At 37.1% G+C, this 72,089-nt stretch overlaps 1 protein-coding gene and 1 non-coding gene across 3 annotated transcripts; both read right to left on the reverse strand.

The window, feature by feature from the left end:
- Positions 1–9,385: 9,385 nt before the first annotated feature.
- On the reverse strand, positions 9,386–33,157 carry LOC145636060 (uncharacterized). Of its 2 annotated transcripts, XM_081687500.1 has the most exons (8): positions 32,960–33,157; positions 32,724–32,862; positions 25,456–25,987; positions 22,732–22,770; positions 22,236–22,360; positions 20,649–20,994; positions 18,846–18,970; positions 9,386–9,870 (listed from the first exon to the last, which is right to left on the reverse strand). In XM_081687500.1, exons 1-8 carry the CDS (start codon positions 33,015–33,017, stop codon positions 9,759–9,761), a joined length of 1,476 nt encoding a protein of 491 aa, XP_081543626.1. In that variant the 5' UTR covers positions 33,018–33,157; the 3' UTR covers positions 9,386–9,758. The 2 variants fall into 2 exon arrangements, with proteins under 2 accessions (XP_081543626.1, XP_081543627.1); XM_081687501.1 differs by lacking the exon at positions 22,732–22,770 and having other exon boundaries at positions 32,960–33,156.
- Positions 33,158–51,132: 17,975 nt separating this feature from the next.
- LOC145637396 (small nucleolar RNA R71) lies at positions 51,133–51,238 on the reverse strand. Its single transcript, XR_014114186.1, has one exon. It is a non-coding gene; the product is annotated as a small nucleolar RNA R71 (small nucleolar RNA).
- Positions 51,239–72,089: the final 20,851 nt, after the last annotated feature.

Genomic DNA, 72,089 nt, shown 5'->3' on the forward strand with positions numbered 1-72,089 from the left:
AATGCGAAATAGTAGGGCTCCTTCTAGACAACTTAATTCCTTGAAAAAGCTTCAAAATCATGTCCCAAATGCAGCATACGAGAGAATATATCCATGCAGAATAGGAAAAGGAACGGGGAGATGGGGTCACCCTGTCGAAGACCGCAATGCGGTTTAAAGGTTTCCGAAGTAGTGCCATTAATCAAGGATTTGTAAGAAACCGTTGCAAGACATTGTTGGATCATCTGTAACCAACGATCCGGAAACCCATAGGCTTTAAGAACCTGCAAAAGAAAACTCCAGTGGATTCTATCATAAGCCTTGCTCATATCCATTTTGATCGAAGCGAGCCAATTAGTGCCAGTTTTTTAACAATTAATTTTCTCCATTAACTCATGACTCATCAAAATATTATCCGTCATAACGCGGCCTTGAACAAAGGCATGCTGAGAATCTGAGATGAGAAGAGGAAGATATTGGCGGACCCTTGCCACCAAACACTTGGAAGCACATTTGTACACTGTATTGCAAAGGCTGATAGGAAGTAAGTGTCCCACCTCCGTTGGTGTACCAATCTTAGGAATCATAACAAGAAGGGATTGATTCCATTCTTTTAGTAGAAAACCCGTGTGGAAGAAGCTTTGAATGCCAGCAACAACCGATTCACCCACAACATCCCAGTGGGATTTGAAGAATTCGACTGTAATCCCATCCGGACCCGGAGACTTACTAGTCCCTAAAGAAAACATTGTCGTGCGAATCTCTGAACTAGAGAACGGACGATCCAGGTTTGCAAGCTGAGAAGAATTCAATCGTGGAAGATCTAATTCTCGTAGAACTATATCAGTCTCCGGATCATAAGGAGGCATAGTATCACATTGGAAAGTATCTTTTAAGGATTTCACCACCACTCGTTGGACATCCGTCTGACCATGCTGAAGAGTTCCTTGGTCGTCAAATAAGGAACTAATCTCATTCTTCTTTTGTCGACTTTTGACCTTTGAAAACAAAAGTTTAGATGGACAGTCGCCTTTAAGTATCCAATTTTTCTTACAGCGTTGTCTCCAGAATTGCAGCTGCAATAAAATACTATCCTTTGAAGTAACAATGTTGGCCATGTAGAGCGAGGCATCAGGAAGTGATTGGACTAGCTCTCCCTCAGTAGCAAGATCCTTCGAAAAAAATTTCCAATCTATGCCCCAAAATTTCTTGTTGTTGAGACACCAATTCCTAATGAGAGACTTGACATGTTGTAGGTTTTTAGAGAGAATGAACATTGGCGAGCCATTGACATTGCGTTGCCAAGTAGAAAGAACAAAGTCATGAATATCTTGATATTCCAGGCACCAGTTGTCCAATTGATAAGGACGATTTGACCGTTGTGTAAACCGGGAATCATCGAAGAAAATAGCAGCATGATCAGAGATGAGAATCGGTTGATTGAGTAATCGGCTATTTGGATAGTTTTGAAACCAATCAGAGGTCATGTAAGCCCTATCCAATCGCTGCAAAATAAGTTGCTCACCCTCCCTATTATTCGTCCAAGTATAAGCCGGCCCTTTAAATGGGGTGGCAAGTAAACTAGATTTAAGTCTAAAATCAATAAAGGAATCCCAACCCTTAATGACATTTGACCCGCCCAGTCTATCGTAATGGTGCTCTATTTGATTAATATCTCTAATAATCAAACAGTTAGGAGCAATCATGAGTAAATCAAGAATTAAACTCCAAACTTGAGGTCTATCTTCTACTACAGGAGCACCATAAACAAACATTACGCATTTACTATTTCCATCAGAAAGCTTTATATTACAGAGAACTACATTGGAACTACAAAAAACACAAGAAACTACATCCGAGTCATAACCAAAAACCACCAAACCACCACAAGTACCTACAGAATCAACCCCAAAAACCGAAGAAGGACTAGAAATACTAAGTAAGCTAGTCACTACTGAAGCGGAAACTTTAGTTTCACAAAGAAAAAGAAAGTTAGGAGCAAAAGAGTGTAGTAGCCACAAAACATAGGGAAGCTTAGGTGAGGTTAGGTCATTTAGCCCCCGACAGTTCCAAGTCGTAATCTTCATAAAACCTTGGGGGGCTGTGAAGGGCCAGCCGCCGAACCAAGGTAGGTCGAGAAACCATAAGCTGAGGTAGCAGAACTTCCAGCGCCATTAAAGCTAGAAGCCAACCCAAGGGTTGCATCCAAAGTACCAATTTTTTGGTATTTAAGGGTCGAAGAAACCCAGCAATCTGTGCGTTTTCTCTTACAAAAATTATGAGGCATATTTGCTTTGTTGAATTCTGCATTCAAACACCCATTTAAAGAACCACCATGAAAGCCCAAATCTTCTGCCACTGAAATATCAGAGAAGCATTTGTCTTGCGAGACACCAAGAGGGGGTGGAGAAGGGAAAAAGGAGTAGCCACCTTTGTCATATAAATTCAAGTTCTTAATCTTGCGACGTTTTTGAGACCAAGAAGAACCTTCATACTCAAAGAAGGGCAGTTGGTCATAAGACCTACACCGAATAAAAGGGGCCTGCTGACTTCTTTTCCTATCCCTGCCCAAGTCATCCTTTGGAGAAGAGGCACGCTTAAAGCGAGCAGCAGGGGAAGGCAGTGAATGCAGCCCAGCAGCTGCGTGCCTCGAATGCAGGGGAGCAGTAGCAGCACGATGCGGCACTGCAGGAACAGCAGAAGCTGCTGCACAGGCTGTAGCACTAGGCAGATATGCGGCTTGCTGGGAAGTAGCTGCTGCCTTTGAGAGCAGGTCAGCAGTAGCAGAAGGCTAAAGCACAGCCTCCCCGAGAGAAATCTTGTGAGCAACTGGAAGAAAAGAAGCAACAACATCCTCATTAATGGATAGGGTCGCAAGCATAGCAGGAACATCAATGTCCATTGACATAGAGTAATCAGAAGCATCAGAACAGTCAGCACTGAAATCCGAAGGAACATCAGAGGTGGAGTGCGTGCTGTCAGTCAAGAAGCTATCCTCCAAAGGTGCTGTCATGCGAAACCTCCCACCTGATTGAGAAACTGAACTGCGATGGGTGAAAGGCGCATAGGGATCACCAAGAGGAATAGCATATCTTCGCTGTTCTGCAGCAACATTAGCAACCCTCTGCTCTTCGATTAATGTTGCTTGATTTTCTTCAATGAACCGAGTAGAAAGGGGGTTATGGTATGACTCCGGAGTGGTAGGATCCGTCTCACAAGAATTGAACGTAGCGGAGCTCAGTTTTGAAGCTGAATCACCTGACAACGAGTGCGTGGCAGCAGCACCAAGAGAGTGAGTCATATAGCCATTTTCATAGATACCATTAATGGGAATGAAATCCGGATCAAAATTATCATTGTTATCTTCACTATGCTCAGCCTCGTGAACATGTCCATTAGGTAAATTATTGTCCCCTGGTCCTGAAGAATCAGAGTCTGCATCCGAGTCTGAATTATCATCTCCATTATGATCAGAATCAGGAGGTTCCTGCTCATCCGAGTTAGCATCCGGATTATCATCATCATTAGCTTCAGAATTATCATTATTGTCTGGAGGTTCGTGATCATCATCAACATTATTATCTGAATTATCCTGAGCATTATCCAAATCATCATCATCCCCGTTATCATCATCATTACCCGAGTAATTATCATCATACTCAAAATCTTGCGTTAAGACAAGAAGATTAACCCATGTATTTCGGTTTGTGAAAACATCCTGAGTCCCCTCCACCATGTTCGTATAAAAGGGTCTGTTGGTAGCATTATAAAGCACCGTCAACCCCTGATCCTCGAAGGCTTCCAAACGTGCATTAATTCTCCTAGCAGCCACATAGTCCGAGCTATGACAAAATTCAGAAAAATGACCCACCAGACCACATTTCTTACTGAACATAAAGACTCCTTCATAGCGGAAATAAATCCAGAGAGGTTCATCTTGACCCTGAACAAAGCACCCTGGGATTAACGGTTTAGAAAGATCAACTAAAACCTGACCCCTATACTCAGGCTCCGCAGGAAGGTCATCACCATCCACCTGCAGTGTTTCAACAAACCCTACCAATTTAAGTTTTTCAACAGCCCACACAGGGTCCAGGAGCCCTAGTGGAAGGCCATATACTCTAATCCATAGCCTCGTCATATCAAAATTAACGTTGGCAGGGACGGTGTACCTATTACATCTACGAATATTGCACACGCGACCATCCAAAACGAAAGAGTGTTGCTCAAGTAAAGCTTCTACGTCGGCTAAATTTGAGCATGCAAAAACATAATAACAACCAGTACGATGCACAACAATATTACCTCGAGAGAGCCATTGAAAATCGACCATCTGTTGAACGATCGCACGACATGGGGGAGCGGGACCAAAGAATCTTCCAAGAACCGCTTTGTTCCAATTGATATTCGTAAAATAATTCTCCAACGGTTGATTTAAATAGACCCCGGATTGATACACGGTCCATTGATTTACATGCGCCATAACTAACCCGACAACTAAAGAAAGAGTAATAAAGATGTGGAAAGTTAAAGAAAGGGGAAAGAACAGAGGAAAAGGAGCAATAAATTAGAGATACTGGAATCGAATAGAAGGCAGAGGAGTTAAATTTGGTAAAAACAAAATTAAACCCCTTGAAGTTACTGGAATTGACACTAAGCAATCACTTAGGCTTGCATGAGACCCACGTGTTGGATCAAGGAGAATAAAAGGAAGAACACGTATGAGAAGTGGGCCGCAAGAACACAGCCTTGAGCTGAAAGAAACCTTCCACAAAGAAATTTGGTATAAAAAAACTAGAAAAAAACCAATTGGCTGTAAGAAAAGGAGCCCTCACACCTAATGTAAACTTGACAGATGCAAAGGAGTCCTTATAGAGAAGGAAAATTGATTAAAAAAAAAACTTGCAAAACACCCAAGAACAAGAGATAAACCCTAGAACCCTAGGAACCGACAAAGGTAATTGAAGAGAGAAAAAAAGACCTGCTTGCTTAGATGCTTAACATTATATTTCCTAATGTTCAGTTTTTATATAAATTTTTACGTAAGCATACTTTACAGACTAATTGATTTACATTTACTAATTTTCTATCTACATATGAAAATCTACAAATAATACAATATCCTAAAAGTAGATATTTTTTAAAAAAAATTTCAATGATGTTTGTTCAAGAAATTACATATTTCATATTTAGGATAATCCCTTAGTCACTAAGTTAGAATTCAATAAAAGTGAGAGAATTTAGTTGTCAATTGCTAATCTGCCAACTAAAATTTTAACTACTTACGGAACAGTCAAGTCTTCTACTTTTAAACATATCTAATTTACTTTTAAAAGAATTTAGTTAACTTATTTATGGCCATTTTAAATTCATTCATTAATGTATTCAAACATATATGCAATAAATATTACAAAAATTAAGCATAAATCAAAGTTAAAAAAAAAAATCAAAATTCTCTAAACAACACTTCACACTTTCCTCAATCTTGCTGCCAGCTTATCCGACACCCCACCCCTAACGTTAACCTGCACTACTCCACACCACAACACTAACAAACAACATCCCACAAGCTTGCAACCCCTAGCCACTCAATAGAAACATAGGATACCACGCATTATGTACTTTTGAATCAAGTTGGTTTACTTTTATTAATTTTGTATCTACTTTAAGAGTATAAGAAGATAAGATTATTAATAGGAAATTTTAACTTTTGCTACCTGTCAAACAAGTCGAATCCACTTTTGCTACCCATCAAAACTTTTATTTTATTTTACTACCTAACATATGCCCTTTTTTAAAATTTTGCTACCACTGAACGGAATCCGTTTATAATTCCGTTACCACCTTCATTACCACCATCCGGCCACCACTCCCTCCTTTACCACCGTACAAGCCTCCCTGTCAGCCACCAAAATTAAATCAACCACCCAAGAAACCAACCTTGCCCCCTCCCGTTAGCCACCCAGCTCCCTCCCCCGACCGGCGACCGGCGAACCCATCCCACCCCTTTTCCCCCAAAAACGCAACCCAGCCCCCTCCCTCCCTTTTCTCCTGCTGCCCCGACCCTAGCCACCACACCGAAACCACAATCAAAGATCCGAATCGCCACAACCACCACCGCTACCACCACTCTTCTGCAACACTTTGCTCCAAACCCTAACGAATCGACCTGCCTTAACCTTTTCGGCCACCCTAACCCCTAAACCACCACACCGCAACTTTTTTCGGCAAACTTAAATTGATTTCTAGACGAGGTTCGATGGATCTGCGATTTGCTCTGATTTCGGGAATTGATGTGCGTGGCAGCGATTGGTGGTTTGAGTATCGGTGGTTGGGAATTGATTTTGTGCGGGTTGAGTGAGGAGGTGGCTGCAGGGGTTGCAATTGTGGGCTGGTATTTGGAGAGGAGCTGCGCGTGGTGGCTAATTTGGTTGCGAGAACGGGGAAAGGGAAGGGGGGTGGGTTCAGTTGGCAGCGTAGGGGTGGGGGAAAGGGAGGGGGTGGGTTCGCGCGGGCGCCGGCCGAATCTTTGGGCACCGGCCACCGGCAGGGGGGAGGGAAGGGGTGGCAGGGGTGGGTGGTTTATTTTTTTTGTTTTTTTATTTTTAATAATTTATAATTATTTTTTTAAAAAAAAAAAATTGACGGAATTATTAACGGATCCGTTAAGTGGTAGCAAAATCTAAAAAAAGGGCATATGTTAAGTAGTAAAATAAAATAAAAGTTTTGATGGGTAGCAAAAGTGGATTCGACCTGTTTGACAGGTAGCAAAAGTCAAAATTTTCTTAATAATAGAATACAACTAGAATTTATACTGCATAAACTGATTGATTAGGATTGATACTATCAAGATATAAAGTATAGCTCTAAATTTCTACAAAAATATAAGCTAAAATTAAACATTAAAGATCTAATCGCTTAGAATTAATCGTAGGAATTCACTCATTTCACATAGATTCATACACAAACTCAACCAAATTTCACATAAAATTGAATGTTAATGTTTTTTGTTCTAAGTTTTAGGAACTTAAGAACCAAAAGCGCTCATTTTAATCATTCATAACCTCCGAAATTATAAATTACAATTCCAATTTCACTATTAAGAATAAAAAAATTAATCAGACTAACGATAAATTTAACAAAAAAAACCATAGATAATGATATCAAAACTCAATGATATAAAAAACTTACCGCACAAGCTGCTTCAGTGGAGTGTAGAGAACTCAAAAGATGCTTTAATAGCGAAGAGAAAGCTCGAAAACTTTTATAATGAAGAACTCAAAGCCGCATCAATGGAGGAGAAAGATTAATAGAAGGAGAGATGATTTTGAGCGTGAAGAAGAGATTATCACAAGATCCATAATTCAACTTATTAAATAATCTAATTAGTGGATATGTATTAATTAGGTTTAAGCTTTGACCCTTTATTCTCTCTTTACATTACACTACAGATGGAGTGTACGTGAGATTCGTTAACGGATTCTTGTATGGAATCAACATATGGGTTTGTGGCTTACGAGGAATACTAGGGTGTTTAGAATTTCTGTTATTTAAAACTCTACCACACCTACTATTATTTCAGAAAAGGTAATGCAAACACGACTCATTACTGAAAAGTTATCGATTACTTTGAGGTGTTTGCATCCACCCAAACAATGTCCGGATCATTTTCTAAGGTTTGCGCAAGTTGTTTGTGTTACTAGATTTCTCTTCCCTACGATTATCCTAATTGACGACTTGTGGAATAACCACACACGTAGATTTGGGATGGGATGTTGTGCTTTTGTTTTAGTCAATTGTACTTATGGAACTTGGGATGTGCATACCATGGCTTAGCTATCACAACTTTACATACAGAGATGAATACTTGTATTAAAAGACTGCAATGGGCAGCTCAACGATTAGTGTAGGCGATTAAAATTTGGAAAAATGGAAACTAATAATCCCACCTTTACCATTTCTGCTCAAAACAATCCCACATTTTCGAAATCTGGAAATAATCCCACCTTTAATTTCTATCTGCTCAAAACAAGCCTTTTACCGGTTTTTAAAATTGGTAACTTGTTTCAGAAGGTGACTTGCCACGTGTCACCTTCTGATTGGTTTTTTTTAATTAATTTAAAGAACAAAAAATAAATTAATCCCTCTTTCCCCTTCCCTCTCTTGCCGGAAACAGCCACTCGTCGGACCTAATCGCCTGCCGGACCCAGATGCTCTTCCCTTGCCGGAGCCAATCCACTTAAGATGTTAAGCATACTCTGTTTTATTCTCCATTAAAGTGTCATGTAAGCTTTCTCTTCTCCATTATTAGAGCGGCTTAACGGTAGTTCGTTTTGGGTTAGGGTTGGAGTGAGGGTGAGAGTTAAATTTGGGTGGCGTTTTCACGGGGTATTTTTGCGTGGGTTTTGTCGGCAATCGTCGACGTCTAACATCACGAAACCTCTGGCTGCTTCTTTGTATGCAATTTTTCCCATTTTTTTTATTTAAATCACGAAATCAGTAATTTTATGGTTTCATTTTCCACCATTGTTATTGATTTTAACAATTGAAATTGACTTCTTGTAAAAAAAAAAAAAAAAAATTAAAATTGACTAATAATGTTTTTTATTTTGATTTTTGATTTTATTTTTGTTAAATTGGATAGATTTTGATCTGAGTTCATCTTTGTGGTATTACCATTGTGAGAACTCAATAGCAACAATTCACTCAATTCCATCCACAAATTGACGTGAGAGGGGAAGCAGAGCAGGGGAGGTTTATGTGGGTGGCTGGGTATCGCGTTTAGGAGGTTTAAGGGTGGTTGGGTGGTCAGTTTAGGGGGTTTCGTGTTCAGGTGAGAGGGGTGTGGTTGAGAGTTCGGGTAGAGGTCAGGTGGTGGTTATGGAGGTTTGATGATTGAGAGTATGTGGAGTTACCATTAAGGGTTAGGGGGTAGGAGATAGTAAGAGAAAATTAAGAAATCAAAGTAAAAAAAAAAAAGTTATTAACCTGTTATACAGGTTTTAGGTAAAAAGGATTGTTTTTAGCAGATTAAGGTTAAAGGTGGGATTATTTCCAGATTATTCAAAGGTGGGATTGTTTTGAGCAGAAATGGTAAAAGTGGGATTATTAATTTCCATTTTTCCTTAAAATTTTTAGTCACTAGCGATGAAATGCCTAGGAAAGACAAGTTATAGATTTCCATTTACAATGGACATTGGATCACATTTGTGGTCCTGTAAAAGCTATAGTATCCATAAAGTTCAGATGATCAAGGTGGATAATGCACATATCCTAGCTACTATGCAAATTACAGCTTAATGTCTTGTGGGAATAATTTCTTTTAGATATCGTTTAAGCACATGTCAAAAAAAAAAAAAAAGGCGAGGGTGTTGGGCTGCGGGAAAAATTTATTGCGCCTCGCACGTTTGAAAATGATGACTTAAATCATTAATCTTGAATTCTAAGATCAATAAATGAACAAAAATTTAAAATAAGTCTTTACAACAATTACCCTCCTAACTTGTTTGACCTATTCCAAAATCACTAACAAGTTATCCATTTGTTCCTGCTAAAATGAATTGCTCTTTCAAAAAGATGATGAATATTTAACGGTTTGTCTGGTTCTCTTTCCAACTTGACTCGTGCAATAAAACCAGTAAGTGCACTTCCGCCTCTACAGATTTATCATCCGTGACAACCTTTAAACAAATCATAATAGACGCATCACAAGAACACTGTTACACATGTTAGCTCTCTCTATACAACAATCTTGTCATTCTCTCTATCAAGAACATAATTCATGTTTTCTGCCACCTGCTAATAACATTGCTTGCAAAGAACTTCAGGCTGCCCCATAATGATGACTGCTGCGATTCATCGACTTCATCATGCTTCTTTGTGGTAGTTACCCTAGAAAAACAAAAATTTTAGCCATTATTATGTCAAATCTCAACGAACATAACTCATTGTATAATAAGCCATCCAGAAAGATACAACACAGTAGAAAAACAATATTACAGAGATAATACCAAAAATCGAGCAGTGACTAATTATAAGGCTCCCAATGAGATACTAATATTTGGAGAACAATATATTAGCTTTTTTTAGCAGGATAGTAGACTATCACATCCGAAAGGACGAGTTCTATTACGTTGTTATCTCAAACTAAATTAGTCCCAATCAAATTCATAAATTTGCAGCATACGTCAGTCTTTTTAGCAGGTCTTGGTCAAGCAGCTGATGTTGTGTTAGTGTCACACATGCTTGATGTCGCGTTAATGTCACACATGCTTGATGACTATTGACCCTATAAATGTATATAGTACCCCCAATAACATTAGGGGAAAATCCAAGTTTATCTCCTAGATAAACTTCCCATGTTTATGAAGTGGCATTATTGTAAATAAAAGGCATTGGAATGTATGAAATTAGAGTAAAAAACTATTTTCTCTGCCAACTGTCCAACTGGCATCTAAAGGAACTTGACAGAGCAAACAAACGTTCATTAGTACCATCAGGACTTAAACCCAGTTACAAAATTTAATTTAATTCAAAACCAATTACAAAATTTAATCTTATATTCAACCCCATTGAGCAATGAGCATATACACAGTTCGACAATTCCCATATTCAAGGCTATATCCACCACAATGTCAAAGTTACAAAATTTAAATTCGTTATTCAAAACCAATTACAAAATCTAATCTTATAGTCGACCCAATTGCAAAATCTAATCTTATATTCAACCCAATTGAGCAAATACAGTAATACAAAGTTGGACAATGCCTAATTCAAGGCTATATCCACAGCAATGTCAAAAACTCATATTGTAATCAGTAAATATGAGTTGAAACACTTACCTTTGAAGGGTCCAACTTCATCTCATCCACCCACAATGTCCAAATTCAAGGGTATGCTAGCACCAAACAAGCAACGACGAACACAAAAAAGCAAAACCCAAGAGATTGGAAGTTCGGAGGTGATTAATTCAATGGGGTTGAAAAGAAAAACCCGAATGGGGTTGAAAAGCAAACCCTGATTCAATTAATTCAATGGGGTCGAAAAGCAAAACCCGATTTCAACACCAAACAAACGATGAATGATACAATTTAACCCAGGAGATTGAAGTCCAAAAGAGATTAATCAATGGTGTAACAATGGAAATACATTAGGCAGCTTTTACTGATTTCTCGGAGGCTGGTAACATTAATCAACTATTGTTAACACTTCCAACCTAACGACATCTATTGCGGGGTCTAATCCCAATTTTTTTTGTTACCGTTAAATTACCATGATACCCTTCACTAACAACTGGAAATGACATTAATAGCCGTAGATAAACATCCCAAGTTTATCTAGGAGATGAACCTGGGCTTCCTCAAACATTAGTCCAAAACCATAATATCAACTTTAATACCATAACTATTGACCCAAAAACAATAATCCAAGATCATAACTATTATTAGTCTGAAATGGTAATTAACAACCAAAAAAAAAAAAACAAAAAAAAAAACCCAAACTTATTAACCAAATAGATAAACCAAAAGAAGAAAATGAAATGCATGTACAAATATCATACTTATAATCCAAAACTATACTTATAATTATTAATTCAAAATCATAATTAAAAACCCAAAACTAGATTCATTAATCTAAAACATACTTCCTCCGTTCTAAATTGTATGACAAATTTTAACTTACACTATTACAAACTTTGCTTTGACTAGCATTTATGATTTATAGATTAAAAAAAAAAAAAAAAAAAAAGAAACTAAATCATGTGAGATCTTGTTAAATTTATTTTAATGTGACTTAATTAAAAGGAAAAATATAAATAAATAATCTCACCTTTGGTGGGTCTTCCCAAAGCAATCCCACTTCTCAAACAAAATACTTGTAGAAACTAGAAAGTATGGGTAAGATCTAAAATGTATTTGAGTCGGACCCTTGAAAACAACAATTTTTCCAAAACAATCCCACCCCTTGACATGGATCTTTTTTTAAAGTTCCATTTCACCTGCTACCTGCTCAACAAATTAAATGATTTTTTTTTATTTTTAGATTAACTCTCCTCCCACCTCCTCATCTCCCTTCCATGGCAACCACCATAACCACCACCCACAAAAACCCTTGCCACCTGAAGAAGCACCAGATCTAACCTGTTGCTGCTGCCACCCTCCACTCCACCTAGAGGTGCAACCCCAGCCCATCCTACTGCCACTGCGGAACCCCCCAGGCCCAGCCCTAGCCCTAGCCCTAGCCCCAGCTCATAACCAAGCGGAAAACCCCATCTCACCCCGAAAACCCCCACAAAACACCCCAAAAAATCCCTAGCCACCCTGAACCCCCCCCCCCCCAACCAAGCACACCGAAAATATAAATACTACGAAAAATTTAAAACAAAATAAGGAATTGCTAGAGAATAATACCTTTAAATATTGATTAAAATTTGGAATTGATCTTGAGGGGCTCCCTTTCTTAACGAGGAAGCTGGGGTAGGATGGGGAGGGAAAAAGGTGGTCATTTAGACCGGGGTGGCGAGGGGTGTGAGCATTGGTGCGAAGATGTTGCTGTTGTTGGTTGGGTGCGTGAGTTGATGTAGGTGTGTTGAGTGGGTGCCTGGGGCGTGAAGGGGGAAGCTAGGTTGCACAGAAACGGATACGGGGACAAAAAAGGGTACGGATACGGGGACGGGATAAGGCAAAATCAAAATTTCAAAAAACGGGTACGGCATAGATACGGAAAAAAATAAATCAGCAGAATATAAATCTATAAAAATATTTTTAAAATATTAAAGAAAAATAGAAAAAAGAAAAAAAACAAAGTACAAACGCATGTAGGGCTCTAGGCTACTTCGCTACATTCCGCTAAAATCAATTGGAAGGAAAAAAAAAATCAAATAATCACATAGCCATTAAAAAAAAAAAAAAAAAAAAAAAAAAAAAAAAAAAAAAAAAAAAAACCAAAACTAAAATAAAAAAACTGAGTACTGCTAAGGTCGAAGAGAGAATAAAAAATTAGAACTGTAGAAATTGAATTAGAATTTAAAGAAGATAGAAGTTTCGCCAGTCTTCGATGTCGGGGTGGGTTGCCGGAGGTTTCCGGCAAGGAATCGTGGCCTTATGAGGTCGCAGCAGGTGGTCGCCGACAAGGAATCAAGGAATCTCGGCCTCTTAATTTCTAGGGTTTTTGAGAAATCAACCTCAAGTAAATTTGGGTTTTTTTTTTTTAACGAAATTGGCTGGGCTTGTAGTGAGGACGTCGGAATAGAATAGGATCCGTCCCTGAGACGTTTCCGGAGCTCCTCCCAGCCGTCCCCAAAATAACTTCCCGTACCACATTTCGAGGGTATCACATTTCGAGGGTACTCCTTGGGGACGTATTTGGGCCGTACCTGTACCCGATACGTCCCCGGTACGGGAAACGACTACACTTTGGCGTACCCGTGCATCCTTAGGGGGAAGAAAGTGCGTTGTTGCCAGAAAAGGGGGTGGCTGTTTGGCCCTTGACAGCGCAGGGGTGGGGGTAGGGTTGACTGATTGATCGTTGGTTTTTTCTTTTTCTTAAAAAAAAGTTTTTTAATTTTTAAAAATGAAATAGACCGATGAAATAGCAACATGCGGCAAATAACTTACAAAAATCGGTCACCAGCAAGTAATGGGATTATTAGATGAAGATTGTGGGCAAAGGTGGGATTGTTTTGAAAAAGTCAATACGTGGATTGTTTTGGGAAGACCACTGAAATGTGGGGTTATTTATTTCCATTTTTCCTAATTAAAATTCAAGGTTTAGTTACAATAGTATAATTAAAGAAATTTCTAATTGAGTTTTGCATTGTCAAACGTAATAAAAGGAACATTTCATCTAATTTGAAATGGGGTAAGTATAACCATTTACCCAAAGCCCATAATTATAAATAAAAAACAGTAATTTTTAACCCGAAAACCATAACTATTAATCCAAAATCCTTGTACCATCTATAACTAGAAAATCGTAATAATTAACTGTCACTATAAAATCAAAAACTATGATTATATACCTACAAACAACAAGTATCAATAAGAAAATCATAACTATTTAAAATATCATAACTATTAACTATTAAGCTAAAAGTTATAAATACCAATAAAAATACCACAACAAAGCCAAAATTGTTTACCATTAAAAAATAAATAAAATAAAAAAAAAATAACAAAAATTTAACAAGTAAATTTAAAAATCAAATTTTTCCCACAAAATTTTAGTCCCAAAATGATTTGATGTCAACTAACATATATTATCATAAGGAAATTGTCTGAAAAGGAACATGGCATAACAAGATAAATCGATTTGAAAAAAAAAAGTGTAAAGTGAGAAACAAAAGAGGAAACAAATAAATTTAAGAGTTTTAAAAGAGTGGTAAGGTGATAAAAAGGAGAGGAGAAACGTGTGAGTAAAAAATATAACATAACTAAATTCCATTCCTTACTACTACTTAGATGTGATGCAGGTGCAGCACTATTCTTGACTTCTAGTTGTCTCCCACTGCAAATTTGACAAATCTCTAAAGGGCCCACTACCAATCTTTACTTGTCCTCCTCAACCATAGACCACCAAATCTTTTCTTTTGCCTTACATGCATCATCACTTTATCCACTACGATGCCTTTCCTTTTTCTTACCCTCCGATCCTCCCTCAACTTCAACTCTTCTACTAAGCAACTCAAAAAGTAAAATATGAGAGAAAGTACGCACACATTCAATTTCTTATTTGCTCGTCAATATTGCAATGTTCTAGCATCACTACTCTACTTTTAGCTAAATTTAACCCACCTCACGTTGGCAACAACCTAGCTGAAAATCAAACAAATGGATGTCTTTGAAACAAAATCCAGCTAAAAATCCTACATAAATTGATGATTTTGGTGTTTTAGTTCAAAAGTATTCGCTCAACTCCATGTATAAGCAGCTCCAATGCTAGTACGTAAAACAGTCGCTACATAACACTATTATACATGTCAATCTAGATCCATCCTTTGGGACCACACCTTCTTCAAATTTTACACATACTATTCCTTTTCATTCTTCCCCCTCCTCAACAACACTCAGCACAACACCATAATTCTCCCTCTCTTTCCTAGCAAATCAACCTTCCTACCCATACATGGAGAGAGAAAAGGGGGTGAAGGTGGAGGAGAGGGAAATAGAGGACTGAGCTTGGCACTGGCGTCACATGTTTGTTGTCTAGGTATACTTCCTCCGCTTCTTATTAGTTGACACGTTTGATTTTGGCACACAAATTAAGGAGAGATGAGAAGGAAAGAAAAAATACAAAACTACCCCTGCAAAGTTATAACCCACCCACCACTAACTATTCTAACATGCCAGAGCCTACCCATATCTTCCATCCAGATCTGGAAAACTAGAATACTTACCGACGAATCACAAAGCCCACCACCAGCACCATCACTCATCCCCACCACCAGCACCCTCACCACCAATCCACCGTCACCATTAATTTGCAGCAAACTTAACCCATCATCTTCAGTTTTTTTTTTTTTTTTTTTTTTTTTTTTTTTTTTTTCCCAAACAATAAACAACCCTCATAATGGTTAGATTTAAAAACAATAACTAAATAAATAAAATTAAAATTAAAAAAAAAATCTTAATTTTATCTCTTTAATGGAGGTTTCTCCAGCGATGTCGGCATCAACTTTCATCTCTTAGATTCAGTGAATTGGTGTCTAATTCCATCATATCCTCACTAAATGCACCGACTTATACAAGTAGTGGGTGAGAGGAGAGAAGTGAGGTGACGATGGAAGAGAAAGAACTCGGCGACAGGAATGGCAAGTGAACTCTGGCGGCAAAGACTTGTGGCGGTGGCTGAAAAATTGGAACTCATACAGCTCGTGCGGCGACGGTGCCGTTTACCCATGGAGGTGGCGGTGAGGGAGAGAGACTAAAATGTGTCCGCCCATGGTGTGGCTGTGAGGGAGGAGAGACTCTAAAATGGGTCACCCTTCGCAGTGGATTTGACTCATGTGAAGAGAGAAACTACTGAGATAGTGGGTTATGGAGAAGAGAGGAGAGAGATAGAGTGGGTCTATCATGGAAAGAGGGAAAAGAAAGTAAGGCAAAATTGACATTTAATTATAAAAAGTAACCAAAAATAGAAACGTGTCAACTACAAAGAAATTTCCCAAAAAGGAATAAGACACAACTAACGAAAAACAGAGGTAGTTTTTTTTTTTTTTTGGCAGCTTATAAGAATTTCAGATTTCCAATATAAAGAAAAGTTGCAGCATAAGTTTCCTATGCAAACAAAAAGCAGAAAGGGCTCAATTAACAATATATAGTTATGGCCTAAAGGAGTAATGATATGTCAATAAATCTAATAAGTTTCTTGAGAAAAACTCAGTTAAAATGTGGTGGAATTCAACCAGCAAGCTCGACTCAAGTCTTTACTAGCTTTATCGAGCAGGGCTATGATCCAAAAGGTCAAACTTTAAGTATGAAAATCAGAAAGTAGATTGGACCGTTTGAAATTGTTACGACTCTATCTTGGCTTCTCCTTCCTCTGTTAAAAGAAAATATAACCACCACTGCACAATATTTCTTAATTGATCCTCATCTCGACCTTACCGCACGCTACCATAATGACAGCCAGCTGATAACACAAGAAACAGCCAACTCTCTTATCCCCTCACTCCCTCTCTTTCGATCTATACCACTTTTTAGATGAAATCACTTAGCTCCCATCATCACTGCCACTGAGTTGCTAACCAATTCCCTTGACCCAACTCAATCATGAAAGGGGCAGAGGGTGTAAAAAGAGCTCATTAAATGGTATTAATTAATTTCCTATTTAATGCTTAAGAACCTTGTGGTATTATTTTTTTTTTTTAAATATACAAAAAGGTCCAACAAGCTAAATGGGTTTTACATTAACATTCTTCAAAAAAACAAAAATATAAAGAAAATAAATTTTAATGTTTTAAAAATAACCTGTTGCTCAAACTTACCTTAATATTTTGAGGAGAGCATAGTCTAAATGGTATTTCAGTGCCAAATCAAATCCTAATTGGGTGATTTGGGCAAATTGTTATTAAAGAGAAGAAAAGTATTTCCAAAAGATTAGAACATGCCCTAGCTCCTGAATCACTTCTGGACATTCCTCGACGAAATTGCAAACTTGCTTCTTACTCCCTCAGTATTAACCAATCTTACAATCTTAAAAAGAAAATCAAACAAATACCTTTGGGAGCAAGAAAAATTTTAGGCTTATAAACAGAGGCCATCAACAAAGTTCTCTTTTACACTAGCAGTCTAGCAAACCTATCATATTGGGCAAGAGCCGTAATGACTTAAAGTGTGATATTTAGTGCTAATCACCCACCCCCCCCCCCCCCCCTCCCCACCCTCCCTCCCTCCAAAAAAAAATGATAGATGGGGGGAGGGAAGGACTGCATTCTTCATTGTGTACAGAATGCCATAATGAGAAAAAACAAAAAATGAAAGGGTTAAAATTAAAGAAATGGATGGAAAGAGGCAGTATTTTCAGTTCCTTAGTCTGATGAGAAGGAAATGAGAAAATAAAAAATTATACAAGTATATGTTTAAATGATAATTATTTCGTTGTAGGAAAAAAATTTAAATTGCATCTTTGAATTAATGTACAAGACAGATAGATAAACTATCCCCTTCAATACACCTGAACAAATTTAGAATTACACACATGAAAAACTTAGGCCAATAAAATTGTCAAGTTCTAACCAATGGGCACAGATATTATACAAACAGCCCAAATGGCCAAAAACCACTATAAATCAAACTCCATAAACTTCTGGCATTTTCCCAACCCATCACTAAATTACAGCAATTTTCCCACAAACTTTTGAATCAGAAAGTTTTAAGACATTGCAGACTAATGGGGCGAATTCCACACCAAATATCCAAAACACCTCAGAGTCTCACCATCTACTGATCACATGGAAAGAATTAACATGCAAAATACTATACATTTATCCCACCACAGTTACAGCATAATAGACAAATATCTCCAAGTAAATATTTTGGCCTTTTTGTATATACTATTGCAAAAGTTTACCTTTGAAATTATGTTAAAATACAAGAGGCCATATGGATATCAACAATTTAGTAAAAGGACTTACAGATAACTGCACTACCTACACGCTTATAAAGGAAATTTTGAAAAAAAAATAATAACGGAAGAAAAGAAAAAAAAAAAAAAAGCACTGGAACAATTATGACAAGCATATTCAGTACCCTATCAGCAAGCTGTCTTACTAAATAAAATTTGGCAGCACTGAAAGCATCAAAGTAAGACATTGGACGACTGAATCAAGCTGAAGGGGTTCAGCCAGTTCACTATATAATCACAAAAGTAAACAGAATAAGAAATAACCAAACCAATGTATCCTCAAAAAACTGATACCCTCATCCAAAAGCCTCTTAGAGTGTGTTTGGATTGAAGGAAATGGAGGGGAGATAAATGGAGGAATTAAATTACAGAAATTGATCCATCCAACAATGGAGAGATTTAGAAGAAAAACTCATCATTCTTCCTTCCCCTTCCCTTCCCTCTCCTTCACCTCCCTCCCTTTCTTTTTCCTCCCTTAAAATTACCCAAACAAACTGTAAAGTCACCAAACAATAAGTTTAATTTTTATTGCATATAAATTTTAATGGTATAAATGCCCATAAATATTTTAGAAATAGATAGAAACAGCTAATGCGGCAACGATGTAACACATAACAGTCAGTAACAAATGTGAAAGATCATATTTTACTGAGCTTTCTACGGAATGACCTGTACATAATGCAATGACCTATATTCACTTCCAGGACTAACAACAAAAAATACTATAAATTGCATGAGCTTACCTTGGGAGTTTATCACATTTTGAAGCTGGCGCAGATGCCTCGTCTAGATTACCTATTGTCGCATTTTGTGATGTTTTAGGAACTTCAATACGATGACTTGGCATTAATAAAATTGCAGAATCCTCCTGAAAACAGAGCAAGATAGTATAAGTGAATAACTATCAAAATAGCATGGCAGAGATAAAAGTTATGGATTTTTCTACATGAAAGCCACATTTTAAATTAATTTGCAATCATCAAAACTACTATTTGAAGGGGAAACCCCACCAAAAAAAAAGGGGGACAGAACAAGTCATGAGCTATCAAGATTTACAAGTATAATGTTCCCACCACACCCAACCACAGTAATTACTAAATTAATAGGACATAAATAAATTTCAAACAATGTACATGAACTAAGCAAGGATTAGAGCTATCAATTCGGGTAAACGGGTCAGGTTTGGGTCGGGTTAGTGTGGGTCAAGTCAATTCGGGTTAATGTCATAAGACTTATAACCTATAAGGGTCGGGTTCAAATTGAGTCATTCTTGAGTTGGGCACGTCGGGTCATACATCTTATCGGATTTGGTCGGGTCAATAATAGGTCGGGTTACATTCGGGTCGAGCGAAGAATATGAACTTACGTGATTATTTAACTTATATCGGATTTGGTCGGGTCAAGAATAGGTCGGGTTACATTTTTTCACTTATTTTAGGATAAATAATTTCATATAAGTTCAAATATGAGTTTGGATAGTTAAAATATGACAACATTAACAAATCAAATATAAGGTGTTGACATTAATCTTGTTATGCCAATTAAATACTCCATTCTTTATTATTAGCTTTATGATTCGGATTTCAATACTTCTCAATCAACTAGCTTCATTAAGGGAAACATTTAAAGCATTAATGTACTAAACTAGACTACTAGCTATATTAGATAAGAGTTAAGATATGTGTATTGTGTGGGAAAGTAGATTTAAGGAATCAATGCGTAAGCAATGTTCGAGGTAGATTTGTCAATTTGAGTGTTTGAGTCGAGTAAACTCGGTTAGGGTCAATTTGAGTTAATTGCATTACTATTCGGGTAGGGTTAAATCTGGTTTAGGTTGGGTTGAATCAGAGTCGGATTAGTAACCGGTCGAATTGAATCCAGGCTGGTTAGTAACAGGTCGACTAGATTTCGGGTTTTAACAGGTCAAAACGGGTTTGAGTCAATCTCGATTTTGGGTCGGGTTTGGTTCAAGTTAATAATTGAAGAGTTATGTTTGGGTCAGGTCATCTCAAGTCGGGTCATGTTCGGGTTCGGGTCATGAATCCTAAGGTTAACTCAGGTCTCGGGTTGGTTCTAAGTGATCTTAGGTCAGGTCGTATCGAGCTCGGGTCCCCTATTTACCTGGTTCAAACAATCAGGTCATGATCGAGTTCGGGTAAAATTTTCGGCATCTCTAGCAAGGATAACAGAACTAGTAGTTCTCCAATAAATCCTACTTCGCATAGAGTTGCAGACTTAGGACATAATATTTCTTCCTTGCCCTAGATATGGGATATAAGTAAAACCAAATAAAAGCATAAGACTAAATTTGAGAAAGGAATGCACATAATACTGTAAATTTAGACCTTGATCAGAATAAGAATTTTGGAACATAGAATGAACTCAACTAAAACATAATAAATATATCCATCCAATTTGTGATTTTGTTTCTTATAAAAACGGCAATAAAAGATAAATCATGGCCAAGCTTCAATACATATCCGAAGTCTAGGAGCGTGTGGAACTCATAAGGCATGAGGATGTAAGAAACTATTAGTAAAACTTACTGTTGCTGTGGCTTTTGCACTACTAGCTGTCATTTCCTCACTTCCACAAATATCTTCAACTGCTACTTCTTTATCCTTGATTAGAATTGGGTTACTTATCATCCTTTGACAATTATAGTTATCCACCTCCTTCTGGTCGCTGGAGTCATCTTCAGCTGAAACATGGTAGTCATCTACACTCACAGTCCTACCAACTCTCACTTGACAATCCAGAGTCTTCTCGACTTCACCAGTTTTATTTTTTTCATTTCTCACCAATTTCTCAACATAAGCACTATCAGGGTTACTAACTTGTTTCTTACTGTCAATCGAAGTTGAGATTTCCCCAACACATGTCACCTTGCACCTGCAGGGGTTAGTATAGATGTATTATCGGCAGGTGAGTCAGCTCCCAAAATGGAAGAGGTTGCATAAGGAAATACTGAAGCAAAGGTATAATCTTTTAGTTTAGAGAAATGAAAAATGAATGGTAATATATTTTTAACTAACTGAATTATCATAGCTATCTTTCATAACACCTTATATCAATTTGAAGAGAAAAAAATACTTATCCTTGGTCCTTGTTAAAACGATCTTACTCACTATCAAATTCTGGTTAAAGCCAATGGAAGTTTCAATTCATATTGAGTCTCTTATGGTCAACTATGGTTGAAGTCATACTCAAATTAATAGGTTACTATCTTTCTATATTCAAATCAATACTAGCCAAATTAGTTTTTGCAATGGCTACCAATTTCAAATTGGATCAAAATAGGATTATCTTGTTTATGGTACTGCTTAGATTGGATCAGGCACTGAACATGAAAAAAGCAGCAGAAGGGTAAACAGACAGGCATATGTCATCTGATAAACATATGTATAGTTTAAGGACATGAGGCCCAGATTTCCAACTTGTATTTAACTTAACACTTAATGTCTCCACTTTTCCAGCATTCATAAAAATTAAAAAAATTAAGCTTTCCCGCTACCCTATCCTAAGAATTTTGCTTCTTTCTGTTTCTAATGATGATAGCAGTCTTAGCACTTTAAATTTTATCAATATTCATAAAATTCACTTTAACCATTGTTTGTAATTTATACTTCCTCTGTGTTCTTTTAAACGCAACACTTCTCATAACACACTTGCCAATGGGTTATTTCAATCATTATTATCTTTTATTACTAATAAGTAAAAAATAAAAATTTGATATAACAAAGTATAAACTGAGACGAATCTAACAAGATCTTACAAAACATTTCTAAATTTTTCCTTAATTATAAATCATCAAGGCTAGTCAAAGTGAAGTATATAGATAGAGGAAAAATGTCAAAGTGTTGCATTTAAAAGAAAACATAGGAAGTATAGAAGGAAATATATAATCATATGAGGTCTTGAGAGATTCGTCTCGGCACGTTTTTTGAAAATGAAAACTTTCTATACTTTTTACATACATAATTAGATATTTTAATGCTAAAAGTTTTACCTTGGCAAACATGAAAAGGTAAAGTGTTACTATCAAATAGAAACGAAAGAAGTATATTATACAGGATCATGACTGCCTTTAGTATAAAATTAGTATTAGGTAACTATAACAATGACATGCATACCTTATGAGTTCATTAGATTCAAAGGCTTGACCAGAAGTCTCATCTACTTCCACAGACTTTGTGTTTTTATACATGCCAGAAACTTCAGAAGAGTGATCTGATTTTGCAGGTGATTCGAAATCATCCTGAATAGAGAAGCTATTAAATATAAACATCCGATGAGGTATGTCATAAGAGACCAAGTTGACACATAAATTTAAAAGAATTAAATAAAAATTACATATGATCTAGAATTCTCAACCCATCCCCCACCTTCACCACCGAGGTGAGATTCAAGAAACTATAAAATCTTCAGGTCTAATACAAATACCAGACAACAGAACAATTCTTCTACTTCGTACTCAAGTACTCAACTATTGCTAATTCACATCAAACTATTGGCTCAATACACCATTTGTTTTTTATTAATTCTATACATCATATCATTTACTGGTAAAAGTAGAATGTTAAATATTGATCACATCACCACCGCATTATAAAGATTATTTTATCTTACCACGGATGGTAAAAGGAGGCCATCATAGGTGCAAAATACCTGCATTGCCAACAAAAGTGATTCCAAAGACATGATTTTAGGCTATGACAGGTGCAAACCATGTTAATGTTGAGTTTTAAAAAGGATCATAATGACACATTCAGAAACAGACCGGACCAACAGAAAATACAATTCAAAACCTATAAGGTGATGCAGGATCAAGAGAATTTAATAGTCTGAAGTAAAATAGAGATGAGTGGTCCGCAAAACACTAATATGCAATTGTTGGTGGGACACTATAATCTGATGCACTTATTTCGCCTCGATGTCAGCCAAACTCAACGTAGAATGTATTCTACCTACACCCATGATACATCACACTTATTAATCTATTTCTACCATAACAGAGAAGCCATGTTTAAATCAGCTATCACTTTAGCAAAAGAAACATATTGAAATAATAATATAAACTATTGATTTCAGAATTGCAAATTAAATGCTTCAAATAACAATGGACAGCAAAATTCATTATGCCAAAAGAACATCATGTGATGGTACAGGGCGAGGTTTCTATCTTAAAATAATGCACTGGTGTAATATTTAGCCGCTGAATTACAATCAGGCCACACATTTCAGAAGCATAGGTATAAGAATTCATACCTTACATTTATCCTACTTTCACATTAACTCACTATTAGTGGGGTCATGGGATCCCGAATACTTAAGTGACTCAAAAGGGCTGAACTTACTTATAAGCTCAAAATTCTACTCGATTAAAATGGACCCATTCACGTCAGCACTCCAAAGCTTACAACCTCAAATAAATAGCTGGTATTTTACTGACTAATGACACTCCACATATTGACAATTGTAGATTTAAAATATACACTAGTAATCATACAATCTATATATATATATATATATATGGGGAGTTTTTTCTCAAGATTTTAGAACTCCAAGTAGGATTTTGATTTTCATAAAAAAATTAGAGCACCACGTAAGATTATGATTTAGAAAAAGTACCATGTAGGATTATAATTGTTAAAAAATTAACTTAAACAAAATTAATCCTAAAAAACATATTTATAAAACTAATCTTTATAATTAATAATTGATATAATAATTATATTTTTTTATCGTAAGATTATGGCTTATGTTAACCAATATTTGTATTTTATTTTAGATTAAAAAAATTACAATCACCATGTAAGAAAAATTAAGGAATGAGATTTAATAATTTAATTTTAAATATAAAAAACAACGAATAATGTTTTAGGATTTAAACTATTTAAATACAAAAAAAAAAAAAAAAAGGATATTTTTACATAAAAGATGATTCTACAAATGACATAACATATTTAAAATTAAATTTATTTTTAATAATTTAACGCATAACTAACCCTAGCGAATAAGATCGCATCATAAATTACATTAAAATAAAGGAAAAATATACTTTAATAATCCCAACTTTTGATTATTTCTGCAATAATCTCAACTTTCACCAACGTTTTCTTTCTTCAATCCCAAACCGGTCAACAACCATTGATTCTAGGTAACCTAATACGTGTCAACACCTAATTGGTCCAAATAATAAAAAAGTTATAAAAAAAAAGAAAAAAAAATGAAAAATCCAAACCACCTGGTGGCTCTTCACCCTAGGCCTACCCACGAACCACCCCTCTCCCAGCCCCCCGCCACCAATTATCGCCACCAAACCACCGCTTACATCGAAAATTGCCACCTCAAAAAACCACCATTGCCCCTCACGACGCCGCCTAGATACCATTACCCTCCCCAGCTCAACCCCCTAAATGGACCCCCTCCCTTCCTATGCCGCCGAAATCGGCGTTCCCTCCCTTCCCACACCACTGAAATCGGCCCCTCCTCCCTTTAACCCTAACCCTTCACCTACCTTCGAAATCGGACGGGGCTAGGTTGGGGTGGGATTGGTTTACAAGGTACAGTGGGGGATAAGAGCGGTCGGAAATCAGTGATGGCCGGCAAAATTCGGATTTCTGGGTCAAAAATAGGTTGGCCTAAGGGAGGGCGTGGCCACTGGCGTTGGCCATGGACAGCTTAGTCTTTAAATTTTTTTTTTTCATCTTTCTTTTTTAAAAGTTTCTTTTTTAATTTTGAACCAATAAACGAGTGACATGTGGCAATTATATTTTTTTACAAAAAAATTAACCCTTCCTCCGGGTTACTGGTAATTGGAAGCAAAGAATGAAACCGCACGTGAAAGTTAGGATTAAATAATCGAAAGTTGAGATTATTCACAGTAAATTGGGCAAAGTTGGGATTATTAAAGTGTATTTTTCCTTAAAATAAAATTAAAACTTAGACTTTTTGAATAAGCAATAGCAATTCTTATTTTATTTTATTTTAGTCTAAAATTGTTAAATAGTAAAATGAATCAAATAACTACAAAAAAAAAATTAAAAAAAAAATAAAATAAAATAAAATAAAATAACATAAAATTCTTTTAGTCTAACAAAGAAATATACGGGTTTTTTTTTTTTGAGATTTATGTATTAAAAATCCGTGCATTGCACGAACTTTCATCTAATTTGATTTATGAATGAACAAAATAATCAACTCATCCCTAACCATTTTAAGATATCTGCAATTATAAAATAAAAAAAGTAAAAAGTAAAAATGGGGGTAATAGCTAAATGAGTGCTTACAACACGCACTTTAGGGGTGTGTATAATTCAAAGAGGATTTCAGAGCACAACTTGATCATACCGTTGACGTGGCAATCAGAGTCACACTTGCCAAGGAGCTCTCCATTACAGTTGATATACCAGGCACTATGCAGCTTTCCAGAATTCTACTATTTTCACTCTTGTCCATATCTGCAGATGCCCTGCCATGCTCTCCCCAAAGTTTCAAGTCAGCCTTTTTCTCACTACCAGATTCATATTCTGCTGTTATCTCATGGTTCTTGATCAAAGTTGACATATCAATCATCTTCTGGTCACTGATTTTATCACTTTCATAGCTCAAATAACATTCTGCTGAAGTAGTGTCATCCACAACAGTATTCCTCTTGTCCTTGCCAGACAGTTTACAGTCAACAATAGCTTTAACTTCAGAAATCTGATTCTGATGAGCTTTTTGCAGTATAGTTAATTTATCAGCAGCACGGGCCACAGTAGGTAACTTGGATTTGTATTCCAACTCCTGAATAATAACCTTAGTTTTATAGTGAGAGCCGCCAATTTGATTAGTAACATTTTTGGTTGTTGGGAATTTTCCGGAATTCATCACCCTGTATCTGCAACAAAAGTGATCTAAAAATTTAACTCCATGACTAGCATGCCAACTACTCTTAAGTCTTAAGGTAAAATTCCACATATAAGAAAAAAACATCATATGGGAAATGCAAGATTAACACAGAATAATCACTATACGGCATAATATGTACCAAAACAGTCAGATAAATTTGAATTCATATTGATCATAAAGTTTATAGATGACAATTATCCTTTAGGATTAGTATACAGTCAACTAGCAGCTAATTTCAAATTTGTTAAATTGTTATGTTAGTACAACTATAGTTTTTACAAGTGAGTAACATGTATGAATAGGAGTTTGTTAGCAAATGTAATTGTTAGCATATTATAGTAGCAATTGTTATAGTACAGTATTCGGTATTTGTAATTTGATGTTATTCCTAGAAGAAGTTGTCAAAATTTGATGTGTATTTATTTGAGTAGCATAGGTCAACCCTCAATGTCAACACCATTTACGAGTTGTCAATATGTGGTAGTTTTGGGTTGTTTTATTGGAATATTGGTTAGACAGCTATTTTGATACGGGGTTAGTTGGGTGGTAAATGACGGCTTGCATGCAAGGAAGTATACCGGGCTTAATCTTAGTTCCATTACAATAAGTCATACCATTTTAATATTTTATCAAGAATCCTATACAGTTTTACTTAGGGGAGAGCAAAATTCGGGGTACCCAAGATTGAAACCGGAACCAGTTAAGAACATGCGGGTCCAGAATTGGAATTGGACCCATTGGTTCCAATACCGGGTAATAAATTAAGGACCCGGTTACAAGTTACAACCGGTTCCAATTTCAATTCTACCCGGTTACTTAATATATGCTAAACTAAATATATTTTTAATAATAAAAATATGTTGAATGTATCTATTAAGTAAAATAAAAATAAAAATAAAAAAAAGTAATAATATTATCTAACATAAACACAAATAGCTTAACGCATATATAAATTTAAGTATTAAACGCTAAAAATGAAAATAACCAAAATAAGAAATATAATTTGCATTATATTTTAACAATTACATACATAAGTGGGTACCTAGAACCGGAATCGGTACTAGGTGGTTTCAATTCCAAATCCTAAATTTTAGAACCCGGTTGAACCAATTCCAATTTCGGTTCCGAATTTTAGGACCCGATCCTAACCAATTCCGGGTTTGGGTCCTAAAATTTTGATCGGGTACCCGGTTTGCGCACCCCTAGTTTTACTAGTCCCTTAAAGAGTGGATTTTACGCGCAGAACAAGTCATACCATCTTTAATTACCAGAAAGCTAAAATTAAAAGAAGTTGCAATTTTGAAAATATATAACGTGACGAATGTAACAAGATTCCACATTACTATATATTTCATTACGTATAAATCACAAAATACAATCAAAGGACAATATGTGAATAAGGTTAAAGTCAAAACGTGTCAACTTAAAAAAAAAAAAAAAAAAAAAAAAAAAAAGGAGAAAATAGTAATTTATTATTTTGAAGAGTCCTAGTCCAATTAGGTGTTTATTTTCTATCTAATCTAGATCTCTTTTCTAGATTTTCTAGATTATTCTATAATTTATATTGCCTATATAAATGGTCTTAGAATCTTATCTTGTTTGTGTGTGTTAGGTTAAGATTAATAAAGTTCACAGTTTTGTGATAAAAAATATGAGAGTAAATGAGATGCTTAATCGGCCAACTACCCTTTTGTAGATGTGATGAAATAAAAAAAAAAAAAAAAAAAAAGGCAATACTTGGATGGAGACAATATCGAGTGTTACCCGGGAGTGGTGATGATAGTTGGATGTATGATAATAAACCCTCGAGTGGTCATCTTGCCTTATTAATGAATAAGGTTTACAATTATTAACATTCTAAAGAAAGGGAGCAACATTTCAAGTTAATTACTACTAATTTGAAAATTAACCATGCCACATAAACTTGATTCCTATGAAAGACAAGATCGGGGCAACATTGTTCGTCATTGAGGATTCATTGAGTTGCATGAATTACAGTGACACATTGAAGGAAGTTGATGAAGTTTGGGAGTATTTTATGTTAAAGATTCTAGCATGATTTGTGGACGAATCAATTTCAAAGAAGGGGAGTTTGATGTGTATTTAAGTAGCAAGAGTCAACCCTCAAAGTCAAAACCATTTATGAATTGCCTATTTGTGGTTGTTTTAGGTTAGATGTATTAAATGCCAAAAAAAAATGAACAATGAAAGAAGAAAAAAAGAGGGAAGATGTAGAGATTAATAAAATATCATAATAATAATGGTAAGACGGCTATTTTGATACATGAGTTAGGTAGTAAATGACACTTGGCGTGCAAGAAAGTTACCAAGCTTAATCCTCGTAAGTCATATCATGTTAAGAGCCGTTTGGTATAATCTTTTCGAATGGGTTAGATACACTTTAATAATTCCAACTATTGGCGATTTACTTCTAATAATCCCAACTAAGATTTATTATTTAATATCCCAACTATGAGGCGGCTGAGAATGGATTTTGGGGATTTTTTTTCTTTTAACTTTTTTTAAATTTTGGAGCAATTACATGTTGATACATTTTTTTATTTTTTATTTTTAAAAGTTTACCCTTTCGGTAGGACTACTAAAGGCAAAGTGACCCCATAATTGAGATAATTAGATAATAAACCTTAGTTGGGATTTTTAGAAGTAAATCGCCCATAATTGGGAATATTAAAGTGTATTTTTCCTTCATTTTATTATTTGGTTAGGCTTTTTAGGTATGGAACCTCATACCGAGAAGGTTCTAAGTCTGTCCTATCCCACTTGAATCTCATACCCACCTCACCCCCTAAAATTTACATTCCATTTCAATAATGAAATGTAACACTTACTTTAACATATAAACCAAATAGCTTCAAATTGCTCTCTCCGTTCCCTAATGTTTTTTACGTTTGGAATTATGCGGGGTTATTAAGAAATTGTGTAAAGTTGAGGTATGTTGGAATATTTCAATGATTGAAAGTACAATTTTATTGAAAAATACAATGTTGAGCATGTGGGGTGAAAGAAATTATAGGAGAGAGGAGAACGAAAGTAAGAATAAGTGTTGAAAAACTATTAAAATAGTACATAAAGTACAATAGCACATGGAAAAGTAAGGACTTTTGAGTATAAAAATTGTAAAAAAACGATAATTTTGTCCAAAATTTATGACCAAAATTGGAAAGATACTAAATGTAAAGAATAAAAAGGAACACCCTAACTAGAAACGTAAAATATTTAGCAACGGAGGGAATAGTACGCAATTTAGATCCATTCCTCCCTAGTATGAGATTTATTTTTTTTCAATCCAATTTAGTTTAACGAACCAAACAGCCCTTAATGTTTTATAAGGAGCCCCTCGCAGTTTTACTAGTACCTAAACGATGGAAATTTTACGTGTAGAAAAATAAAAGTCCCTTCATTTCGAAATAAGTGACACACTTACTTCTTTTTGGTCATTCTAGAATAATTAACAAACTACCATAAATGGCGAGGAACCACTATTATCAAATTTTTACCATATTGTTCCAGCCCACTAGCTTTTATCGCCCCACATGTCTCATTTTTAATAATATAAATTAAATCTACTAACTTTATTTTACATTAAACGACTCAATTTATGGTCCCCACCTATAATTTTCTTAATACATTCTAGAATAAGGAAGCGTGTCAACTATTCTACAACGAAGGAGTAGTATCTCATTATCTTTAAGACTCTTAAGAGTCCTATTTAATAAGTGTTTATTTACTATCTTACCCAGACTTATTTGATAGTTTATTCTATAATTTAGTGCCTATATATACAGCCTTATTTGATAGTTTATTTGATAGTTTACTATCTTACTCAGACTTATTTGATAGTTTATTCTATAATTTAGTGCCTATATATACAGCCTTAGGGAATGTTTTTATATTTTTGTGGTTGTATTTGAGATTAGAAAGTTTAAAGTTTTGTGATAAAATTAATGAGTGGATGATACACTTATTCACCTTACCTAGGTTTCCTAATTTGATTTAGTATTTGCCCATTTGTTCAAATCCTGAAGTTAGGTCCATTTGTATCTAATTAGCACTCTAGATTTTGTGAAGTTCATAAGACTGAGCAAAACCATATTAAAAAAGCTTTAGAAAATTGGTATTTAATGAGGGTGTTTGGATTGTAAAAATAAAGAAACAATATGTTTACCTCCAAAAACTACCTCTACCAACAACTCATTGTAGTTGGCTTTTTCCAAAACATGATGTGAAATAGTAGAACTTATCCATTTAATAATCTATAACGGGAGTTGTTTTGCGAATTCTTGTAACAAAATGGCACAATAATAGCAAGGGCCTTGCTGTGTTAAGAGTTTTAATTTCTCGTTATGTCTGTTCTTAATTACCTAAACAATGAAAATCCTTCCTCCTTGGCTCCTTGTGGGTGCGCTGCCTGAGCCTCCTCACAACTATCGCTCCACCACCCCTTCTCTTTAGTTATTACCACAATCATGGTTATAACTAAGGTATTAAAGGTCAAATTTGAACATAAATTCTTAGATTAGAAGTTTTCATATTCGAATTTGACTACTTAAAACTATAATTAATCATCCAAAGTATACTCTTGATTTTTCTTTTTTAATCATTGTACATGTGGTTTTTCAAGGCTATAAAGTTTTTCTAGGGTGGGTAGGAGTGGATTTTGGGTGGGTTGGGCATGGTTTTAAGGGATTGTAGTATTCTAAAGAGTGCATGATGGGTTGGAGTGTTTTAAATGGTGGGTATGGTTTTAAATGAGGGTTGTTTTGTGTAATGTTAGCATTTACAGGTGACACTAGTGAAAGTGTGAAGGAGGTGATTGTTTAATGTTATGATGGTGCATTAGTGGCATAAAGGAAGGGAATGGAAATACCATGGGGGTAGGGAATTAAAGTAAAGTTGTTTGAGGAAAATGTAAAGGTTACGATAAATATGGCATCATAAGTAACAATTTCAATTTTTGTCCATACCAAACGCCCCATAAGTCAAAGTTAATCCGTGTGTATTGAAGTTCACTATAATTCTAGATACTTTTGTGTTTACTTCTAAGGACTTTACTATCGCAATATAAAGTGTGCTTTCAAATGCTTAGAGCTGAAACACATTAATATACTAAATAGAGTATGCTATTCAAGAACAGATCATAACAAAGCTTGACATAAACAAGCAGAAAGATTAAAGGAGTTGATACTATTTGAGTTAGAGAACTAATTCAGACAAAAATTACTACCAATCTTGAGTTGCTTGTAGAAGACCATGTTAGCCATAACATTTGGAGAAAAGTATACTATTTCAACTGAAGCATCTTACTAGTTCTTAATAATAAAGAGAATGACAAAAGCCTTAATGGAAAAATACTCACCATTGAACAACTTAACTTAAAATTCACACTTCAACAAATCAACTTTAAATTCAATTTATGATAGGTAACATCAATCTTTAAAATGCCTGTTTTCCTAATATAAAAAAAAATAAAAAAAAATAAAGGAACAAGACACAGAAATTGGGGGCGATAAGAAGCCATTCAGCCCAAGCATATGAGATTCATTGTCTTTCATTGCTTTGTTTCCCTATAGCAGTGCTCTGGGGTACCAAACAACAAGTCTTTTAAACAATGAAAATCATGCCCACTGTCACAAAGAATAAGGACTATTCACACAAACAAGAGTCACGTTTTTCCTTTTATCAAGAAACTGCCATCCCATCATAGTTTCTATCTATAAAATTAAAAAATAATAATAAAAAATAAAAATTGCTACCAAGATTAATGTTGTCTTACAGAAAAGACTGAGACCAATAAAAAAAAAAAAAAAAGACAACAACAACCCATCTAAGACTTCTAGAGATACTAGATAAAAGCACTAGGCCTGACAGAGATTCTGCTATGGACCAATCACTCCACTTGAAGAAAAGCATTATTTTGTATTTTTTCAAGTCAACCTATTGACCCAATAACAGATCTGAGACCTTCTGTTGGCATCTTCTTCTCTTTCAGTAATGTTTGGAGTATAAGAATTAGAGTAACAAGGAGTCAAGGATCATCTTTTTAAACTCCACTCTGGAGTAATTTACTATCCATTACTAGCACAAACATCCTAATAGATTTTCAAGCTTCTAATAATGAAGAATCTTGCTTTTTGAACTTCAACTATCCTCCAGCAATGATATTATGCACAACCCAACTAGCGCACTACATCCACATCTCATACCTAGTTGACTGATGAATCTCCTAATAGGGTTATGACCATTATAATCAAAGAATCAAACTGATACGTTTAATTGTCTCGGTCTTCTACTCTTCTTCACTATCGGGAAACTGATAATTACATGTTAGGCTACCAAACAAACAAGTACAGAACCAAGAGATCTTATCAATTCTATACAGTCCAAAGCTGAAATTTTATCAATGATAATTCTTTCCACTTTGTGAATGTAATTTAATCCTATAACACCGAACTTCAAAATTAACCATCTCGATCACAAAGCAATTACTACAAATAACCCCATCACAACAACCTCACAAAACACTCTTCAATAGCTTTACAAAAATATCTTAAAAAATAGAACGACAATTAAATGGTTTACAATACAGGCCTTGTAAAACACCCATTGCTGAATCACACCCATAAAACAAATTAAAGAGGCAATAAAAGTGAAATGATCCATCAAAATAAAAGCGAGAAAAAAGGAGCATAATACGTTCAGCTTACTTGTTGACATATGCTTCCACCATTGCTTTTCTTTCATCTGCAGGGATCCTTTTCCCAGTTCTGCGCTTATTGGGTATTTCTTGAGCCGCAGTCGCAGTCGCAGCCGTACCCAAATACCTCCGTTGCGACCAAGCAACATCTGCAACATGCCATTCAAAATTCTCCACAGTTATTGCACACAAAACACAAACTAATAAGAATTCACACTTCCATTGCGCGGAATTATGAAAAATTACCTGAGCGGAGAAGAGTGTGGAGACGGTTTCTTAGAGGAGAGAGAAGTTTGAAGTTCATGATTATAGAACAAGAAGACGAGATATGATGTCCGAAGTTAGAGACACAACGGCGGGAGAGCCATGGAAAATCGGAGAGATGGAGACTGAGAGTCGATATATTGGGGTTTTCAAAGATGTTAGCTCTTGGTGGAAAACGGGAAAAGTAGAGCCAATTAACATTCACCGAACTTAGCTAAACTGAATTGAACTAAACTAAGATGAAATGAAATGAATATTTTATAAGAGAAGAAAATTAGGAATGGAACTGAATTTCAACGGATGAGAATAGGCCCGTAGTCCCAACTTTATCTCTACCCTTTTAAAAACCAGAAGTTGTATTTCTATTTGAAATCTACAATGTAATACCGCTTTTACCCTTTTTTTCCTTTTTTTTTTCGATTTTCTTTTTTATAGAAAAAATGAAAAAAAGAAAGATGAGAAGCTTTTTTTTTTTGTGAGCATGAGGGGCAAGCCCCAAAAGAAGAGAACAAACTACAAAAAGATCTCCACCCAAAAACCAGAAGTTGTGTTACTATTTGAAATCTATAGTGTAGTACCGCTTTTACCCTTTTTTCCTTTTTTTCGATTTTCATTTTTTTAGAAAAAAATGAAAAAAAAGAAAGATGAGAAGCTGTTTTTTTTTTTTTTTTGTGAGCATGAGGGGCAAGCCCCAAAAGAAGAGAACAAACAAAACAAACTACAAAAAGAAAAGGAAAACAGAACAAAAAAGAAAAAACCGACAGCTAACAAAAAAACAACTAAGGCCAAGTAACCAAACTAAGTACCCATTCGTAGACACCTAAAAATGTCTCTCCAAAACCAAACCCTATGATAAACAACCTTTCACCGCTATTATTGGTCGGGTTGAGTATTTAATCTTTGGAGTGCTTAAATCCATATTTCCATTCAATACATTTCATAAATCTACAAATTTTTGCCTACACCCCCTTGTAGGTACAGCTGCCTATACCCTCTTCCCACCATATCTCCCTACACTTTACCTCACTACAACATTTCCTCAACAATCAAATTTATGTCATTTTAAACTGCTTATAATTTTTTTTCCTTTTTCATTTTACTTTTTTTTCTCTGTTACATATGATTTTAAAGCCTGAATTTCTTTCTCTTTCAATTAATTTTTCCATTTTCTCTCTCCTAACATTTTTTTCTCCTAATTTCTCTGATTTTATCGTCATTATCAATCAACTTTTTTTTCTCATTTCAATTCTTTAATTGTATTGCTTACATAGATAATACTTTGATTTCCGATTTTGATTCTGATTATGAAGTTGTGTTTCCATCTAGAATTGGAATTGTAGTTTCAATTGTTCATCAATGTGAGTTATTATGTTCTTATCTTTGATTTTTTATGATTTTTTTTCTTCAGTTTTTAATATCTGCTTCATGACTTTGATCCTAATCGCAGTAATTATAATTTACAAGCAAAATGCAAATTTGTTGTTATGTTATGTTATGGTGGCAGCAATGAAGGCGAGATAACATAGGTTTTTGTGGCAGGGGTGGTGGTCAATATTTTGTGGTAGCGGTGGTGGTCGATATTTTGTGGTAGTGGTGATGGTTCTTTTGGTTGGAGTTGAGGTTGGGTTAAAGGAGACAAACAAATGATTGAGAAGGAGAAAGAAAATGGTAAAGAATGAAGTTTAAACCACCATTGATATAGCTTGCTTCTGATTTTAATGAGAATTATATAATATTTAAATCTTTTTATAAACTGTATACTCGTATAATTTTATAATTGAACATATAATATTTTTAAAATGAACATATTTATTTAATAGTTGTAAATGAACATACAATTATATATAATTGAACATATAATATTCCCAAAATGAACATATTTATTTAATGGTTGTAAATGAACATACAATTATTTATAATTGAACATATAATATTTCAAAAATGAACATATTTATTTAATATTTGTAAATGAACATACAATTATTTATAATTGAACATATAATATTTCAAAAATGAATATATTTATTTAATAGTTGTAAATGAACATACAATTATTTATAATTGAACATTTAATTAAGGAGCATTAGTATAGATGAAAAATGCATAAAATTATTTATAATTTTTGTACTTATTATTGAAAATTTTGAAGGTAGCACACACTCCTTATTGTAATTGTAAGAATCATTTCCATGACAACTACAATATAGCACACACTCTTATTGAAATTCCTTATTAAATTTGTGAAAATAACTACTTCATGATATAATTGGGTGCTTTAATTAGTAGTATAAAATTGAAATTTTAAGTATATGTACATGTTCATTTTAAAATTGATGCATTTACTTGTTAAAAATAAAATGATCATGAATAAGAATGAAAATGAACACTTATCAATACGTTAATTAACATTTATATATAATAAAAATTAATTTATCTTTTGAAATTAATAAACATATAACACGTATACTATGTAAAGAGGGGGGGGGGGTTTATATATGTTAATTATCATTTTACATATTCAATAGTTAAGATGTGTAAAAACTAATAATAATATACAGGAAAAGCAATATCGGATCCAACATATCACTTGATGAAGATATTCATCTTATTGCTAAGGTTTTTTTTCCTATTCCTTTGCATTTATAAATATAAAATTCTCGATCATTCAAATTTGAAGAATTCAAGCACGTGTTATTGGTTCATATTGCTTGGCGACTCCATGCCTTCTCGATTTCTTTATCTTTGTCGTCTTACTTTTTTCCTTGCCCTTGTGTGGTTTAACTCATTATATCCACGATTCTTTGTTTAACTAATAGACTAAAAAATATAAATTACTTTATTAGATTTGAGCTAGAATAAGTGTTAGAATGAACCAATTTTCATATGAAAATGAACATGGATGAGTATAACAATTGACATGATCGATATGGAAATGAGCATCTTTCAATATAAATGAACATGTATATATAAATGAATTGAACATATATTATTAGTGTAGAAATGACTATCTATTAATATGAAAATGAACAACTATTAATACATAAATGAACATATTTACGTAATTCAATATGGAAATGAATATCTATTAATATATAATTGAACATTTATTAGTTTGAAAATGACCATGAAAGATAACGATCGATGACATGAAATATACACTGAATAATTAAACTCTTGAATCTATTAATGTTTGATTTACCATATATCCATATAAGGAAAAACATATACTGAAGTTCAAATTTGAAATGAACATGAATAATTGAATAGAATGACTAAAATATGAATATTATTTATCAAAATTCTAATAATCGTATATTTATATGTGAAATTGTGAATGATCATATACTTGTATATGATTGAATATCTACCAAAATGAATATGAACATTCATTCCAATCTAAACTATGAAAAAGGACGAATATTATTACATAAATGACTATGTACTAATATACAAATGAACATATATATTAATCATTTATTAAAATGTGAATGACGTTATACTAATATATAAATGAACATTCAACAAATGAAAATGATCATTCAAAAAAAAAATTAAAAAAAAAAACTACGAACTATAATCTTTGTTTTTCTTCTCTGAAATGGTTTCCTTTGCTCTGCAAACAAAACTGAAGAATGTACTAATATAATTTACTAGTTTCAATAAAAATTACTAATATTATAGTATAATACTTACATTGATATACATTTTTCATGGTTGATGTTTCGATTACATTTTCGAAATACATCGCAACAAAAAAAATAGTAAAACCTAGGGTTTATACTCTTTTTCATTCCAAATTTAAACAAAATAACTTGTTTTTCCAGATTTTGCTCCTTGTTTTATTGAATTTCATAGTGCTTGAAGTTTTTTTTTTTGTGATAATTTAAAAACAATTTTGCAATTAAAGCTTTTGATGAGAGAGAAACTTGCAATGAAATGGGCGTGGAGAGAGAAAATGTAAAAAAGGGTGAGGAGAGATAAAATGAAAGTTAGTGGGAGGGTGTGGATAGAACTCTAAATGAAGTGTTTAGAGGGGGTGTAGGGTGTCCTACCTACACTTCCCTACACCATAACTTGTTTTCCTCTTTTCGTTTCCACATCACAAAGCTGAGAGAAACTAATTTTTTGGCCCAATAATTTTTATCGAATTATTATTTAGTTGGATAGGCCTTGAAATAAGCTTTCCAACAATACAAATTTTTACCTACATTCTAGTGTAGGTAGAAGTCCCTACACCCCCTCCCCACTGTATCATCCTACACCCTCCCCCACTACATCTCTCCTATCCTTTTATTTCCCCCTTCCAAATTATAGCAACTATCACTGTATCTTACCTCCAAATTATATATCCATCTTTATCAATTCTAACTTTAGTAAAGTTCATTTCTGGCTATTTCACCGTCATTCTCTTCTTCTCTGACGACATCCTATAACTCGTCCCGTCCGCAAGACCACCGTTTTATAAACTTTAGAAAAATCCCAAGATTGATTACTACTCGATTTTTGTAGAGAATCACAAATCTTCGAAATTAAATTTAGTGGCAATTTCAGCTGTGCTTCTAGTGGCAACAATTTTGGTTATGGCGGTAGTCGTGGTTATGGCGGCGATAAACGTATTGAAAGCAGAGAATTGAAGGGAGGCTTTGATTACATGGAGTAGAAGTAGAAGTGGAAGATTATATTTCATACCACCATGGATCGTTCGTCACTGAGAAAGCATGGCGGCTTGAACTAATTTGGGATGCCGATGGGGCTTTAAATATCGAAAAGATGAATTTCAAGCAAAATTGTTGGCAAACTTTAATTTTATTATTGAACATGTAATATTATTTAAATGAAATTTTTTTTAATGGTTGTAAAAATGATTATTTATTTATAGAGCATTAAAATTAACATATTGCGATTAATGTATCAATTGCAAATTTATTAATTGATCAATGAAAAAAAAACATCTTTCAATTGAAAACTAAGTACTCCATATCTAAAAGTTAATAACATAAAAAAAAAAAAAAAAAAAAAAGATATGTTAATTGTAAAACATTCAATAATATGCAAATGAACATTTAGCATTATGAATATGTATTATTTTGATGTTCATTTTTATATGCGTAAATGTTCATTGTTACATAATATAATAAATTTTATAAATATAACTAATACATATAATAGTGTTTTAATATGAAAATGAACCTTTAATTATGTGTATATGTTCATTTAAATTAAATGCATGTAATTGTTCAGTATGAAATGATCATGAATAAAAATAAAAATGAACATGTATCCAAATGAAAATGAACATTTGTATAAAATAAACATGTATAGCATTTTCTAGTATGTTTTTAATACTTATATGTAGCCCTAAGAGCTATGTATAGTTTTTTCCTTATTTATTTTAGAAATTAACATGAATCCAATCTAAAATGAACATTTATAATTGAACATGAATTTCATCTAAAATGAACATTTACGATAAATAAAATTTTCCATATGAATTCACCGAATAATAGTTTTAATTAACAAAATTGTTAATGTAATTTATAATTGATGATTCAAGTTTATAAATCGAATTGATAATTTATCCTTAATTTTAGCTGCTATAAGTAGAATATCTTAATCTTTCTAAAAGTGAACATTAAGTCTATCTAAAATGAATATTTACGAAAGATTAAATTTGCCATCCAAAATTCACCGAATAAAAGTATTAATAACAAAATAAGTAATATATATGATAATTGATGTTTCAATTTTATTAATCGAATTGATAATTTGTATTTAATTTTAGTTACTATAAGTTGAATATTAATCTTTCTAAACATGAACATAAAGTCCATCTAAAATGAACATTTACAATAGAAATAATCTTCTTCCCCTCTTTATTATTGATAATGCGAAAGAAAAAGATGGTAAACTATACATCTATACGACTGTACTTATGATACCAATAAATTAGAAAGAAAAAGTATCTCACTATCTTAGAGATATAAAATTTTAGATTGAGGAACAAATATTCACGGGAAAAATAAATGCTATTTGAGGTTGATTGAATTAGTCATTAAAATGCTTCATTAAATACACACTTTTAAGTGAAGCAAACAACACATTCATCTCGAATTCTTGAGCATTGTCGGCGACGGGGATTCAAAAAGGCTTTAAAAGCAATGTTTAGGAAATCGGCTATGCATTTTATAGCAATGGTGTTCAACTTGAAATATAGGCAGTCTTACTTAGCGAAAGAGAGAGAATCACATTCGTCACTCCCAACGTTGATTGGGTTGTTGAAGCAGAGCAGTTGTAGTAGTTTTGGGGAGAAATCATTGTGGATCGTTACCTATAACCAATCTCGTTGATTTTATGAAGCATGTAATTTTGGTGGGTGTAGATAATGGGGGTAGATGGAAGATGGGGCTAAACGCACCGTTTAGAAAGGTGTGTAGGTAGAGTTACATACTCCTGGGTGTAGGGATATATAACTCTTCCAACAATATATCATAAGCCCAATTCCAATTTAAAACGAAGAAAATATGACCAAAATACTAAAATCGGCCCAAAACCAACATCCTCTCTTTAAAACGGCCATATCTTAAAATCTACAAATGATTTTGACCTGATTTTAATTGGGTTGGAAATTAGACTTGATAAGCTTTCCAATGATATACTATATGCCTTATTAAGAGTTACGGATCAAAAGTTATCATGGTTTTAAAAACGCGTACAAAACTGGAATTACCACGCACAGTGTAAAAACACTGTGTCATGGCAAAATCTGACGTGGCACGGTACCTGGTGCTGTGACACGGTAATTCTCAACATGTCATAATGATTTTTCCATGTTTTTTCCGCGTGAAAATCCATCGTGTCACGATAACAGTTGCCACGCCACGGGATTTCGCACCGCATCACGATACAATTTCTCGTGTCACGGTGCCCACTCCATGACACGGGGCCATTCCGTGTTTTCTCCGCGTAAACCCTCCACGCGTTTTTATCTTCCGTAGGTTAATTATTTCCCGCGTCACTCCAGATTGCGTCGTGTCACACTAAACTGTGCCGTGTCACGCTATTCTTTGTCGTGTCACGACAGTGTTTTTTAGGGTTTTTATCTTTTTAGGGTTTCGTGTGTTCCCCCTGCTCATTTTTCTTATAAATACCCCCTCCTTTCTGTAGTTCAGGACAGAAAATCATTCTCTCTTCCTCTCTTTTACACCAAAAATCATTCTCCTCTCTCTCTCATAATCTAAGCCTTAAACCTATATTACTAATTACACCAGTCTTCCCTTAAGCACTCCAAGGAGTCCATACTCGGCCCGAGGTTCCGTCCTTAAACTAAGGTGTGAAAGGTACAAATAACTGAGGGTTTGGATCAAATTAACTCTATATTTATTTAATTTAATTTCCATTTTGATTTATATTTTTTACTAAAGTTACTAACAATTTATTCATGATGTAGCAATTTAAAGGAACGCGCAGAATGAGAATAATTAATTAATTTAATTACTTATTTTATTTTAATATTGCTAGTATCATGATTAGGTAAATTTATATTTGATTTGACTAACGCTATTATTGTTAAATTGCTTCCAATATTAATGTTTATTCTATTATATTTATTGATCACCATATTGCATGTTAAAGGGAATATGTAATTGAAAATCACGCCTAATAAGATAATTTGGACAACTTGTTTAGGTTCCTTTTTAATCTTGTTATTAATCGAAGTGATCACGATATTTTAGAATAATGTGTTGCATTAATATTCAACCAATTTAGCATAATAGTTTGGAGCAAATTGAATATTTTGTTTGCATGCCTTTGAGATCGCATGAATCACTTTTCATCATAAGAATCGAGTAGAGGCCAATACGGGCGAATGTGACTCCATGACTCACTTTGTACCATCATCCCCGATCCTCCTTTCGTGGTTCCGAACTATATGGAGTTAGTAATCTCATGGATTATGAATGGGGTGTAACTTTCACGGATCAATCGTTGTTGCCTATCGTTGTCCCTTTATCGTGGTTGCCTTTTATGATCCGTGAACGGTTTACAAGTTCCTTAAAAAACTTGTTGGTGGCTCCCTACTTTCCTTGTCCCTAATCGTATTATGTCAATTCCCACTTCCTATGAGTGCCAAGCATATTCACCACATGCTTTAACGTAGGCGCACTTCAAACGACGCCTACACCATCAAAGGTACCATCCTAAGCCTCGTTACCCCTCCCAAATCTTCCAATAAAACGACACGAAGATCCTCCAGGACCGCCTGATAGAGAATTAATTTCTAAGTGGACGTAACACCAATGTTAGCTAATCTGTCCGCCACTTGTAGCTTCCCTGTAAGAATGCCCAATAGTTACCTCCCAATCACGTCTAGTGATAAGATATTTGCACTTCCGAATCAAATGAATGAAGGGAGAGTTGGCGGGAATAAGATCCACCAACATTCAGAGTATAGCCTCCGAATCAACAATAACTTGAACCTTGCGATGCCCACCATTCCAAGCAATAGCTAGACCACGCATGACCCCTAACAATTCATCCTTGGTACATGAACAAGAACCGCAATTCATTGGGAACATCTCGTACAGCTCACCTCTATGCCCTCGTATTACTTCCCCCGCCCCAGCTGGCTAGGATTGCCCTTCGAAGCTCCGTCAGTGTTCAACCTTACCCAACCTTCCCTCAGACAGACCCACCTCACTAGAAGTTCTTTGTACTTGCACTTGCCTAGAACATTGTTCATCAGATTATGCTCATACACCCTTCTTACATCTCCAACTCTAGCCATAATAAAGCTCAATTGATCAAGGGGAATGCTGGCTTCCCTATTAAAAGACCTCTCGTTCTACCACCTCCACAGCCACCAGCACGTGGTGGCAAAGACCAAGTCCCACTCCTCATTTGTAGAAGCCCCTTTAGCACAAAGATTATCCTCAATCCATTGACAAACCAAACTTTCACTCCAAGATAAACCTTGTTGAATGTTTAACTTTGACCATACAACTCGAGCTGCTGGGCAATCTCTTAGTATATGACTCACATTGTCCTCAACTAATCCACACATAAAAAATCTAGGGTTATTTGTTAAATTACGAAGGAATTAGCATTCGTCATTAACTTACCATGTGTTGCCAGCCAAAGGAAAAACAGAATCCTTTGTGGGGCTTGAAGACTCCAAATATGCTTCCATTTTTTTTTACCACTGTCGATGTTATTATCATGAGAATTACACACCGGCAACATGGCCGACTTCATGGTAAATCCCCTTGATGGGGAACCATTCCAGTAAATAGAGTCAATCACCTCCTCGTCAACAAGAAGTCCATGAGATTGAATAACCTCCAAGATATTTCGAGGGAGGTAGTCTGCAAAAAACTCTAGTTTCCACCCTCTTTGATCGTCCCACATGTCCCATACTTTGGCTTTTTGGATGTCCTTTGGAGGGGTAGCAGTAGTGAGACTCATTAAAGGCTCATTGATAGCCCATCTATGCCACCATAACTCCATATTCAAACCATTCCCCACTGCTGAGTTGATTCCTTTCTTAAGAACATCAACATTTTCTACTATGCCCCTCCAAGCATTCGAAGCATCGGCCTTATGATTGAACATCTTGATGTCACACCGTCCTTTACAATATTTGCTTCGGACTACTCTCGACCAAAGAGAATTCTTCTCAGTGAGCAAACGCCAACCTAACTTGCATAAGAAAAGCCGTGTTCACCTGCCTCATTGATTTCATACCAAGCCCACCTTGGTTTTTGGATCGAGTTACCGCCTCCCAATATACCAACTGTATGCGTTTCTTCTCATCTGTGCTTCCCCACAAGAGTTCCTCGCTTTGCTATCCAGTTTATCACAAATTCCTCTCGGAATCCGTGTAGTCTACATTGAGTAATAAGGGATAGTCGAAAGAGAAGTATGAGCCAAAGTGGCTCGACCAGCCAAGAAAAGAACTTTAGACCTCCAGCCATCTAATTTGGAATTAACTCGATCTAGCAAGAGTTGATAATTCTCGTTTGTTACCCTTCCATTTATAGTTGGAACACTGAGGTATTTGCCAAAATCCTCCGTTTCCTCCATTCTTAAAGCTTCACAGATTTCACCACGAGCCTCAAGAGGGGTATTCTTCGAGAAATACACTCGACTTTTGCTCACGCTGACCTTACTACCCAATGCTTGGCAGAACATCGTAACACAAATGTTCATCAGCTCAGCTTGCTCCTTAGATGCTTCACAAAATAAAATGAGGTCGTCTGCAAAAGCTAAGTTTGAAATTGATGGACTATATTTGTTTGCTTTAACCAGTTTCCAATTACCAGCTCTACACTCTCTATCAATTAAGTGTGCAAGCCTCTCCATACAAATGACATATAGATAAGGTGAAAGAGGATCGCCTTGTCTAATGCCTTGTGATGGCACAAACGCTTCAGTAGGTTCCCCAATCATAATATCTTAAGCTTAGCTAAACTAAGGCAAAACATTACAATGTCCGCCATACATTGTGGCAAACGGAGCTCCATTAGCGAGTCCTTAATAAAAGACCGTCGAAGCCTATCATAGGCCTTTTCAAAATTAATTTTCACCGCCATATAACTCGTCTTCCCTTGCTTCCTCCGCATTGCATGGATCATTTCTTGGACAATAATAATATTATACGTGATTTGACGTTTCTACACAAAAGTACATTGCATAGGAGAGATTAAATTGTGAAGTATATGCTTCAAACGATTCACCATCACTTTTGTAACAATTTTATAAGTGATACTGCACAAACCAATCGGTCGAAAATCTTTTGTTGTTTGCGGCACTTCTACCTTTGGGATAAGCATAAGAAACACATCAGTCAACTCTGGGGGGAAGCAACGACCCTCGAGTACATCTATAACAGTGCGCACAACACTTGGTTGGACTGTCTGCCAAAATTGTTGATAGAAGAGCAGTTGGAAGCCATCCGAACCTGGAGCCTTGTAAGGGTCCATACTCATCAAAGCCTTATCAATTTTGCAATTGGCAAAGGGCCTGTTTAGCGTTTCCCAATCGTCGTCAGAAATATGGGGAAAATAATTGCATAGTATATCCGAACAAGCAGCGCCTTAGTTATCTTTCATGAACAAACTTCTCCAATATTCAAGGACAATATTTTTGACTTGATCCGGCTTAGTAATCTAGCTATCATCAGTGTCCGGAAGGGTCTCAATATGGTTCCTTCATCTTTGAATAATTGTGGAGAGGTGGAAAAATCTTGTATTCCTATCTCCGTCCATTATAGCTGCTTCTCTCGACTTTTGAAACCACAAAAGTTCCTCTTACTCAAAAATCTCCATCATTTTGTTTTTAAGATGCACCTCCAATTCCAAAAAATAGTGTGGTGCCCCATTAGCCATTGCTCTTTGTATCCCCTTGAGTCTAGCTACAAAGCTCGGATTTTTTCCTAAAAATATTATGGAAGTGTTCCTTGTTCCACCAATTCAATTGAGCCGCAAAAGATTTTAAGAATGGAATTAATGGAGCATTATTATCCCACTTCGATACAACAAAATCATCAAAGGTCTCATGTTTTAACCAAGCTGCTTGAAAACGAAAAGGCTTTAAAGCAACAAGAAGAGGAGCAGAGCCATAAGTGTTTATCAAAGTCGGACAATGGTCAGATGTGATCTTCGTTAGGTTCCTAAGCGCACCTTCCGCAAACCTCAATCTCCATTCATCATTAACAAAGCCTCTATCTAAGCGAGAATCCTTATAAGTATTAGCAGAAAGACCCCTACTCCATGTATGCTCCGGTCCTGAACATCCTAAATCGATAAGATTATTTGCATTAATCCAATCAAACAATTTACGACACCTTCGTTCCATCTCTAAACCACCATTCCCAACTCTCTCTGACAAACTAAGGGTATCATTGAAGTCGCCCGCCAATAGCCACGGACCATTGAATGATCGCTTAATGTTATGAAGTTCTTCCCATAAATCTTTCCTAAGAGTTGAGTTTGGACTAGCATAAATTGCAAAGAAAACCTAAGGGTCCTCCCCTCTTTTTTGAAATTCCACAGTAATGTGTTGTGAGTGTGTAATCCCCCGTATTTTTAAATATTTTATAAATGAAATTTTATTTTATTTATAATATTTATTTGTACTTTTCCGGAATTTAATTACAAAAGTTTTAAATTATTAATATTGGTAAAAAATTATTTTAGCACAAACTATTTTATGAACCTATGTTCTACAATTCATGATCATACAAACAAAGCCTAGTCCATTTCATTTACCTAATTGGCCCAATAATTTTATGAGGCCCAATCTTCTTACTTACCCTACAACATTCTCTCCTATAAATACCCCATTAATCCCCAAAAATTTCTCACACCAAAAGGTTAGTCTTATTTTCTCTCTCCTTTGTTTTATTAATTTGTATAATTATAATTATTGATTTATGGATTTTGATTTTATTGTTTGAAAGTAATTTAATTAGTATCAAGTTGTATTTTGATGACTAAACTTTATAATTTCAGATTTTATAAGTATCATAATTTTCAGATTTTGTAAATTTTATAACCTAGGGTTTTTAATTATTGAAAATCATGATTTTAGGGTTTTTATGAACAATTGATTTAGGGCTTTTATAGTAATGATGTTTTGAAATTTTGGTGATTATAACTAATGATTAGTTTAACTTAATTCCAGATTATTTTGAACATGTAAATTCGTGTTTTAGTTTTTAGATTTTCGTTCGTTAATATTAATCCCGTTTTAATCCCGATCAGATTCTGAACTCATCCGATTTTGATAAAAAAATAGTTTTTTCCATGTGGAAACAACGTTTTAAGAAAGAATCACTACCTTTGATAGTGTGCACCACCCTCTCGTGGCCAAATTCAGCCTCTAAATATGATTTTCGGGCAGTTTTTGATTTTAACGAAGTTTTTTTTTTTACTTAAAATATTATCCTTGAGTTTGATTAATAAAATTAATTATGTTTAAAGTTAATTAAACATAAATATATGTTTTTATTGAAGTTTTAAGTGTTGGAAATAGTTTCTAAGTACTACTTTTAATGTTTTATAAAGAGGGTTTAATCACCCATTAAAAAGGGAGATTTTTAGGGGTTTTTATATAATTTTCAGATTTTTATTAGACTTTGAACTTGCTGTAATTTCATGTATAAGAGTGTATTTTAAGGTTTTTATGAAGAAAATTTAAAGAACTATATATAAGCCTTTAATTTTAACTAAAGGGAAGGTTTTAAAGTGTTGTTTGATTTGGATTTTGAAGGTTTTAAAGTAAGTTAGTATTGCTGTAAATTTGATTGATTGGGTATTGATTGAGATGTTATTATTTGGCTTAGGAGAGGAGTTTATTGAAGGTGATTTCTAGTTAGTAAAGTGGCATACCAATTCGTTTGCTCAAGGTACGTACAAGTTACGAAACCTTTCTTTTAGGTGCATGTTTAAGGACGACGGATCGAGAACTTAGTATCATGTATAGGGATGACTGAGTTAAATTGTTTGGTTATACATTGTGAATTTCGTATAACGTGCACTATTTTATATTGCAAGTATTATTTGTGCTCTAATTATGCAAGGTGCGCTTAGAGGCAAAGGTATATTATTGGTGTAATGATTAATTTATTACTCATTCATGATTATGCAAGCAGGATGAGTAAAGGAAGAATTTAAGTCTTCTAAGACGAGGTTAAGGTTTTGGGGTGCCTTATGCACTCAAGGTGTTTATACACCGAGGTAGTAAAGGAATAAATAATAAATGTTGCTTGCCACTAATAAATCAAGAATTGAAATTGAAAAGTTGTTTTACTTGATTGAATTGATATTGGATTGATTGTATTGTTATGCATATGAGTCATCACCAAGTCTAAACCTGTAAATCACGTAAAGTGCAAGATGGATGAGCAATAAAACTCTGGATTGGTGCACTTCTGGAGTAATGACAATCAGGGGTTGGGGTACATGGGGTATTAGCCGTGTACTTTTCTCGAGGTCGTCTGATCTACGAGTCTCTTATTTCAAATATTTTTCAAAACTAGGAGTTAGGTGAGATCTCATACTAACTACGGTCACGGAGTCGCGCCCGTGGTCGTTGGATGTTTATTGATGTTTCCGAAAGGAGGCATGGGGTTTTTCTTTTATTGATGTTCCAAATGGAGCATGGGTTGGACAACCTTGTCTATTGCGTAATCCAATGAATAAAAATAATGATTTACCTATTATTAATTAATGGAGTCTTAGTAATATAAATAGTTGAGTCGTGTGTTGAGTCTATAATTTAATGATGCATGATGATTGATTATTAGTAGCATGTTATGGATTTCTTAATTTATTTTGCAGCTTGTATGTACTCAGCTTTGCTGATTGCGTGCTTTGTGTGTCTTTCTTTGGTCATGGCCTTCGCCTTTCAATGACCCTGTGACGATCCAATTTTTACACTTGTAATATTGGGGAGCAGAATTACCACAGGTTCTTACACATGCAGCATTCATCAGGGTTGTGGGATCTTGAGTAGAGAGTTGATTGTTTGCATTTTATTTCTTTTGCAAGTTTGAATTTATTTTAATTCGATTTTATTTGACACTAATTCTTTTGGGTTTGAATTTATTCGAACACTGGAATTAATCACTTACTACTTTTATTGGGTTTTGAATAAGGGCCTTAATGGTTCCAAGTTGTATGACTTAATTTGGTTTCATTCGTTGGTTTTGAAACTTATTTATAACTGATTTAGTTTTTCCGCTGCTATTTTCTGATAAAGCCTTAACGTTTGAACACGTGGCGGTAGCACGCCAGTAATTCTCTTGAATGTTGTTCAGGGTCCTCACAAGTTTAAAGAGAGAATTATTGGGGTGTTACAGAGTGATTATCCAACACATTGATAAAAATTAATTCCAATCTCCAAAAAAGCCAAATACCACCAATAAAACCTTGCGCATCTACTCTAGTTTGACCTGAAAAGCCAATCCTATCACACATACGCTGAGCTTGATCACCGCTAATATGATTTTCAACCAATAGTAAGATGGTTCGATAATTAACTCTAACTAACTCACGGATTGCAGCTAGTTTATTCCCCACGCCTTGAACATTCCAAACCATAATTTTTATCGACATATTAAACATCAGAAAGTGGAGAAACAGCCATATATGTTCAAAGGAACACTAGGAAGAATGCCCAAAAACGCCTCTCTCAGCGCTCTCATCGGGCCTTTGGTTCTCATTGGGATTTCCACTATAAGCAACATATCCGGGGGATTGTGTCTCGGTGGCAGGAATGTACTCACTTAGTGTAACACCCTAGAAACTCCTTTCTTTTAAAATACCTGTTTTGCCTTTTTTAAAACGGCTAAGGAAACTATCAAAGGCATAAAGCGGAAGACTATCTTTAAAAATATTCAAAACAAGTCAACTTAAAAAGTCAACCAAACGAAAGGAAAGTCAAACCAAAGTCAAACAAAGTAAAAATAAAATCAACCTACAACTTCGAACCATTATAGGCCCTTATTAAAACCAATTAAATACGTAAAACCTTTGTGTTAGTCTCACGAATAACCATAATATAAAAATAATCAAAATATTAAACACATCATAAACTAATAGAAACTAGCATGATTCGATCTTCACTCATGCCCCGTCATGAATATGCTTCAATACCTGAAAAGCTTCTCTCTACTTGTTTCCACTACTCTCCATTGGAAATAGGTCATCATAGGGCCAAGATAAAGACAAGGACAATAACACACAAACACACACAGTCAGCAAAGTTGAGTACATAAGTGTATTTAAATACACTAACATGCTTTCACCTATGAACACACACTTACCTCAATGCACCTATTTACATGCACATACAACATTCAACAAGACTTCTCAACTATACCACTAAATAATTTATTTAGCGTTGATTATGCAGCGAACGGGTTTCCCACTCAACCTCCCCCAAATAAATTGAGGTTACTGACACGGGAGCTAACCATGCCAACATCAAAACCACTCATAGATGGCGGAATTCCTGCGCATATGATGAGTGTCATTTATGGCACTCATTTGATTCTCTTTAGGGTAAAATTCATGCTATTTTATAGCTCTTTTCTTTAGTTTTTCCTTAGTTTTGCTCTTTATTTCCTTAGTTTGCTCTTTACTTAGTCGAGTTTCCATTTTCATGCATTTCTTGGTCTTTCTTGTCTTTTCCCTTTTATTTGTTTGTTATCTTTCAATTTTCAGGTTAAGGTCGTTATCCAAAGATTCCTGATACCCTTTCCCAAGTTTGGCATTGATTAGGATGCCTAGTGTTCTCCACTTGAAGCTCAAGCATGGAGAAGTGCAAGTTCCATTAGACCATAGGCCGTGCATTCAAGCCGTAGGGGCACGAATTCTCGTGTTAAACCCACCATTGAGGTGATTTTGGGTCTGCCATGTCCCGTGTTTATCAAGAGCATCGAGTGAAGCACACGAGGAGCATTAAAATGATGGTGAAGGGGGCTTCCCTGTTCCCAAGCATGGGCGCGCGCGACTATGGCGCAGTCACGCCGCCTGGTGGCGCGGGCGCGGCTCTGTTGGTCCTTGTTCCGTACCTAATTTTGCGCAGCCGCGCTCCCCTTGTAGTTGGTCGCGCCTGTTCAGGTCTATTTTGGACGATCTAACTAATTTCTCTTTGTTAGTTTTACTATATATAGATTTTTCAGAGAGAGTTCTTTTAGAATTAGAATAGAATTGGTTTAGATTTGGTAGAGAGAGAGACTCTAGTTTGTAGAGAGAGAAGTTCTTGATTGATGATTGAAGATTGATGATTCTAAGCATTTTCTCCATTGATTTGAAGCAAGTTTGTAAGGATTTCTTTTACTTTAATGCAATCTTTATCTTTAGATTTCAATTACTTTGTTAATTGTTCAATTTGATTGATTTTTGATTGATTTTAGCTTGATTAATATGATGATGATGAATTTGTTGTTTATCTTAGTTTTGTTCTTGATTTCCATAGATTGTGAGTAGTTTTCTTGCTAGGGGAATGGTGAAGCATATACGAGTAATGGATTGATGCTAATTGGGGGAAATTGATGGAGTTGATGTTGTGATTAAATTGGTTGATTGATTATGTGCATGTGTATGTTTCATTTAGGTGTGATCAACCTAGTTATTCGCACTAGATAGCATTGTAAGTTCATATTGATACGGACAATTGATTTGTGGCTTGCATTTGTCGATTGATTTGGTTTGTGAAGTTCCTAGCTAGAGTCTCTCGTAGTTAGCGCTAGTTTGACCTCTAGAAGATCAGCCTACCATACTCTCTTGATTGCTTAATTGATTCCCTCGCAACACTCGATTTAGTCAATTCCATTCTCAATTAGTTGTATTCATTGCATGTATATGTGGATCCTAAACCCTAGTGTTTGATATATTTAATTTCATTTTGATTGTTTGATTGATTTAGAATATACACACCTTACTTCATTACTTCAAAATAGCTTAGCTTTAACATTGCAATTCACCTCCCAAACCTAGTGGTTCGACCCTCGACTTACTCCTATGCTTTTTATAAGGGTGTGTTGAGTGATTACAAATTTTGTTTAGCCTAGGGAAGATTAGTCCAACGACCAAGTCTCAACCCTTGTTCAAAATGGTGTCGTTGTCGGAGAGTGGCGTAGTTGTTTGCTATTGTCGTTGAGTCTATTTCACTAAATTTCGAAAATACAAAAGGTTGTTCTCTTTTGGCTACATTTGTAGCCGTGTTACTAATATTTTTCTTTGAGTTTGTGTGTACAAGTTAACATGGGAGAAGTCCCAAGGGTTACATTGAACGAATTGGGTACTCTGGGTGCATACAAGTATGAGAGCGGGATTACTCCATTATTGATCCCGGATAGTGATTTTGAAATCAAGACGACAATGATAACTTTGATTGAAAGGCGACAATATAGTGGAGGCGTAAATGAAAGACCCCTAAATCATCTTAAGGAGTTCGAGAAATATTGCAACACAATTAAGGTGAACGGGGTTGCTCAAGAATTCATAAGGCTCAAACTATTTCCTTTCTCTCTAATTGGAAGAGCTCAAGAGTGGCTAGACAAGGAAGTGAAGCCAAATCCTTTGAGAACTTGAGATGAAATCACCAAAGAATTCCTTTCCCGTTCTTCCCTCAAAAGAAAACAGCGGAGGCAAGAGCTTTGATTCAAGGTTTCAAGCAAAGGTCTAGTGAAAGCCTCTATGAAGCATGAGAGAGATACAAAGAGTATCAACACAAGTGTCCTCACCATGGAATCCCCATTTACCTAATCATTCAAATTTTTTATGGTGGTTTGAGTACTCAAGAGAAGTCAAGTCTTGATGCCGGAGCTGGAGGCCCAATCATGAACTAGACCAAGGAAGAGGTTGTCGATATCATTGAGGATGTAGTTAGAAACTACATGGTATGGCAAGATGGTGGGAAAGAGCCGTTAAACAAGAGTAGCACTACGGGATGCTCGATTGAACAACTCAATGCTGTCAACAATTTGTCAACTCAAATTTCGGACTTAGGGAAGGAGGTAGTTTCTATCAAGTTTAAGCTGAAAAGTGCAACCTCACAAGCACCAATTCTTCCTTCCTAAATTAAGGGGAGAGGTACATCTTCTTCCCCTAACTCTCTTCCTTCTTCTTATTGCATGGTTAGAGAATGTTGGTCTTGTGATTTGTGTGGAATGAATGACCATGATGCTTCTATTTGCCCTAATGTTCCTTGTGATGAATGTGTTGGGAATTAGAATGAACATGTGAATTTTGTTGCTAATAACAATGTTGGACCTAGATTTGATGCTTAAAGGAATGTTGGGAATAAGAACTATCACAACCAAGGGAACTATGATAATTATAACCATCCAAGGGATTTGTGGTAGCTATAACAACCATGTCAAGGTTTGCCTCCTTATTAAAAGAGGAGAGTTTGCCTCCCTATTTTTCTTTTTATTCTTCTACTTTTTCTTCTTATTTTCTTGATTTTTCTTTTGATTCTTTTACCTTTTCTTTTCTCCCTTCTCTCAAGCATAAAGTCTCCTTGTACTTTATGTTTGCTTGTCATATGAGCATCGCGTATGCTCTATTTCTTGATATGTTTGCCGGTGCATATGACAAGCTTTTGCGTTCTTTGTCGGGTTACTTACTAGATTGGTCATGCTTGGACGTTAAGCAAGCCTTTCTCGGGAAGTAACTTGTGTTTTATTGCTTTCTTTTTCCTTCTTTTACGTTTCTCATTTTTGTTTACTCTCTTGTCTATGTGTATAGGTACTTGATGCATATACTCATGTGCAAGGATTTTGGATTGAGATCCTTGAGAAGAAGCACACCAATGATTGCTTGCATTTGGAAAAGCAACAAAGACGAGGAATTAGATGAAAATGTGGACAATGTACTCAATTGCGGGTTTCAACACCCACCTCACATTTGGTTTACTCTTTCCTTCTTCCCTCATCTTAAATTTGCTTTCTTAAATGCATGTGGATTGAATGAATTATGATTTGTTGTGTGGATGTGTTTTCTTTCTTCCCCTCCCTCCTACCCTTTTTGCCTTTATTTTGAGCATTGAGGACAATACTCTATTCTAGCTTGGGGGTGTAGCTATTCGCTAGCTTGGGGGGTTATCTATATCTCTTGGTGGTTTCTTAATCCATAGTCTCATGATTGCTTGATTTATTTCTCCCATACTTGCCAAAGTCTATTATTGAGATTGGTTTTCTATGTTTGGATGGCCGTGAGCGCCTTATTGAGTTGACTTTTGGTATTTGTAGCTTTGATTGATCATGCTTTCATCTTGCACAATTGTATATTAATTCTTGAGTATTTTTGGTTTTGTGAATATTCGTGTGTATAGTGTCTTTCCATGGCATTCAAGTCAAGGTTTCAAAATGTTTTATTTCAATATTGGACATATGTGGGCTTTAGCACCTAGAATACTCTATTTCCTAGTTGTTAGAGGTTTTCGTGCACTTGGATGTAGGGGTTGGTTCACACATATAGCGTTGCCAAGGTAGTGGAACTTAAGGGCTATGAGACCTTAGCTCACTTGGTTGGTGGTAAGATGGTTGTCGCTCTCTAGCTAGTTGAAGCTTTAAAGGTGATTTTTGCTATTCCTCTACCGTCATTCTTGTGAGGATGTGTCTATATTGTTCTAGCCTTCTACATTTCTTGCATGTGTGGCATTCGAATCCTTGGCATTGCTAGCTCATATCGAGAATTTGGCTTGATTCTACTCGAGAACGAGACCGAACCAACCTAGGGGAAGATGAAGGCAATTAGGATTTTGTTTTGTTTTATTATTTTATATTCTTTTATTTTTCTTTTGCATTTGCTCATTTAGTAACCCAATTTGAGCCTTTTTTCCCTTCTTTGGCATAACCACATTACAAACCAATGGACCTTTGCTTTATTTTCACCCTTATTAGTTTTTGTGAAGCATTCTCGGGACTTGATTTGTATTCTTGGTTAATGAAAGTGAGAAAAAGAATGAAAAAGAAGTGAAAAACTCAAATTTTAGTACTTGTGATTATCTTTGTTATGTTGAATGGTTTGAGCAAATGAGAAGAAAATAAAGGAAATGAAAGAAAATGCCGCTCAAAGTTAAAAGAGGCGAGAGCAAAGAATAAAAAGAAATGAAAAAAAAAGGAAAAAAAACATATTGACAAAATACAAAAATATTTGTTGTTTGGTTGAAAAAGAATAAGCTTGGGGGAGGAGTTGCTAGAATTTTTTATTTGAAAGTTGGTAGTTTATTGAGTTTGAATTGAGGAATGATCAACCTTGCTTCACTTCTAAGTTTACCACCAATTTCCAAATTTATTTCCACGCCCTTTACCCTAGCCTAAATGTTTCAACCCTTTTAAGACCTTTTGACCTTAGTGAGGTTTAGTTACTACCGGTGGAGGGTAATCAAGCCAAGCCTATTGAGCGAGCTATCGATGCCAAGATGTCGGGTAGCCTAGATGTTTTTCATTGTTTATTTCTTCCGGTTCCTTCGAGGAATCTCAAGATATCACCTTAAAAGTGGATGCAAAACTAGAGAGGACGCGGAAGTTTGGTTGGAGATAAGGAGGAATGTAAGTCCCTCTAAGTTCTCTACCCTTTGCATGCTTTATGTGTGTACCAACCTTAGCTATTCTTTTGCGTGGATACCTTTAATGTCTAGAAAGGATTGTATGCTTGTGCACTTAGCCCGTTGTTTGTGTTTGGTTTGAAATGTCAAAACTCGAGTTTTCTTGAGATTTCACCTTTTCCTTGAATGTTATATGTTGCCAAGAGTTGTGGGTTAAACCTCTTAGGAAACCCTCACGAGAGCTTACTCGTCCTCTTTGGCGACATGGGGGTTTAAAGGGCTTGATGCATACGCTAAATGCATCCGTGATTCCTACGGCAGTGAGTTAGTGTACATTCTTTCTCTTTGTTTCTATTTTGTTTCTTTTGCTTTCAATAATTCCATCTTGTTCTCTTTTGCCTTAGCTTTGCTCGAGGACGAGCAAAGGTTTAACTTGGGGGAATTTGATGAGTGACATTTATGTCACTCTTAGGAAGTATTTTTAGAGTCATTTTCGTGTCTATTTTCCCTTATTTTCCCTTTTATTCTCTTGTTTTCTTTTTAATAAAGTTTCTAGCTTATTTCTTAGTTTTAGTATGTTTTAATTTAATTTCTTTATTTAATTGGTTTCTAGTTTATTTTCGTATTTTATTTGCTTTCGATTTATTTTATTTTCGTTCCTTTTCTTTGTTACTTTCATAGTTTTATTAGTTTTAAGTTTATTTTGTTATTTTATTTTATTTTATTTACTTGTATAGTTTTATTTAATTTTTATTAGTTTAGTGTTATTTCTTTTATTTTCTATTTTATTTTATTCTTTGTCTCAATTCTATTCTTGGTTTTGTGTGTAGGTGTTCGGGTTTCATGTCAAGTGAGTTCGGAGCTCGGGGACGAGTTCAAGTGTGCTTTACTTTGCTGGCTGCTGCCCACCTCTTATCCATCACCCCACCTTCTTAACCACCTTCACCTACACATTCCCCCTGCTCCGCACACCACCATAGCCACCAATCGACTCAACTAACAACAGCCACCAGTCGTCATTCTCCAGCCAACAACAACCACACACATCACCACCAGCACCCACAAACCGCAGCAACAGTAGCCCTGCACCACCGCTGCTTCCTTCCCCTGCACCACCGTCCACCAAAACCCACACCAATCACCCCCGTAACAGCCACCAACCTTTCCCCTGCTCCCTCACGCAACCACCAATTACCAACCCAGCCAGCCGCTGTTACCACCATCACCCACCATTTCCACCCTCACCTCGCAACAGCTCCTTGCTCCCTCATTTCCGCCACTGCAACAACAACAACAAAAACAACCAGCCATGCCTCCCCTGTTCCAATTCGAACAGCAGCAACCTCACCAAACCACGACTCCAACCACCGCAACCACTCAATTTCAGCCACCCAATCTCCGCATCCACTGCAATCACTCAACCCTTCAATCAAGCGCCCAAAATCAGAGTAAATCGCAAATTAATCAAGTTTGAGCAAACCAATAAGAGTTCGGTCGAAGTACGAGTCAGAAACTTTTGAGGTTTTGTAATTTGAAGAGGTGTGGTCGAACACACCTATGGTTCGACTGAAACAACCCCGTAGTTCGGCCGCACCAACCCATGGTTCGACCGAACCATTTCACGAGCTATGCACATGGTTTTTAATGAATATCGGACGGTGGTGTTTGCTTGATGCCGATTCTTGATGATAATGAGCGGCATTGATTGAAGCATGATGAATGCTGATTTTGTTGTATGGGATGTGAAGCAGGGGATCATTCCCCCATTTTTGAGCAGCCAACTTCGAATTAGAATAGGAAAAGAGGGTGTGATTGTTTGATGGGATTGGTGGGTTTTTGTTATTTTCTTTTCCTTTTCTTTTTAATTATTTTTTTTCCCTTTTTATTTTACTTTCTTTATTTATTTATTTTTATTTATTTATTTTATTTTATTAGCTTTGAGATTAGAGATAAGAAAGGAGCGGAGAATGTTGTAGCGGATCATCTATCTAGACTTGAGGATTTTCAAGTTTAAGATGATGGGTCTCCCATTGAAGATAAAATGTTAGATGATTCTTTGTATGTTGTAGATGTGAAGGAACTCCCATGGTTTGCCGATTTGGTGAACTATCTTGCTTATGGGGAGTTTCCTCCTTCATTTTCCAAGAATCAGAGAAAAAAGCTCAAAAGGGAGGCTAGGCATTATGTATGGGATGAACCGATTTTGTATAAAAAGGGGTGTTGATGGGTTATTGAGGAGATGTGTTCCAAATAAGGAGTTACCTAGTGTATTGAAGATGTGCCACTAGGATCCGAGTGGTGGTCACATGGGTGTCTCAAAAACGGCTTCAAAGGTACTCCAATGCAGATTATGGTGGCCAAATCTCTTCAAGAATGGTTGGGAGTTTGTCAAGAGTTGTGACCGATGCCAAAAGACCGGAAACATTTCAAATAAGAATGAGATGCCCCAACAACCTATACTAGAGTTGGAGATTTTTGATGTATGGGGAATAGACTTCATTGGTCCTTTTCCTATTTCATATGGGAATCAATATATTCTTGTTGCCGTCGATTATGTGTCAAAATGGGTGGAAGCCATTGCTTCACCAACAAACGACCATAAGGTAGCAATGAAGATGTTCAAGAATATAATTTTCCCACGATTTGGCATTCCAAAGGCGGTTATTAGTGATAATGGATCTCATTTTGTGCATAGTGCCTTCCGCAAGATGTTAAAGAAGCATGGAGTTAATCAACGTTTCGGACTCCCCTATCACCCTCAAACTAGTGGGCAAGTCGAGGTGTCTAACCGTCAAATCAAATTGATTCTTGAGAAGACAGTCGCATGAAATAGGAAGGATTGGTCGGATAAGCTAAATGATGCTTTGTGGGCATATAGAACGACTTTCAAGACTCCTATTGACACTACTCCTTACCGCTTGGTTTATGGGAAGTCTTGTCATCTTCCGATCGAACTTGAACATTTTACTCATTGGGCTATTAAGAAAATCAATTTCAACTTGGCAAGTGCGGGTGAGCAACGTTGGCTTGATCTCCATAAGTTGGAAGAACTTCGATTAGATGCATATAATTGTGCAAGCATGTATAAGACTCGCACCAAGGAGGTGCATGATAAGCTTATTGAGAAGAAGGAGTTCAATGTTGGTGACAAGGTGCTCCTTTACAAAAATAGGATGAGATTATTCCGCGAGAAGCTTATGTCTCATTGGAGTTGTCCTTTTGTTGTTCAAGAGGTTTTTCCTAATGGTGCTATTGAAATATCTCCTTTAGATTTCTCAAGAACTTTCAAAGTCAATGGTCATACGCTCAAGCGTTACTATGATGGAGTTTTTGTGGGAGTTGTTCATGATATGACTCTCTATGATCCACCTTGAAGGTTGGAGAACGTCAAGCTAATGACGTTAAACAAGCGCTTTTCGGAAGGCATCCCGAATTTCTAACCATTTTCTCTATTTTCCTTGATTTTTGTTTTTCTTTTGATGTTTCTATTCTTTATTGATTTTCTTTCTTGATTGTGTTTTAGGTGGTTTTGATTGGATTTCCAACAATTTTGGTGCCAATTTTGAAGAAGAAGTATTCGAGTTTATGAATTGGAAGCATGTGTAAGAATTGAAGATTGGTGGGTTCAAATGGTGGGTTCATGAAAATCTAGTGTTGAACCCACTATTATGGAGTTTTGGGTCTGCCTACTATAATGTTCATCGTGATCATGCCCCTTGTACTCACCGACGTGTGCACAAAAGGAGATTTGGAAGATCATATACCCAGAAGGGCGCGGGCGCGCGGCCTGATGGCGCGGCGGCGCCCCCCTGCTGATCCTCCCTTAAACGCACTGACCTTCTTTCTTTCTTTCTCTCTCTCTTCCTCTCATTTTTCACTTTATTTTCTTTTGGTTTTTGTTCAAGCATCATCACCATCTTCATCATTATTTTATTATTGAAATTTCACCAATTCTCACTTCATCTAGTTGATTATTACTCTAAGTCCCCATTTTAAAACTTTCATTGTGGTTTTCTCTTTCCTAAGTTGGGATATTTGGGTACTCTTTGGATTAGGGTTTGGAGATTGCAATTTGGATTGTTTGTGTGTGATAGTGCTATATGTTCCATTTCTTTACGATTTCTCATCAATTCAAGGTATGATTTCTTCATTTCTATTGATTTTTATGATAAATTTTCTACCTTGGTTGTTCATGAGTGCTTAGATTGATTTGGTACTAGCTTTATTATTGTATCCATATTGCTCTTTACTTACCTAATTTGTTGTGTTAATGATGAATTTTTGATGATTTATGAACTTGTGATTGATAATTTTGTTTGAACATACTATGATTTTGGCACCACCATTGTTGGATTTGTTGTTTAATTATAATGGTTTATGAAATGAATAGTGTCCTTCGAACAAGTGTATTATTCTGATATTGGGTTTAAAATTATTAGAAATTAAAGCTAATATATTAAGTAAGGTCAAGTAATTGGAATGCTTGGGTGGAAGCCGCTTACGATCAATAATATTAATGCATAATCAATATTACAGCTTAATCTTGACTGAACCCTTCGGGTCACACCCAAGCGATTAACGAACCGACACGACAAATTAATTCAGAAGATATTAATGAGTCGCCCGATTAATAAATATTTAGACGTCGGAAATTCGAGCATAGAGCGTCGGAAGCGAGTAAAAAAATAATAAAAGACGAGACGGCAAAACGGTAATAAATCAACAATGAACAAAATACCTCTAGCATCGGAACACCGAGTGCTAGGGGGTTAGCAAAGCTAGTAGCCCGCACCAAGTGCGAGGCTTGCTAGCAAGCTGCAGCCAGCAGCTCGTACTTAGTGCGTGGCGTGCTGGCGCGCTGCAGCTAGCAGCCCACACTATGTGCGAGGCGTGCTAGCAGCAGCCCTCGGTAGCAGCAACCCGCACGCGTGTGCGTAGGCTTGCTGGCCGAAAAGGCTAGTTGCAGCACCTTGCCTTGGTGCGGGGCTTGGTTGGGCCGTGTAGCAAGTAGCGGCAGCATGTGGGAAGCCCACATGAGTGGGTTGGAGGGAGGTGCCAAGTGGTGCAAGGTAAGGGAGAAAGTGGGGAGAAAGTTTGGTCCCCCCTCTCCAAGTGGTCTTCACCTACTCCCTCATATGTAGTTGACACTTGTTGATTTATTACTAGCTTGCTTAAATAATTTTATTTTGCTTTTAAAATAAAATGTGAAAATCCCACTATCCCACATTGGTGGGAGAGACAATCATACTCTTATCATTTCCTATAAATACCCAAGTAAGGGCATTGGAAATGATGTTTGAGTATGAGTTGTAAAGGGCATCACTAGTAAGTGAAAACCCTTGAACTCAAGAGTTGGAAAAGGTATCACATTTAGTGAAAGCTTTTGACTCAATTACTCGGGTTTTATTGGTCGGGTCTTGCTAACCCCAAGACATTGGACCTTGTCGGTATTCGTTGGTGTGGGTGGATCAACGTTGGAGGCTTCGTGTTTTCAGAGCTAGCTTTCAAGTAAGAGCCCATTCGGTCAGGCGAAGCACGCTCCAAAAGGTAATCGTTTTATCTTAATCTTGTGATTAATTTAATTATGTTTATGGTTTTATTTATTGCGAGTGCAGTCTTGTTTTTGGGTTTGTTTTGGCAGTGAGTCGGACTCACCAAACCCCAAAAACTTAGAAGTGTTGACATGCATAGTAGATTTTAAATGATGGTTTGGAGTGTTGTTGCTCTTGATGCAAAATTGTAGCTCATGATTCTTACTTACTGGTGCATTTTTCACTTGAATGTGCAGATGGCTCCTCTCCGTCGAGCTAAAAGGGCAAGATGCTCAAATTATAGGGAGGTGGTTCCCCCTCCTCCCAACATCACGGAGACTTTTGACATTGAGTTCACCAAAGAAGAGCATTGGGACAAATTTGTCAAGCTTTCATCTCGGAAACTTTTGTCTACTAGATTTTATGATTCATCGTTAACTACTTCGTTGGTTATTGATGATGATGTGCGATTTTTGGCCCGAAATTTGGGGCTAGAAGAGTTCTTAAGACTAAATGCTCCTACCTACACTCGAATAACTTTTGAATTCCTCTCTTCACTTGAGGTTCATGAGGAGGAGTTGGAAGGTGAAACTTCTTAAAGACTTACATTTCAAGTGTTCAACAATGATCATTCGGTGCCTCTTTCCTATTTCAATGAGGTCTTCAAATTTCCAAATCCAAGTGAGGGTGTTCCATATATTTATCCGGCATTTTATATATTGCAACGTGATAACAAATATGGGGAGCGCAAGTGGTGGAGGCATATCTCGATTGAGGATTCATATCTCCCTCAATATTCAAAATCGGCCTCAATCATTCATGCGGCTTTGAGATATTTTAGCCTACGTCTTACTTATGCCTTTTTCTCCAAGGAGTCCCTTGGTATTATCTCTCGAGAGGAGTTGAGTTGGTCGTGGCTAACAGATAAGCCATTTGAGGATGGGGTGGCGGTCATTGACTTTGCTTCGCATTTGCTTGATCGTTTCATCGATATCTGAGACGGTGTTTTCCTCTCCGGAAGTATCCAACTAGGAGGAATAATTACCATCTTGATTCTATCCCTCAACAAGAGGTATGAAGAAATGCTCGAGTCTCTTGAACCGGTCCATGATAAAAGAGAGAAAACCCCTTTCCACTTCCTTAGTATCTACGCCTTGATAAATCAAAGATTTTTGGAGCGCACTACTAAAGACAAGTTGTTCATTTGGAAAGTTACAAAGACAACGGATTGGTGACCCATCCCTCACCCCGAGGCTATGGCTAGATGCTTAGACACCCCTCTTCCATGGAGACCTAACAAATGGCCGATCGAACAAGCCCTCAAGAGAGCTCCTTTGCCAAATCTCCGCCACAATCCATATGTCCCTCTTGCTCCCTCTTCATCCCGGGGAGGTACATCTTTGATTCCCCCTTCTTCTTCTTCTTCTTCTTCTTCTTCTTCTTCTTCTTCTTCTTCTTCTTCTTCTTCTTCTATTTCTACTTGTGACTTGTCTATTTTGCATGAAAAGATCATTGTTCACCTTTTGGGAATGACTTTGTTTTAGGATATCATTACCATGCTAGGCAAGTTTATGATATGCATGTCATGAGGGGGGATATGAGCCTTATGTTAACTACCCTTACCTCCCGGTCCAACAAGGACCCGTGCCTCAATGAGATCCATTTGATGAGTCCATTGTCCCTAGGTTGTGCTATCCCTATTGGGAGGGGCCCAATGTACCTCCCCATGCCATTAAGGGGACCTCCCTGACCTCTTACGATTATAAGAGGCCGGGAGGATGCGATTTTGGTTATGATCTGGCTAACCCTAACCCTTTTCCCGATCCTGAGACTTTTGGCCGATGGGGGCTATCAGGTAAGCCGATTCTTGATGATTGGTCCCACATTTTTGCTAGGGATAGAGCCGAGAGGGCAAGTAGGTTGAAGGGTAAGGGCCCTATGCATATGGATGATGTCGTTAGCCAAGTTTCTTCTGATGTTGGTGAGGGGGAGTACTCATTCTACCCCTTACCACAGTGCCGAGTGATGCCATTTTAGCTACCCTCTTATGCTTGTTTTCTTTTCTTTTGTTTCTTTGCAAGCTTGTAGCTTGGTTTTAGATTGGTTTTAGCTGGGGGGGGGGGGGGTTGCTCATTTTAAGCTTGGGGGAATATTCTTATGTCTGCTGTGCTTCTTTTGTTTCCCCCTTGCTTTTATGGTTCACTATGGCTTTGTTATAAACTTGGTGTCTTTCTGTGATGATGATTTATGATGATGTTTGTTTCCTACGATAGTTTTCTGCTGATGATTCATGATGATGTTTTCTGTCTGATGATTTCTGATGATGATGATATGTTGTTAGTCTAGTTCTTGACATGTGTTTTATGGTTGATTGTTTCCTGATTGGATGATATTTCTCTCTGCTCTATGATTCTCTTTCTATTCTTATCTGATCATTTTTGCCACCTCTGATATTGTTTGATTTTGTTTGAAGTTACTAACATTTTCCTTTTTGTATATAGCTTTCTTTTTTCTCTCTTGGTATGTTATCCTTGATTTTGCTTTTGGAACATCCTGACGATTTGCGTTTCCTTTCATTTATACTCATTAGCATTGCTTGGAGTACACTAGTGGAAAAAAGCCTATTCGTAACGAGCAAAAATAGGCCTTTCGTAACGGGCAGCGGCCGTTACGTATACCCCTGTTACGGATAAAAATATTATTTGTAACGGGCAGTTGCCCGTTACAGATAAAAATATTATTCGTAACGGGCACTTGCCTGTTAGTGGTTATTTGTAACGGGCACCCAAATGCCCGTTACGGATAACGGGATTATTCGTAACAGACATCAAAACGCCCGTTACAAATAAGGGGTTATTTGTAACGGGCATGACATTTGCCCGTTACAAATAATGTATACCCAAATTTTTTTTTAAAAAAAAAAATTAATCTAGCACATGCTGGATTGGACTTGCACAATCATTATCCGTTAATTAGAGAAATTTATAAAATTATATTTTACACACATTATATACAATCCTACATTCTTCTTTAAAAAAAAAATGCTTACATTCTTTATTACAAGAATGTAAATGCCTACATTCTTCTTTCAAAAAAAAAAAAAAATAAAATAAAAATAAATGTCTACATTCTTTATTACCTAATAAAAACTATAAAAATAGAGCAAAACAAATCTCAATAGTAATAATATACGTCTTCCACCGTTTTTCCATGTTGCAACTTTGATCTCAAATTCCGAGGCTGCCTTAGGAACCTGAAACACCCACATCATACATTAAATAAGAACACTCAATTATTTAGAATCATATTACACAAAACAATGTAAAGTTAGTAGGACATATGTTTAGAAGGTTAAGATAATCATAAAATCTAGAAAGAAAAAAAAAAAAGACAAAAAAGAGTGATTAATAAACAATGGTTATTTTGAAAATAAGATTTTATTATGACGGTACAGAAAGACACATAATAATTTACTACAGCAGCAATTTATGACAAACAAGTTAATGATAAAAGAGACAATGAGGGCAAGAGTGGACTCAATTGATAGTAATTCCTTCTCTCTTACCAATAAAAAAAAAAGAAAAAGAAAAAAAAACACAGCAAAAACTATAACACCAATTCACAAAACACCGCAAATTAAAAATAGAGAAGTTGTAGCTCGGCCATGATGTTTCTTTCGATAAATCAGCTCAAATGCAAAGACTTAACCAAATGACATTGAAACAATCTTTAGAGGTAATCTAAGCCTTGGAACATGGGCATGTAATTTCAATGATAAGGGACTGGGAAGGACTTCATATCAAGGATCACATATACAGACACTACCAATCGGGTGGGTATAAGTTAGCAATAATCTTATAATCACTCCACGTATCCAATGTACACACACTACTTTGTTTTAAAGACGCATTGGCATGGAACATTTTAATGAAAACTAAATGAGCTGATTAAATGTTTATGACCCAATCAGCTATGGTCTAGGATTTTGAGGTTATATATGATACTTCTCAACCACTTGAAATGTCTATGATCATTAGTTAACAATATATGCTACGCAGCCAAGGTTGTCTAAATATGCATCAGTGGATCTCGGTTCAGACCTTTAGATCTTTCTTAAGCATGTGAGTGAGTAACTGATTGGGTATGCTATGCCCTAATCTTTTTGTTGACTAGATAATTTTCAGGTTGGGAAGGAAACCTTAATATAAAAAAGTATATGTTTATTTACTGTGTTGAGGTCTTGCCTAAGCCTGTGCACAAGGGCTAGAAAAGGTAGTCCAATCTCGGTAAGGCTTGATCTGAATCATAATTATTATGCTAGTAATGATCACAGTACATACCAATATACAAAGTGAATATAATGGTCTAAAGCCTAACATTCTCAATATTATAATGCTACCACACCATCTTAAAATACAATTTGGTATGTGATAGGAGGCAATCCTGATAGATATTGGTGATAGAATGCATAAACCATGATAATTCAACGAGTGCAAAAAAAAGCACAAGGTTCAAGGAGTAATTTCGGCATATGTCAAGAGACCTAGATGATGATTCTACAATAACTTTTTCCCAAAAAGCACAATGAGTCAACAATCAGTTAAACACTTAAACTTGTACCTAAACTATCAATTGGATTACAAGAAATCAAGTATTGATTAATTATATCAAAACCATTATAACCCCTGAACAAAATTTCAATTTTTCAAGACAAATATAAAGGATTATGAAAAAAAAATTTGATGCCCCAAATAAATATCACCAATTAAAATCCCAACAATTAAGCTAGAAGATAGTAATAAAATAGGGAAGAAAAACAAAAAGGGACATTAAAAAGAAATGAAATAAGTAGGAAGATGAACTAACGGAGAAGTGTTCATAAAACACCGTAAATTGAATTCACCCCAATTTCCATTCACAATAATAAAACAACAAACTCAAATTTCCAGCATTACCACCAAACTGATAACAATAAAAATCGCCATATTAACAACAAATCCACTTCCAAAAACCAAGGCAGCAGAATCTCTTAAGTAAGAACATGTTTGGTTTTGTTTAGGGTAATTTTACCCCGCCACGTGGTCCAATCAGAGGATGACACGTGTCAGCCTCAGGATGGCCTAAAGTGGACCAATCCCTGCTTGACACGTGTCACTCCAGAAATTAAGGGGAAAAGGCGGCCTTCAGGCCCAAATCCCGAGAAAGCCGCAAAACGGCGCAACCCACCAATGATTAGGGTTCAGTGACCTAATCAGGGGCACAAATCCCAAAGATCCTATAAATAGGGAGATGTCCATCATTTTGAGGGCACGTTTTTCCATTTATTACACTTGCCTTCTCTCACATCTGAGAAACACCTGATCTTGGAATCCGAGCAGATACCCACCTAAATTTCCGTTCTCTTTATTCCATTTCAAGTTACTAACTTGACCGTCGGAGGCGGAGCTCCAACCACCCGGAGTCTCCGTTATTTTGCAGGTACAGCTCAGCCGGATCAGACTTCGTGTTGTAACTCTCCCGAGGGACAAAAACACCCAAAACATTTGGCGCCGTCTGTGGGGAGAGTACCTCAAAGATGGTTCAAGAGTCTGTACCACCTCCTAACCGTCTGGGCGAAGACCCAGAGGTCTTTACAGACCAGGAGGATGAAGATCCTCAGGTCGAAACCTTTACAGCCGAAGACGGCTCTTTCAGAATCAAGCGCATTCGGCCCAGAGAGACTCTGGAGCGGGGTGCCTCCCAGGCGGGTGCAAGTAGACCCCCTGGGCAGCCGGAAGGGGAAACCCAAACGGCAGCTGGATCAGCGCCTGTCACCCGAGACGAGCTCATGAGATTCATGAAAAGTTTCAAGGGTGAAATTAAAGAGCTGATCACCCAGAGCCGGGCTGGCCCAAGTAGAGGTCAGTCGGCCTAGAAGACTCCTCTGGAAAAGGGGAAGTTAGTCAAAGATCGGCAGCCCACTCCTCATCCAAGGAGAAGGCAGCCGGGACCATTGATTGGTCCAAAATTCTTCTTCCCAAGGGAAATAACAATAACTCCCGCCGGACTCAACAGCCGGTGAGAAGTAAGAAGTCATCTCTTGATGCCCGGGAGATCATCAACCGGAAGAGAAATCAGCAGCTGTCTGAGTCGGCTTCTACGTCGAACTTTCCTGACAGCTTTAACAATAGCTCTGCCGGGAATGCATCTTCCTTGCATGAGAGTCAGACAGGCGGTAATACCGTCCATTCTAGCCCTCATATGATTGGAGATGTACCGTATGTGCCTACTTAGGTCTACGGCCAGTATCCCCCTCATTTCATGCAGCCGACCCTCTTTGGAGGTCAGGCGGCATATCCAAATGTCCAGCCATTGGACTGGCAGCTTCGTCTGCTGCGCCTGGGTGAACAGCCTTCTGCGTTCACCCGGGAGATAACCGAGGCGGCCTAGCCGGCCAAGGTTAAGAATGTGTTGGTTGGTACCTATGATGGTACCACCAACCCGGAAGACCACCTCATGGCTTACACCAACCTCATGTATCTGCAGGGGTTGGATGATGCCACTTGGTGTCGGTGCTTCCCGGCTACATTGAAGGGCATTGCCCGACAATGGTTTGGCAACTTGCCGGCCGGATCCATCGATAGCTTCAGGAAGCTCGCCTTCCTGTTTGCTTCCAACTTCTCAATGAACATCCCTACTAAGAAAACAAGCCTTGATTTGAGCACTGTTAAGCAGGGAGAGAGAGAAGGGTTGCGCTCCTATGTCAGGCGGTTCAATCTGATCAGAATTCAGATTCAAGGACTGTCTGACGAGGTAGCTTTTACAGACTTCTTCAAGGGTCTGAGAGACGGGTCGACTTTTAAGTTCGACCTAGTCAGAAAAGGGGCTTTCACCTTACAGGCGGCCCTAAGGGAGGCGGAAAGCTACATCCAAGCTACATCTAAGAAGTCCGACAAACAGAAAGACAGCCGGTCTGCTCAGCCGGTCAAAAACAAAGAAGAGAGCAAGAAAAGAAAAGAAGTCTGGGCGGTTACTGACTCTGACCAGCCGTCCCAGAAGAAAAAGAAAGAGTTTAAGCCGTACGTCCCCAAGTACGAGTTTAATAAAGACTACAACTCCATCCTCATGGAGGTAAAGGACCGGCTGTCCATTGAGAAGCCGAATCCTATGAACAGTTCTGTCCAGTCACGGAACAAAAATAAATTCTGCCAGTTCCATGAGGAGGTCGGCCATGATACCAACGACTGCTTCAGTCTTCAGCGGGCGTTGGACCGACTGGCTGACAAAGGGCTGTTGAAGTCCTACATTTCTAAGTCCCCAGCCGGGGCAAAAAAGAAAAACAAGGGTCAGTCCTCCAAGACTACCCCCAGCCTGCTAGTAGCTCGGATACCGACAAGGAGCCGGTCTACACAATAGCAGGCGGGTTCTCCTGTGGTGGCCCTACCATCCGGGGCACCAAGAGCCATCTTCGAAAGATGGACAAGGATGATGACGAGCAGGCGTCTGCAAGCACCTCCTTCCAAGACGTCTTGATCACTGAGAAGGATAGGGGCAGCGTCCGCCGTCCGCATGATGACCCGGTTGTCATTGAATGTAAGGTTGCCAACCAACTGGTTGGAAGAATCCTTATTGACACCGGCAGCTCATCAGACATCATCAGCCTCCGGTGCTTGCAAAAGCTGAAATACAACGTCACCAGCATGCATCCGATCACCCACCCCTTGGTTGGTTTTGGGGGTGGGATGGTCTACCCAGCCGGAAGAATTGACTTACCCATCCGGCTGGGAGAGAAGGGCCAAGGACGACATATTGTCGTCAGATTCTTGGTCGTTGAGGAGTTAACCGCCTACAACATTATCCTTGGCCGGCCGACCCTCAACGTAGCCAAGGCAGTAATCATCCCGTCTCTCATGCTCATCAAGTATGAGAGGGATGACGGCACTGTTGGTTCCCTGAATGGGGATCAGAAGACGGCCCGAGAGTGCTATCTCTCAGCCGTCAGAGACACTGTGGCCCCAGACGGCCAGGAACCAATAGACCTTGACAATGTCAAGGATGCCGACCCAGTACCAGCCCCACCAGTAGCCGGAAAGAAAAGAAAGGCACCTCTTCTGGTGGAGGTGAAGAAAGAGAAAAAATAGCAATCACTGACCGGTGAACGGTTAGATGAGCTCCGCCCTCAACCGGCTGGTGAAAGCATTGATCTCGTTCTGGATGACAGCCGTCCAGAACGTACTGTAAAGGTTGGGACGGTTGCTCATGCTACTTTGGGTGCAAGCTTGCACCTTCTGCTGAAGGAATTCAAAGACATTTTTGCCTTTGAAGTGGAAGAGATGCCAGGCGTCAGCCCAGATCTCGCTGTCCACAAACTCGCCGTGGACCCCAAAAAGAAGCCCACCCGGCAAAAGAAAAGAAACCACGGCGAGGAAAGAAGTCAGGCGGCAGCTGCCGAAGTCAAAAAGCTGCTAGACGCCAGGCTCATCCGGCCTTGTAACTTTCCCAACTGGGTGGCCAATGTGGTCCTTGTTAAGAAACCGAATGGGACCTGGCGCATGTGTGTTGATTACACAGACCTCAACAAGGCGTGTCCAAAGGACAGTTACCCGCTTCCAAAGATCGACAGTCTGGTCGACTCTACAGCCGGTCACGCCTTGATGAGCTTTATGGATGCCTACTCCGGCTTCCATCAGATACCCTTGGGGAAGAAAGATCAAGAGAAGACGGCCTTCGTCACTGATCAGGGGTTATTCTGTTATACTGTGATGCCGTTTGGCTTGAAAAATGCGCTTGCCACTTTCCAACGGATGATTAATACAGTCTTCATTAATCAGATTGGGAGGAATGTGGAGGCGTACATTGATGATATGATAGTCAAATCCAAGCTCCAGACGGATCACCTTGCTGATCTCCGAGAAACATTCACCACCCTCAGGCGGCATAAGGTTATGTTAAATCCTAAGAAATGCGTCTTTGGTGTTGAGTCTGGGAAGTTTCTCGGATTCCTGATTGATCAAAGGGGGATAGAGGCTAACCCTGAAAAGATACAGGCGGTGATAGACATGAAGTCACCCCGTTCTGTCAAGGAAGTGCAGAGACTCACCAGCTGTCTGGCCGCCCTGGGGAGGTTCCTCAGCCGGTCAGGCGACAAGTGCCTCTACTTCTTCCAAGCAATCAGGAAGAAGACCAGATTTGAATGAGGGAATGATGTTGAGACGGCATTCCAGAGGTTGAAAGAGCATTTACATTCTCTACCTAGGTTGGTCAGTCCTTTACCTAGGGAGACGTTGTACATGTACTTAGCCGTCTCCGATCATGCCCTCAGTGCCGTTCTCCTTGCTGAGCGAGACGGCGTGCAGCTTCCGGTTTACTTCATTAGCCATGTTCTTAAAAATGTTGAACTCCGGTATTCCATGGTAGAAAAATTTGGCCTTGCTCTGTATATGGCTTTCAAAAAATTGAAGCCCTACTTTCTGGCACATCCGGTAGTGATTTACATCGACCAGCCACTCAAGCGGCCAATGTCTACCTTGGACTCATCCGGGAGAATGTTGAAATGGGCTATTGAAATGCAAAGTCTTGAAATCACTTACGAACCAAGAAAGACAGTGAAAGGTCAGGCGTTTGCCGACTTCATTGTTGAAATGACCCGTCCGGTGGCTCCGGATAATCTTGATCAGGTTCGGAAAGTGTATGTAGACGGGAGCTCTACAAAGAACGGCTGTGGTGCAGGCGTAATCTACGAGTCTCCTGAAGGGGATAGATTTGAGTATGCACTACACTTCAAATTTCAAGCCTCTAACAATGAGGCGGAATATGAAGCCCTGCTAGCCGGCATTCGCATGTGTAAGGCGGCAGGGGCCATGAAAATTGACGCCTACTCTAATTCTCAATTGGTTGTTAGCCAATATGAGGGAAGCTACGAGGCTACTCATCCGATTATGATTAAATATCTTCAGGCAGTCAAAGAAGAGACCAAGGCACTTGAGGAATTCCGGCTGAGTCAAGTGCCTAGGTCGGAAAATAACCAGGCGGATGCATTGTCAAAGCTGGCATCTTCCCCCTGCCATGATACGCCTCGGTCAGTCTTTTGGGAAGTTCTTGAAAAGAGAAGCATCTATGAGGATCCCATTGGAATTTTGGACCGAAGCTCTACCTGGATGGATGGCATTCGGGCCTACCCCTCAGACGGTACACTTCCTGATTCGCCACAGGAAGTAGCCGTCCTGAAAAAGCGAGCTGCAAGATTCGAGTTGAAAAATGGAGAACTCTTCAAGGCGGGTTTTCTTAAACCTCTGTTGAAGTGTGTCACCCCTGAAAAGGGGAAGGAAGTCCTCGAAGACCTGCATGCGGGATTCTGCGCCTCCCACATAGGCGGCAAGTCCCTAGCCGTCAGAGCCAGACGACATTGTTTTTGGCCCACTCTTGAGGCAGACGCCAAGGAGTTGGTGAAGAAATGTGACAAGTGCCAAAAATTTGGCAAACTCATTCACCGTCCGACTACTAATCTGACGGCCATCCACAGCCCAATCCCGTTTGCAAAATGGGGCATGGACATTCTAAGTCCTTACACGCCTGCTCCAGGCGGAAAGCGCTACATCTTGGTGGCTGTGGATTATTTCACCAAGTGGGTGGAGGCTGAGGCGGTTAAAAACATCAAGACCTCAGACGTAATTTCCTTCATTTGGAAGAACATTATCACCCGGTATGGGGTACCTGTGTCTATGGTGTTTGATAATGGTCCTCAGTTTGAGACGCCTCAGCTAAAAACTTGGTTGGGAGATCAGGGGATCTCAAGCTATTTTGCATCTGTTGGCCGGCCCCAAGCAAACGGCCAAGTTGAAGCCTTCAATAAACTCATCTCAGACGACATTAAGAAGAAAATAGAAAGAGCCGGTGGCTTATGGGCAGAAGAACTAATCCATGTCCTATGGGCCATCCGGACAACAGCAAAAGGGGCAACCGGTGAAACCCCATTTCTCATGGTTTACGGTGCTGAAGCCGTCTTGCCCATCAAACATTACGAGCCGACTCTCAGAGTCATGCTATATGATGAAGAGGCAAACTGGGAAGCAATGCGCCTGGCATTGGATTCACTCCCAGAACGCAGGGGCAATGCCGCCTTGCGTCATGAGATTTACCGTCTGAGAATGACTAGAGCCTACAACAAAAAAGTACACAAGCGTCCCTTGAAAGTTGACGACTTAGTGTTACAAAAAATGGAGGCAACCGGTAGGGCAAATGAGCTGGGAAAGCTAACCCCAAATTGGGAAGGCCCCTACCGGATCTATGAGGAAGTGATAGACGGCACCTACCGTCTGGAAACTCCAGACGGCAGGCGCCTGCCTAGAACTTGGAATGTAGACAATCTAAAAAAGTACTACTTCTGAGAATGTAAACTTTTTGTAAACAGTGAGTCAATTAATGAAGATTCAGACTTTGTTTGCAAAATTGAGTTATTGTTTGATTACCCATCCGGGTAATACCCAGACGGATTTTTCATTTACCTAACTAAGTTCGATACTTAGTAAAGGTTACATTTGTTTGACCGCCTGGGTAATACTCGGATATTCGGATCTCTTGTTTATTTAAGTTTGATACTTTGTTCATTTAACTAAGTTTGATTATTCGCCTGGGTAATACTCAGACGGATTTTTCATTTACCTAACCAAGTTTGATACCTGGTAAGATTAAAAAAATTGCCTGTCCGTCTGGGTAATACCCAGACAGACTCGTTTGTTTAAACAACTAAGTTCGATACTTAGTGTAAATTCAATACTTCGACTAAAAACTAAGCACAAAAACGTTTAGTGGCTATACAACCGGTCTCAAACAAGACCAGAGGCTAAAATGGCCGGATGGTTGCTCATTTTATAAAATCGCCTGTCCCAACATGGACAAAGGCGTCCGGCGACACCCCTCCGGGTGCAATCGTCGCAGAGAACAGACTATTTGTCGGTTCTACGTACCCATGTAGACGGCAAAAATTGAACGACCAAATTGGTCAACTCATAGCCGTCTGACCAAAATGACCTGTAAAGAATGATCAAGTTGCCGAATACCAGATGCCCTGGGGCATCAATCGGTCACCGGCTGAAGAACTTACTTAGGTTATTTATTCCAAAATTGCAATTCCTACATCAATTGGGGCAAAGGAGTCGTGCAATGGCTATGAAATCTCTACCAAGACGGATAAGCACCGTCTGGGTAGTAACTGGAACGCCTGTTGGTGTACGGCTGTGCACTTGGTTTGGGGCAATCACTACTGTGATTGATTGACTTACAAACATATCATGCTCTTTGCAGCATCAGACGTTTTCAAGTCAATCAACCAACTCCACTTGAAACCAATCACACAGCCGTCCAGGGGCAAGGACAGCCAGACTATTGATTAGTTAGGCGAAAGTCGTCACATGCTTTTGATAAGTTAGGCAAAAATGAAAAATTAAAATTTGAAAAAATTGAAATTCAAACGCAAACGCAAGATGATCAAAACCGACTCAGTCGGTGCATTTCATAAAGTCCACCCAACCAAACGGTTG

Source organism: Chenopodium album, chromosome 6 (genome assembly GCF_948465745.1).
Source record: "Chenopodium album chromosome 6, dcCheAlbu1.1, whole genome shotgun sequence".
NCBI classification, from domain to species: domain Eukaryota; kingdom Viridiplantae; phylum Streptophyta; class Magnoliopsida; order Caryophyllales; family Amaranthaceae; genus Chenopodium; species Chenopodium album.

Coding starts and splice junctions, on each gene's coding strand:
- LOC145636060 (XM_081687500.1), bottom strand. CDS start 33,017: ATGAACTTCAAACTTCTCTCTCCTCTAAGAAACCGTCTCCACACTCTT. Junction 22,771..25,455: donor CTCTGATTGCCACGTCAACG/GTATGATCAAGT, acceptor TTGGCAATGCAG/GTATTTTGCACCTATGATGG. Junction 20,995..22,235: donor GAATCTAATGAACTCATAAG/GTATGCATGTCA, acceptor TAACCCCTGCAG/GTGCAAGGTGACATGTGTTG.